At 43.0% G+C, this 69607-nt stretch overlaps 11 protein-coding genes across 12 annotated transcripts; all 11 read right to left on the bottom strand.

The window, feature by feature from the left end:
* Positions 1-4970: 4970 nt before the first annotated feature.
* On the bottom strand, positions 4971-5270 carry LOC142831813 (keratin-associated protein 3-2). The gene has a single exon (XM_075942220.1). The coding sequence runs from the start codon at positions 5268-5270 to the stop codon at positions 4971-4973; it is 300 nt and encodes a 99-aa protein (XP_075798335.1).
* A 5255-nt stretch (positions 5271-10525) lies between these two features.
* On the bottom strand, positions 10526-10825 carry LOC142831812 (keratin-associated protein 3-2). The gene has a single exon (XM_075942219.1). The coding sequence runs from the start codon at positions 10823-10825 to the stop codon at positions 10526-10528; it is 300 nt and encodes a 99-aa protein (XP_075798334.1).
* Positions 10826-17190: 6365 nt separating this feature from the next.
* Positions 17191-17487, bottom strand: LOC142831811 (keratin-associated protein 3-1). The gene has a single exon (XM_075942218.1). The coding sequence runs from the start codon at positions 17485-17487 to the stop codon at positions 17191-17193; it is 297 nt and encodes a 98-aa protein (XP_075798333.1).
* A 13660-nt stretch (positions 17488-31147) lies between these two features.
* Positions 31148-31540, bottom strand: LOC142831810 (keratin-associated protein 9-3-like). Its single transcript, XM_075942217.1, has one exon. It carries the CDS (start codon positions 31538-31540, stop codon positions 31148-31150), a length of 393 nt encoding a protein of 130 aa, XP_075798332.1.
* Positions 31541-33604: 2064 nt separating this feature from the next.
* LOC142831808 (keratin-associated protein 9-3) lies at positions 33605-34156 on the bottom strand. 2 transcript variants are annotated; one of them, XM_075942214.1, is made up of 2 exons: positions 34104-34156; positions 33605-33944 (listed from the first exon to the last, which is right to left on the bottom strand). In XM_075942214.1, the coding sequence occupies exons 1-2, from the start codon at positions 34154-34156 to the stop codon at positions 33605-33607; spliced, it is 393 nt and encodes a 130-aa protein (XP_075798329.1). The 2 variants fall into 2 exon arrangements, with proteins under 2 accessions (XP_075798329.1, XP_075798328.1); XM_075942213.1 differs by having other exon boundaries at positions 33605-34156.
* Positions 34157-41333: 7177 nt separating this feature from the next.
* On the bottom strand, positions 41334-41825 carry LOC142831809 (keratin, high-sulfur matrix protein, B2A-like). The gene has a single exon (XM_075942216.1). It carries the CDS (start codon positions 41823-41825, stop codon positions 41334-41336), a length of 492 nt encoding a protein of 163 aa, XP_075798331.1.
* A 6801-nt stretch (positions 41826-48626) lies between these two features.
* On the bottom strand, positions 48627-49073 carry LOC142831807 (keratin-associated protein 9-3-like). The gene has a single exon (XM_075942212.1). The coding sequence runs from the start codon at positions 49071-49073 to the stop codon at positions 48627-48629; it is 447 nt and encodes a 148-aa protein (XP_075798327.1).
* A 3536-nt stretch (positions 49074-52609) lies between these two features.
* Positions 52610-52996, bottom strand: LOC142831561 (keratin-associated protein 2-1-like). Its single transcript, XM_075941787.1, has one exon. The coding sequence runs from the start codon at positions 52994-52996 to the stop codon at positions 52610-52612; it is 387 nt and encodes a 128-aa protein (XP_075797902.1).
* A 6114-nt stretch (positions 52997-59110) lies between these two features.
* Positions 59111-59497, bottom strand: LOC142831560 (keratin-associated protein 2-1-like). The gene has a single exon (XM_075941786.1). The coding sequence runs from the start codon at positions 59495-59497 to the stop codon at positions 59111-59113; it is 387 nt and encodes a 128-aa protein (XP_075797901.1).
* A 3341-nt stretch (positions 59498-62838) lies between these two features.
* Positions 62839-63225, bottom strand: LOC142831559 (keratin-associated protein 2-1-like). Its single transcript, XM_075941785.1, has one exon. It carries the CDS (start codon positions 63223-63225, stop codon positions 62839-62841), a length of 387 nt encoding a protein of 128 aa, XP_075797900.1.
* A 5003-nt stretch (positions 63226-68228) lies between these two features.
* Positions 68229-68615, bottom strand: LOC142831558 (keratin-associated protein 2-1-like). Its single transcript, XM_075941783.1, has one exon. The coding sequence runs from the start codon at positions 68613-68615 to the stop codon at positions 68229-68231; it is 387 nt and encodes a 128-aa protein (XP_075797898.1).
* Positions 68616-69607: the final 992 nt, after the last annotated feature.

Here is a 69607-nt window from a genome sequence, read left to right as displayed (position 1 = left end):
GTGCATGTGTATGTGTGTGTGTACATGCATGTGTGCTGTGTCTATGTGGAAGCCACAGATTAATTTTGGGTGTCTTAAATTGCTCTTTCTTTACCTTACTATTATTCTTTTGGAGACAGGGTCTCACTATATAGCTCTAGCTGACCTGGAACTCACTATGTTATATAGATCGGGCAGGCCTCAGACTCATATTGATCTACCTGAATCTGTCCCCCGAATGATATGGTTAAAGGCATGTGTCACCTCAACTTTTGGGACAAGGTCTCGCACTGGACCTGGAGCTCACCCATTTGGGGGGAGGCTGGATGACGGGTGAGCTCCAGTGACCTTCTTGTCTCCCTCCATCCCCTGAACACTGGGATTACAAAGGTACCGTTGTGCCAGCTTTTGTGCTGGGAATTTGAACTCAAAGCCTCAGCCTCGTGCAGCAAACTTTTTCCTGATCCAGCCATCTCCCTAGTCCCTTTAAGATTCTTCATAAGGGAAAGAAAATCGCTCGCTCCGGTCAAGTGAGAATTTACATAATCCAAACAGAGTTGTTTTCTCACTTTTGAGCATGGTTTCTTAGGTAGCTGCCAATGTAAATAAAATAATAAAAATGAGGAGAATGTACAAGTGTGTAAGATAACATCCCAGGATTCTCTGTTCACAAGTTATTTGAATCCTTGTGTTATATAGTCTTCCTATTCTTTTGTTTTTTTCTTTTTCTTTTCTATAGACAGGGTCTCTCTGTGTAGCTTTGGAGCCTGTCCTGGAACTCACTCTGTAGACTAGGTCAGCCTCAAACCGACAGAAATCCACCTGCCTCTGCCTCCTGAGTTCTGGGATTAAAGGCGTGTGCCACTACCACCCGGCTGTGTTATTTATTCTTAGAGGGGTTCATGGTGTACAGATATTGTTCTGGAAAGGGTATGAGGCAGAAGGTTCAAAAACACACTTAAACAGGTAAAAACCTAAAATAAAGTCACACTCCAGGAGTAAACTGATAAATAACTTGCAAAATATCTTTGAAGAGAAACTCTATTGTCTACTGACCGTCTATCATAGGCCCTGGTAATTTAAATGTCATATTGTAAAGCAGGGTGTGGTGATGCATGGCTGGAATCCCAGCACTTGGGAGACTCAGGCAGAAGGATCAGGAGTTTGAGGATGGTCTGGGCTACCTATCAAGACCCTGTCTCAAAAAAATACCTCCAAAAAGTGTTATAATGTTGTATGTTATTATTTCAAATTAACTCTAGATAAAATAAAGAATATATTTTCTTTGTCTTAACCTAAGTTCTGATTGGAGAGTTTTGGCTGCTGGTTATTGCATTGGAGGGACACAGCTGTTCATTTTGGTTTTTGAATAGATAGGCAGTTTTGTCTGATAAGGAGTAGCTGTACTCTGAGAACACGGAAAGGGGCCAGGGCACACACACGTCTGCAGCTTACAGTCCTCAGAAGAAGACCATTGGGAACAGGGAAACAAACAGACATCATGGAGGGTCATGATGGTGACCACGACTATTTCATTTATGATGTGCTCTTGTTTTAGGACATCCACCAACTCCTGCTGCCAGAACAAGCTTTTGAAAATCCATTTTTATTCTTCATCAATACAACCCAAACTGTCTACCTTGGCAAACAGGGTCTTCCCATGGTTCATAGGCACCTCATTGCCTTACACTCATCTCACAGACCCAAGCTCCAGCCACTCTACAAGCTCGTGGTACTGTTTCTCCTGCCCTTCCTTTCGTGGCTCAACTTTCATGTTAAAACCCAGTGGAAATGGCACCCAGCTGCCTCGGGTTGGGATACCCATATCAGACTCCTCACGCCAAGGCTGGGAGAGCATTATGGAAGAGAGGAGCAGAAGGACTCTAGGAGCCCGAGGGAGTAAATGATTATGAGGAGACAGTGTTTACTGGACACAGCAAGGCAGCTGCACCGAGGAACTCAGTGGTTGTGGCAGCGTGCAGATGACTCATGCAAACTCAAGCCGGACCAAATCTGAGCATGGAGCAGTGAGCACATGGTCCTGTCCCTAGTTGAGGAGCTATTGGCAATTGGTGACTTCTGGGAGCGGGAGATCAATTTTCCTTAAGGGTGTTGTCGCTGATAGGTTGATCACTTTCCAGTGGAAGGCCACATATCCAAGGGTATCTGGGCAGCACAATTTGGTCCTGATGGGTTTTAAAAGAAGGTGGGGGCAGGGTTGGCGACAACACAAAGTTGGGGGATCAGGAAAGGGGGATACATATGGGAGGAGCTAGGGGAGGGGATGAATATGCTCAAAACACCTTGTATGAAATTCTCAAAGAAAAATTCAAATGAAAACACACAAATTCATATGTGTTTTCCTTTTTTTTTAAGCTTATTGGTGTTTTTTTTTTTTCTTGACAGGTTCTCTTTTAAGACATACCATGTCTTATCTCTGGTCCTTAGCATATAACAGACCATTAATAAATGTTTGCTAATGATAAATCCATTTACTTTAATAGGAATTTCTGTTTTGATGCATAATTCTTTACAAAATTTAATATTGAAGGCAAGGAAACTTGGTGGGAATGAAGACTACCGCCCTGGTGGCCATATTTCCATGTGACTAATTTAGACGCCCATTTGGGTGTAACACCCTTATTTACCATCTGTGTTTTCTTTCTCTAGGTATGGAATCCTGCGGGCCTCACTTGTTTTTGCCATGAAACGAGAGAATAAGAAAATAATACCAGTTTTTTTAAACCTTATAAAATTTAATGCTGCTAAGTGACACCTCTGGGCTCTCAATGACTGCTAACGTGCTCACCTTCTTCCTTCAAGATAATTTGTTAAGAAAAATGTTCTATATGGCTAGGTGCAGTTTTGAGAAAGCTATGTAGGCCCCATCCTGGTCAAGACATTAGCATTTCCCCATCACGCTGGAGTGTCATTTTGTTCCCTTTTCCAGTTGGCTGCAAAGGTAAACATTGCAGTGATTTCTGCTGCCATGCATCACTGTTCTGCAAGCTGGAATTTTGTGCACAAAGTCACCCAGTGTGCATAATTTTGTCTAGTTTCCTTCAGTCAACACTCTCTTTTAGTTCTTGGATGCTGCATCAGTACCTTGTTGAATCTGAAACGTTCATCTTGTGATGTTGATGATTTATTTTTGTCTCTTCTGTGGATGAACATTGTTTCCAGTTTGATGATGTTATAAATAAAACTTTTATAAGATTCGTGTGTGTTTTTGTGGATATATTTTTTCTTTTCTCTTGGACCAATATTAGGAGTAGACTTGTTGAGCTGTGAGTAGGTATATATTTCTATATTTCTTTTTATAAGAGACTATAAGGGACTGGAGAGATGGTGCAGCAGTTAAGAGCACGTTGTGCTCTTATAGAGGACCTGAGTTCAGTTCCCAGCACCCATGTCAGGCAGCTCACAACCACCTGTTACTCTAGTTCCAGAGGGTCTGACACCCTCTCCTGGCATCTGCAGGCATCTACACTCATGTATACACACCCACACACAGGTACAGACACAATACACATAATTAAAAATAGAACTGTGCTAAAATAAATAAAATCTTAAAAAAGAAACGTCTGGACATTTCAAATGGGAGGGGCGTGTCAGCCAGACTATAAGACAAGTCCGGCAGTCAGGAAGGAGTGGGGGGAGGGAGAGAGAGAGGGAGGGAGGAATGTGTGTGAGAGAGAGAAGAGAAGAGAGGAAGGGAGAGGGGAGAGAGAGAGTGTGTGTGTGTGTGAATGTGTGTGTGTGTGAGAGAGAGACAGAGGGACAGAGAGAGAGAGAGACAGAAGAGAAGAGAAAAGAAGGAGGGAGGGATGGAGGGAGGGAGGGAGAGAGAGAGAGAGAGAGAGAGAGAGAGAGAGAGAGAGAATAGGAAGTGGAGTCACGCTATAAAATCTCAAAGCCAGTCCACAGTGATACCCTTTCAACCTCCTAAAGGATCCATGACTTTCTCAATCAGTGCCACCAACTGGGGACTAGTGGTCACATCCATGAGCTTGTGGGAAACATATCCCATTCAAATCAGCACACCAGATGTTCTGGTTGGTGTTCTTTGTCAACAAACACAAGCTAGAGCCATCTGAGAAGAGGAAATCTTAACTGAGAAAATGTCTCCATAAGATTGGCCTGTGACAAATCTGTAGGGTAGTGTTTTGATTAATAATTAATGTGGAAGAGCCCAGTCTCGGGGGTTGGTTCTGAACTGTATAAGAAAACATGCTGAGCAAGCCATGAGGAACAAGCCAACAGACAATGTTCTTCAATGGCTTCTGTTTCAGTTTCTGCCTCCAGGTTCCTGCTCTGATCCCTTCGATGATGGACTGCGATATGGGCGTGAAAGCCAAATAAGCCCTTTCCTCCCAAGTTACTTTTGGTCCTGGTGTTTTGTCACAGCAATAAAAACCCTAATTACGACACCAGACCACTGAGTTACCCCAGAACAGCAAGAGCAACAAGATCAATAAGCTTTACTTTCCTGCCACTCTTTTCAATGTCACCCAGGCGGTTTAGTTTTTCTTTAAATGCTAACTAACATTGGGGGATAAGAAACACATTTAACCAAGTCCTAGAAACAAGCAAACAGCAATTATACACATTTATGCTATGCCATAGACACACAATTTATTGGGAAGATCATGGAGAAGTTCCTCAATTTGCAGAAGGATACCACCCAAGACTGAAGTCAGAAGCCCCAAACACCCAAAGGAAGAAGCACATCAGGATGAAGGAGTCAGCATCTTCAGGAGCCTTGGAGCATCAACCGTCCACACTGCACATGGTTGCAGGTAAAAGCCACATTACCAAAGACTCTGGTTTCTTTTTGTTGAGGCTGGCAGGAGAGATGTCATCAATGACCCTGTCCCTCAACTCCGGCTTCTAAATCAGAGCAAACTCCTTGCAAGTTCTGCCAGGTAAGTGCTAAGGCTCCTGGGTTGACTCTTTCTTCGAAGGCAGGCACCAAGCAAGGGAGCCACAGGTCAGCAGCAACTTGGGGTGCAGGGATCCTCACAGCCAGGCTGCACATAGGTGGTGAGGTTGACAGTCAGCAGGTCTGGGGTTGGGTGGCAGGAGTTGAGCAGGAAGCAGGTGGGCACACAGGGCTGAGGGATGTGGCAGGGTGGGGGACAGTTGTCACAGCAGGTGGGCTCCAGTTGCCAGATGGTGTGTGGGCAGGTGCTGGGCAGGCAGACTCCACAGCGGCAGGACTTGTCTGAGGAGCAGATGGTGGTGGCAGGGCCGGTGGGGACGCTGCAGCAGCGGGCAACACAGCAGGCCATGGTGATGGAGTCTGGTTGGCTTTGGTCTAAGGCAAAGATGAAGTCTCTGTGGTTCAAATGTCTCCTCTTGCTCCGGGGTTATTATATATCCTCTCCAGTGGGCGTTGGTTCCACCAATGGGCTTCTTTCCTGGTTCTTGTTTATGTTCGTGTTCCCATTATCCTTTAATTGGCCTGACATTTAGATGCCTGTTAAGAGTCCCTATTTTGCTAATTACCTTTTATTTGAATTCGTTGCCAAATTTGAACTGATTACTCTTGCTGTTTGTCATTCAGACCCAAGCTTTACGATGTACCACAGATGGCTTCCACGATTGCAATGTCACCACCGCCAGGCTAGCTGGGGACCACATGGGCATGACAGCAATGTGCAGAAAGCTGCTCTTCATGCTGCTGTGCCCACTTTTTTCTCTTTGCCCGTTTCTATATCAGATGGCTCGACGAGCTGTTTCTGTTCTGAAGAGCTGAACGGGAACTTTATTCTTGTCACTGCCTGTGAGCTTTGAGGCATTTGAAGCTCAAAACTACACTAAAGTGGGAAAACAGTTTTATGAGAAATATCGCAGAACTTTAAAACATTTATTTTAATAAGAAATATGAAAAAGTCACTACAATATTGAAACTATTGAAAACCATAAAGGCAACTCACCTACAGTGGAACATTATCTATTAATACTACATATGTATGATAGAACTATTTTTGACTGTATGTAATCATCCATTTTTACATTTCTGGGATCATTTTGTATAGGTCTTATAATGTACCTTATTGCATAAGCATGTGTATTTCATTATCTTGCATTCCTGAGTGTATTTACTAATGTTTTTAGTGTTCTCTAGTATTTATCATGTAATTGTACTTCTGGGTTACTCTAAGATTGCATTTTCTTTATCATTTGCTTTAATCCCAATTTTTTCTTTGATAACCGTGGCAGTAGAGAAAGATTCTCTACATGAATCTTTGTGTGTGTTCTGATTTTTCTGAAGCAGAAATAATTACCAGATGGAGTTCTAGGGACAAATGTTCAAGTCTAGTATTTTTGAAGCCTTTGATGTTCACTATACTACTGCCATCCAGTACTTTTCCAGTTGTGCCTGGTTGGGAATTCCCGGTTCTCTGTGCATTTTGTAAATATCAAGTTAGGTTGACACATCCTCCGATCATATATATTCCAGGAGTTTGTCTCCTGCCAAGAATTTCCATTACTGTTGCTCTTTTCCCCCTTGGCTGTTAAATGTGGAAGAGTTTAAGTTTTAACCTTTACATAGAATGAAAATGAAATACTAAATCAAAGAATAACTTAAGCTACAATGCTAGAATTCCAGTAAAACCGATCACAATAGAACACAAACACATGAGCCTGGACCAGATAGATTTTAGTTTTGTTCTCCCATGTGTTGCAAGACCCAAGCCACTTCCAGGGCACTGTTTAGACTTAAGGACTCTTCAGCACTTAAGAACAAGTGCTGGGTGTGTCCCTGGACAGCATTATCCCTGTAGCTGAGAACATTTCCGCTAAGATTGGACTCATGCATCCTGGAAGCCACGGTCCTCACACCCTTCTCAGCTCCTACTCTAAGGCTGCCTGTCCATCAGCGCATGGTGTTTGATGATGGTGGGTGTGTCCGTATGCTTGGGGAACAGGTGTATAGAACCAAGAGGACCACCCTAGAGCTAGAAGGAGCTCTTTGTTGGTCCTAGGAGTGCTGGCTACTTCCCTGGTTACTTTTATAGTTAGTCCACTTTTTTGAAGTCTTGCCATTTTTCTCAGCAAATGAAGAGCAGGAGTACTTGCATTCTCTCACTGAAAAGATCACTGTGAGTCTCATGAGATGAAAAGAGTTTAAAACCCTTGGTGTGCACAGATGAGCATTGTGACATGCCAACTAAGGTTGCAGATCAGACTTAAGGCAAAGTAAAGAGAGAAGAAACAGTCACAAGAAAGAGGAGGGAGGAGGGGGAGGCTAGCAAGAGAGAAACCTTAGGTGAGACGGCAGACACTGATCTTGAAAGTTCATGCCAATAAAATAAGTAAGCAAACAAATAAATAAAAATAAGCATTAATATTTGCAAGTAGAAAATATAGCTGGTATATATATTTGTTAAAAAACTTAAAAATTGTTCCCCTTGGTTTTTTTTGAAAGAGGATTTGACAGTCTTTAGTGCTCTAGAACCCCCCTGAGATTTCTCACTCAACGAATAGCTGCCAAATTGCATGCCACATTGCTTATGGAAAAAAGAATATCTCGTGTGTGTGTGTGTGTGTGTGTATGTGTGTGTGTGTGTATGTGTGTGTGTGTATACGAGCACACGCATGTTTGCTTGTATTTGGCTTTATGTGTGCACATGTTGTTCCTTAGACACCATTTACCTATTCGTCCCTTTAAAAAAAGACTTGTTATTTTTATTTTTTATGTGTATGTATGCATGTGCATCTCGTGCATGTTTGGTGCTCACAGGGTCTAGAAGAGGGCAGCAGACTCTCTGGAACTGGCATCACACCTGGTCATGTGGGTGAACTGTCATGTGGGTGCTTGGAACTGAACTCAGGTCCTTTGCAAGACTAGCAAGTGCTCTTAAATTCTGCACCATCTCTCCAAGCCTGTACCTTTTCTTTATGAGACAGGGCCTCTCACTGGCTTGGAGCTGCTCTAGTAGGGGATTTGACTGGCTAGTGAGCTCCAGGAATCCTCCCATCTCCACTTCTTCAGCATTAGGGCTACAGGCATATGCCATAATGCCCCCCCCCTTTTTTTTAAAAAAAATTCTTTTTATCTTTAACTTTTGTTTTTGTTTTTGTTTTGAGACTCTGTGTAGTCATGGTTGTCCTGAAACTCTCTCTGTAGACCAGACTGGCCTCAAACTCACAGAGATCTGCCTGCCTCTTCCTCCCAAGTGCTGGGATTAAAGGTGTGAACCACCTTGCCTGACTTTATTTCTGATTTTTAATGTGGATTCTAGCAATCAGACTCGAGTCCTTGCATTTGCAAGGCCAACACTTTACCAACTGAGCTATCGCCTTAGCCCTGTCTCATTCATTAAAATGATTAATGACATCGTTAGTCATTTATTGAGGAATAATGACAGATGCTGCTATAAATGTTGGCAGGGAACAAAATAAACTTAATCTCCATCCTCGTGGAATTTATAGTCTGTTGGACAGGTTTCTCACGTATATATTATAAATTGCTGATATTAGAAATCAAGTTAGGGCAGGAAAGATTAGGTTCTAAGAGCAGAGCATGTGACTTTGACATTTTCTGGAGACAATTATAAATTAAAAATGGCATGCGGATCATCAGATTTTCATGGCCAAAAGATGTAAACCTACTCAGTGTGCACTTTTACTCTGTATTGACAATAACACAGCTTATTATTGTGTATGTAGAATATCATGCTTCCTAGTCATACATGAGATTTAAGGTTATATTAGTAGACTCAAACTGTTCTTAAATAACAAATGTATGACGATAATCTTTTTATTGACAAGATATTGCAGTACTTTATGAATGCATTTTCTCTTTAGTGGCCTAAGAGACCTGGAAATTACTCTGCTTTGCTTACAAGTGAAGATAGGGAGAGCTGGGAAGGCGAGAGGATCGTCCTTAGATGGTCTGGTGACTCACTTGCTAAATACCAGGTAAATATAGGATCCGGTGGGGATGAACTACCGTTTCTGGAAAATGGAAGCCCTGTGCATGTGATTCTTGATTAAATGGCAGGCGTTCGAAGCTCCGGGAATTTGCTTATTCCAAGCAGAAGCATCAAGAAGCCTGTGGGCATGCTCTGGGATATCCCACTCTGGTGACACTAATGGGCTGCTGAAGATATTTTAAAACAGATTTATTTAGGTATTTACTTCTCTGCTTTCTTCCCCTACTTGTTTTTTTGAACACACAGACATTGTGTTGTCTTTATCTCAGGGCTTTTCCAGATTTTGACTTGTGTATTTCTACATGTGGTATTTGCTTTTATGTGTATATGTATTATATAGCATAAGATTATATATGTAATGCATGCGTAATACACATACAGACATTCTCCGTAGGCTCAGAAAGCAGTCTCTGTGATGTAAATTTATGTATGTTTATAAAATTAGCTCATGGACTCAATTTGCCAATTTCTTTCTTCCTTTTCTTTTTTAGAAAGAATCTTCCTGTGTGTTGCTCAAATCTGGTCTTGACTGCTCTGTCTTCACGTCTCAGCCTCCTGGTTATTGGAGTTACAGACACAGCTGCACCTAGCTTTGATGGGCATTTAGGCGTGAGTTCTTCATCTGTCACCCAAGAGCAGCTGGCATTCTATTGACTGCTGGACTAGAACTTCCCTGACAATGGGTGGCAAATGAGGCCTGCGTTAGTGTCCTGATTTCTAGAGTTGCCCACCGGGACTTCTGTAAGTGAAATGAGGTAGAAATGACCCAGATCTCACAGCTGAATGCCTACCCATTTTGATTAGAGCCAACTTACCCCCTTTCTGTCAAAACTGGATGTGACGTTTTTGTTGAGGACTCTTACATTTTTGACATTTCTCATGCATGTTTTGAATCTGTGTCATAGATGGTGGTCAAATTTGTTCATCTGTTTGTACTGGAGGCATTATGATGTGGGGAATAATTGGGCTTTAGAGTCAGACATACCAGGTGTTAAATTCTAGTTGCTTTAGTAACTAACTTTATAATTTTGAGAGCACTTAATAGCTTAAACAACTTTGCTCATATCGTTAGGTGGTGTCATTTTGAGGCTTCTATGACTTTGAGGGAAAGGATAGAAGATGGATGTTAAAGACAGACAAGCAGGATGCTAGCTCCAATGCTCCCTTCATCTGGTACTTTCTACAATAAAAAAATTCCTCTGTTTCAAAACACAAGAAATGAATTTCAAACGCTAGCATCAATAAAGAACACATAAGGCCAGGGAAATACAGTTTATTAGAAACCCATCGGGAGATTATTTTGCCTCTGAAAATGCTCAGTACAGGAAATAAGATCCTAGAACCAACATGCCATAATTTGAAATCTTAAAGATTTCAATAGCATTTTCATAAGGGAAGAATTCACCTGTTGAAATGAATCAAATGACTATTCATCCAGTTTGCCTAAGCAAATGTCTTGGCTTTCTGGCCATTAAAATCAAAGGTGGGGTTTTCATAGCCTAGACCGTCTGCCCACGTATGTGACAAGACGACAAGCTGAGAATGGTTAGGCGGCTCCTGGAGTCTCTTCAGTACCAGTCTCTGAGCAAGGGAGCCACAGGTCAGCAGCAGCTTGGGGTGCAGGGATCCTCACAGCCAGGCTGCACATAGGTGGTGAGGTTGACAGTCAGCAGGTCTGGGGTTGGGTGGCAGGAGTTGAGCAGGAAGCAGGTGGGCACACAGGGCTGAGGGATGTGGCAGGGTGGGGGACAGTTGTCACAGCAGGTGGGCTCCAGTTGCCAGATGGTGTGTGGGCAGGTGCTGGGCAGGCAGACTCCACAGCGGCAGGACTTGTCTGAGGAGCAGATGGTGGTGGCAGGGCCGGTGGGGACGCTGCAGCAGCGGGCAACACAGCAGGCCATGGTGATGGAGTCTGGTTGGCTTTGGTCTAAGGCAAAGATGAGGTTCAAATGTCTCCTCTCAGTCTGGACTCTTTTATACCCTCCCCAGTGAGCAAGAGTCCAATCAGAAAGCTTCCTTCTTACCCTGGTTTTGTTTATGACACCCTTTTCCACAAAGGTTATCTAATCAGTTTGGCATTTTCATTTCTATTAAGAGTCCTGCCCTTATTAATTCAATTGCAGTTTTGAGTCATGGAGCCATAATTTTTGTCATAAGATTGTCACATTTTATCCTTACAGCATCTGACATACCCAATCTGGTATGAGTTACAAGTAATTTGACCAAGTGACAATTCATGTACACTTTTAGGGTTTAAAAATTTCCTTCCCTCTTTTTAATTTTAAATTATCTACTTATTTACAAATATAAATATTTCATCTGACAATATAATCTTCTGTGGAGGGGGCTAAGGGCGTGCTTTTCGTCCCGCCCGGCTCCCGCACAGCTAGCTTTACACCAGAAATAACAACACACAAACTGTATTCTTTTAAACACTGCTTGGCCCATTAACTCTAGCCCTTACAGGCTAATTCTCATATCCCGATCAACCCATCTCTAATAATCTGTGTAGCATCAGTCTTACTGGGAAAGATTCTAGCCTACGTCCATCCTGGGTCTGAGCTTCATGTGTCTGCCTGGGAGAGGGGAGTATGGCCTCTGAGCTCACTTCCTCTTCCTCCCAGCATTCTGTTCTGTTTATTCCTCCCACCTATGTTTTAACCTATGAGGCCAAGCAGTTTCTTTATTACTTAACCAATGACCTTCCTCCATCAATCTTCAAACTTTTTTTTAAATTTATTGATAATAAAATTCAGGTCCTCCAAAGCAAACAATGGGACAGACAGGAAAGTATGGGCTAGATTCTTTATCATTGTTTGAAATAAGTGATTTTCTATCTTCCTTCCTTCCTTTCTTTCCTTTTTTTTTCTTTTTGGTCTAGTCACATTCAAAGGAAGTGTTACATCTTATTTTTTCCACAGTGTCTCTTTTCTTAAAGATGAGCCAAAGAATAAAAACCATTGGAAAGATTAAAAACAAAAACAAAAACAGAAAACAAAGACCAAACAAACAAAAGCTCACTTGCTGTCCTTGATCAGATGTTTCATGAAAAGAAGACTAAGCTAATTCATTCTCACATGAATGACGTACAGACTTTAAAGTAAGACAAAATGGGATTCAGAAGGAGAAACCATGTGATTCACGGTTAACAGCAGGTTTAAGATGGCGACTGGAAAAGCAACGTAGAACGAGGAACGTCATTAAAAGGTGTTTGTTATGGTCTTCCATCTGCGTGTTTGTTTGTTTCTCCCTCTCGGATCTTCAACTGGATAATAAATTCCTCTGAGATGCCTTCTACAACCTTCTTCGTCTCAGCTGGCCTTGATTTGTCTTCCTGTATCTGAAGATGAGGTGCAACAATGTCTAACGTGTAATAGTTGACAGGTCTGCGGTCGCTACACGTTTCTTTAGTACAAAACGCTCAGCCAGTGGGATCTAAATGCACAATTTATTGGATGGAAAATGGCTTTTGGTTAAGCACAGAGTTCTGATTCCTTGGTGAATGACTTTAATCAACATGGCATGTCTAAAAGAAGAAGAAGCTCTGGAAAGGCATTAGACGCTGCCACCGTGAAGTGTCATGCATTCCGTGTATAAAGAGCGGGTGGTTTGGCTTTGGTTTGAATACTGTGTTTTTCGTAAATAAAAATGTTTCCTCTGTCATCGCACTCAGATTGCTGCTTTAGCTGAAAGATTCCCACCCTGGCTCTCTGCGTCTCAACCCGTTCTCATTCTCAAGGCTTTGGCTCACAGAGCCTCCTTTATAAACCAACCCTTCCAGATGTTTTCAGTTTTCTATGCGATCAAGTTGACCTTGCTTCATTCTGCCCTGTATTACAGTTTCCCTTCCGTTTCTCTTTCTCATGCCAGTGAGAGGCCCTTGCGATGGGAACTGTATCCTTAGTCTTGTGTATCTCCTGCAGGCTCTGGAGAAGATGCCTGGGACACCAGAGGCATCTGAGAAATGCCTGGAATGTGTGTCGATGTCTAATGACAGCTTGTCTGTGTCTTTAAGGACACATTTGAGTTGTTTACATAGTCAGGGAAACAAAACATAAAGGTAGGTGTTGATCTTGAAATTTAAACCAATTCTAAGCTTAGTGTGAATGTGTTTTACCATTCAGGCAATGTTCTTCAGGTATCTGTATATCCTTGTGTGGTTTCCTTTCAGCTATGAGATTTATGTCGCTGTCATCAGAAAGCGTCATTCTGCTGTACACCTACCTTGCAGCTTCATGATGCATGTGTCAAGAGTCCCTAGGTAATTATAGCACTAAACACAGAGACAGCACAGGACTTGGGGGGTAGTGGCATTTATTTACTTTTAAAATAAGGAAATCCATAATTGTGACTCTTTTCCACTTCTCTGAAATCATTGTCCAAAAACACAGAAAGAATCTGTCTGCAAAAATGAAGTCTCAGAGTCAAAGCATCTTCCAGAGTGCCTAACTAAAGCCCTTTGCTAAGGAGCTCTTAGTGTCCACCATTGCAGATCCTTAGGGCAAGGTGGGTAAGCTCTTTAAAGGCCCTCATTTAGCAGCAGGAGAGTTTACAAGCGCAAGGGTTGACACAGGTGGAAACAGAGATACCTTTCAGGTCTGGGGCAGGGTAGCTCTTGTCGAGCAGCCAACATGAGGACACATAGGAATCAGGCACACAGCAGGGTGGGGGGCAAGTGACACAGCAGGAGGGCTGAAGGAGACTGATCCTGTGTGGACAGGTGCTGGGCAGGCAGACTCCACATGGACCATATACGTCTGAGGAGCAGAGGGTGGTGGCCGGGCCCATGGGGACGCTGCGGCATCCTTGGAGATAGGAACTGCAGCCAGTCATGGTGATGGTGGGTCAGGTTTTCTTGCTGAGGAAGGCGTTCTTCCACAAAGTTGCCTTGGGAGGGACTTTTATACCTACCTATTTCAGGGAAGGTGGCCTCAGCCTTCAGCTGCTTCCTTGTTGATGTTTGCACAACCCCACACAAATAACGCAGTATCTTCTTGTATCAGCCACGGGACACGCACTCCTGAAATTTTATTTGGTTGTGTTGCTTCATTCAAACTTGCTTCCTGCTACAGTTTCAAAATGGTGTCAGTGTCGTTCTCTTTTTATTCAATATATTAACCTGCTTGGGTTTATTCTTACTTTCTTCTTGTTCATCCCCTAGAATTTCTTCGTAAAAGTCATCTACACTAAGTGTAAAGTATCAAGAGTGATGTTCTCAAGAACTAAGAAAGCATCCTTATCAAACTATGCACCCCTGATACATTTGGGAAGCCCAAATCTGTAGGACTCTTCTTTTTCTATCAATGCACAGTGGCAGTTTTGCATGAATCTGAGCAAATTAATAAATATTGAAAACACACAACATGAATGTGCTTGGAGATGACAGAACTTGCTAGATGATTTTCTATATATTAGCACTACATCATCTAGACATGCAAGTAAATATGAATACGAACAAGCCTTTAGTTTTCACAAGGGATTGATTACTTTAATTACAAATTGAAATAGATTAAATTATGGGCTCTTAGGATGATACTTGGTCTGAAATATACGAGTATGCATTTTCTTGCAAAGCAACCTGAAGAGTTTTTGCTTTTTATGAAAATCAAACTGCTGACCTGTCACTTCTATTGTTCAAAGCTACATTCGGTGCTGACAATTATCAGTCAGACAGACAGACACCATTTCCAAATTCCTTCCATCTGGTGTAATTGTTAGAATGCTAAGACTTCATGGTTTAAGTTAGTGTGTGACCACAGAAAAGGTGAGTCAGTTCATTCATCGGAAATGTATGTGTGTGTGTGTGTGTGTGTGTGTGTGTGTATGTTGATGTCACAATATACCAATACTTATAAATTGATGAGCAGAGAAATAAAGTAATTAAAAATACTTAAGAAAGCCATTTGGGAAAAGATGCATGTTTCTCAAAATGAAAGAATATCTTTTTGGAGAGAAAGCTGGGAACCACTGGTGGAAGTCACAGTGAGAGGCTCTCCTGGGACAACTGATTGCTGTGGATGAGGAGGGTCTTTATTCTCTGGATTATCCAGACCTTATTGCAGTTCTGAGACATAAGCAGAAGATGGAATAATAGCAAGGAAAACTAGCTTGTAGACTAGGCTACAGATAGCAAGGAGAGAGGGAGGGAGAGATGGAGAGAGGGAGGGAGGGAGGGAGAGAGAGAGAGAGAGAGAGAGAGAGAGAGAGAGAGAGAGAGAGGCCACAAAGTCCCCAAGGTAAGAAAATATTCAACTACATAATTAGATTTCAGCAATCTGGGTACTTTGTGGAGAGCTCTTGCTGTATTTAGATTGTTCATCAAAACTAAGGAAATAGCATAGTGGTCAACACAGAGATTTTTTTTTTCCCAAGAGGAACGTATATTTTGTACTGTCAGAACTTTGTTGCCAATTCTGTAGTATAAAGAATATTTCACTTTGGCCTAATGCGTTATGAATATCTCAGTGATGTGATAGTATAAACAACTTGAGCCAGTCAACTTCTAAGCACAGTTGAGGCTACTGTGAACTCAGGGGGACCTCACTTAAGTGGACAAGAAACAATAAATGCTGATATTCACACAAATTGATTATTCTGGAAGATATCAACTATCCATACCTCTTCTCTAGAACTCTTCAAGGGCAGGAACTTTTGCTTATTCCCTTTTGCAACTAATACCTGAGCAATGAGTGCTCAGCTGATGTAAATCTGTAAATTACAGCTCAGGGAGCTCAAACCATAAGAATTCTGATAAAGACGATGTCTGAGCATGAAAGCAGCTTCATGTGTAGTGTCTTTACCACAGTGTTGTTGATTTATATGTCGTGGGCCTTTGGTTCCTCTATGCTTGATGCTATGTAGTTTCTGCTTATTGATACAGCTTGAACTATTTTATCCATGTATGCACACAGGCACACATTTACACACTTTTAACCTTTTCCAAGCAAACCAGTTCTAAATGCTAAAGTTTTTTTCACATTTACTATTTTCCCACTCCAAAGGGGAAAAAATGAAGCCCAAAATTTTAAGCTCCTATTTACTTAGATTTAGTAGTTTATATATAATTTAGTGATGTCTTTTTTCCCCCTGGACATCAGAGCCTGGAAGGGATGGCTAACTCTCCCCAGTTGTTCTCCAGAAAACGCCTGTCTCTGAAGCTAATTTACGAAAACAAGATAGAAAGAGGAAGGCACGGTCAAGTTGATTGGGGAGAAGTCCACACTCTACTGTTTTATTACAAAGTCATGGCACATTTTAGCATAATGAAGTCTCCAGAAGCTCTCCTGTGAGGAGCACAGCTCTCCATAGACTCCCCCGTGGCTGCATTGACCTGTTTTTAAGAGTTTGGAATTTCAAAGTAACCTCCATTGTGAGCCTGAAATTTTGTTGACTCTGAGTAAGGGGGTAGAGATTATTTTCACATGCCAGCACAAGGATTAGTTTTTTCTTAGTTAACCAAGGAAGAAATAAAGAGTTGAATAAAAAAAATAGAATATTATATTTATGTCTAGATTCTACATGACATAGTGGATAGCTCCAGAAATATTCATTAAATGGAAAGATTCTATAAAAGAACCTGCTGGAGTTTTCAGGGCCCCCTAGCAGTGGGACCAGGATCTATCCCTAGTGCATGAGCTGGCTGTTTGAAGCCCATTCCACATGGTGGGATGCCGTACTCAGCCTTGGTGCAATTGGGAGGGGTGTGCTGCCTCAGCTGAATGTAGCAGGCTTTGTTGACTTCCCAAGGGAGGCCTTACCCTTTTTAAGGAGTGGATGGGGGTGGATTGGGAAGAACAGAGATAGGAGAGGAGGGGAAACTGTGGTTGTTATTCAAATGAATAAAAATTATATATATGTATTATATATATTATATATATACACACACATAAATAAAAGATTTCTCACTGTGTTGGGGTGGCCCTTGGGCTGCATAACAAACTGCTTTCAGGTAGAACTTGGCGTTCTACTTTCCCTAAGAGGAAACAGAGAAATAAACAGCTATGAGGCCAGGAATGCTAAGCCAGAATGAACTTTATTAATGAGTAGTCCAAATGGTAGCTCTCAAAAAGGAGGGACAGAGCCTAAAGAGAGAAGGCAGCCATCTGTGCCCATAGGAACAAAGCATGGGCAGCTTAAGCATGGTCCACGGGCTTCTGTTCCTGGGCCCTGGGGTTGATGAAGCTGGGATTCAGGCAGAAACAGTTGCTGAAGAGCAGGTGATGGGGAGGATGCTGAGAAGCCAGGCCCCTGAACCTGGGAGTAGGGCTTAACAGCAGGGCTCACAGGGACTCTCACAGCCAGGCTGGACGTAGGTGGTCAGGTTGATGCCGCTCAGGCCGGGAGTTGGGTGGCAAGAGTTGAGCAGCCAGCAGGTTGGCACGTACACTTCAGGTTGGCAGCAGGGTGGGGGGCAGGGGTCACAGCAGGTGGGCTGCAGGAGGCTGATCTCATGTGGGCAGGTGCTGGGCAGGCAGACTCCACAGCGGCAGGACTTGTCTGAGGAGCAGATGGTGGTGGCAGGGCCTGTGGGGACACTGCAGCAGCGGGCAACACAGCAGGCCATGGCTTTGGGAGTTGGGTTGTGGTTGGGTTGAGAGGAGAAGTCAGTTGATGTGTGAATGCTCCCGACTTCTGCCCTGGCTCTTATATACCCGCCTCCCTGGGCGTCAACCCCATCGCCAAGGCATTTTCCCCATGTTTCAGTTTATGGCTGCTTCCATAAAATCCATCTAATTACTTAAGTGTTTATTACCTAAGACACATTCCATACCTCATAAAAGGGATTCGGTTGTTTTGCTGTCAAATGGGGACTCCTCACAGGTGTCATTGCACAGACAGCTTCATCACTTTAGTCTTCAAAGGCACAGAGCCATTATCTTCCAATCATCACACATCACTAATAGTGGCGTGGAATGGCAGGTATCTGCAGCACTTCCCTGTGCTCTGTGTGTCTTCTACAGATGAACACTTCACTGGCTTTTGGGTTTCTCTTCTTTCAGCAACCATGAGTTTCCATGAGACAGTTTAGGCTCTCTGACTGAAAAAGTAAGAGGAAATAAATTATGTCTTGTGGCTCCAAGAAGCTGAGTCCAAAAGGAGTGGATGGAGTCTGTGGGAAGTAGGTTGGGGAATGTGCAAAGAAGTAGTTTTCTACAGAATTCTAGAAAATCATTTGTTTTTTTATCCCTTTGTACATATGTTGATTGAAGACTTGGGAGGGGTATGTGGATGGCCACAAAGAACTGTAAGAGTAACAAGGACCAGGGCCCTCATAACCTCATCTGACTGTGCTATGTGCTTAGACTTTTTATCACTTAGAGATGGGTTGTGCTGAGGCTTAAGGATGAAAGGATATAGTATTCTTAGAGTGCGCCCCGGGAGAGCTGCTCCGGGGGTCCCAAAAACGAGACCCTTAGTCAAATGTGGTGCATACTGACTTCCCCCCTTGGGGGTTTCCCAGAGCTTTCAATATGCCAGAAGGCTCTGGAAGTTTTCAGTAAGGTGTTAGAGCATAAACTTCCCGCCACCCTCCTTGACCACATACTCCTGTTTATTTTCATAATTGATAAGTCAGTATTCTCTGGAGCATTCTGGCACGTGAAGTCAACTGTGTGTCTCCAACTCCATGTTCTCTTCTTACTTCACATGCCCTCCTGCTGATTTGTTTTATGTATGCCGTGCCCCAGGCATAGTACTAAGTATTTAATATGCATTTTCTTTCTATATTCTGGAAGATCCGGATTATCACTATGACCATTTTCCAGGTTATAAAAAGAGAAAGGATATATTATTGGGTACAAAGTTGCATAGCTAATGAAGAATGGCTTATATAACATCAATAGCTCATGTATTGAGCTATAGACAATATATTATGCATAATATATTATAGTATAATATATATATATATATATGTGTGTGTGTGTGTGTGTGTGTGTGTGTGTGTATATGACCATACTGAGGAATTGAACAGAAAGCCTTACAAGGGCTCTCCCCTTGAGCTCTATCTTCAACCCTCAACTTCTTATAATTGTAGAATATATATATATATATATATATATATATTCATTTATTAATGTATTAAAATGGCTTGTGTTATGTCTGGTTGTAAGTATGCATCAATAAGCATTCAGATAGGGTCTTTGTAACAATGTCCATCCCAGTGGGGGAAACTGGCAGTCACAAAATAAACCGGTGAACACATAAGAACTTCAGACAGTGCCAGTTGCCATAAGGCAAGAAAACACGTTAACAGGAGTGACAGGGAGATGGCAGCGGAGGGTGGCTACTATGATTTGGGCAGTCAGATTGTTCTTGCCAGGGTGGCTGGGAAACAGAGAAGAATTATGATAGGAGACAATGTTAAAGAAGTCAGTTGGCTCCTGGTGAAGTAGGGTTTTCTAGGGTATTCTACAGTGTTTAGATTTTTATTCTAAGGGCACTGAAAAATTCACCGGATGGTTTACATATTTCAAACTTATTTTTAATTGACTTGTAATTGTACATATTTAGGGGGTTCCAGTGTGTCATTTCAATACATGCATTCAATGTGTAATAGCCTGATCAGGGTAACTGACATATTTATTATCTCAGACAGGACATTTGTTTGTGTTTGAAACATTCAGACTTACCTCTGAGAGCCCTTTTGACATAATCAGTTAATTGGCAAGGACCATTATCCTCGGCCGTGAAAAATTAGTACTTATTTATTCTACTCAGATGATTTAAAGCAGAGAGGGATAGGTTTCATGTATGAAGGAAAACGATCTGCCCAGAGCTGGCGTGGAAACAGACTGACTGATGCCGGGGGCCGGTGAGCCCATAAGAGAGAGGAGAGTTTGGGTGACGTTTGAAAGGAGAGGTGGCATGTTTTGCTGAATGAGAGGTTGTGTGTACAGTTTGTAACAGAAGCCAAGGATCCTATCCAGGTCTCAGATCTACTCTTCAGAAGGGGCCCTGAGCAAAAGCTGCCTCACTGGTGGGGAAAGCAGTCGATACCGCCTTTAGCTGGGGGCCTTGCAGGACCACACCAGTGAGCAGGAAGGAGCAGGGCTGGAGTGAAGCGCTGGAGGCTCGAGCACACGGATGGAAATTTTTGCTTACCACCTTCCAAATGGAGGCTGATGATGCTTTTTATGTGTGTTAGTCACTCTTTGTTGTGAGCCTGCCTGTGCCTAACCAACCACCACCTCCCAAGTACTCCGTGAATTTCCGGGTTGATCTTGGGTAAACCCTCCCACTCCGGCATCTCCTGAATCAGCAGCAATGCTAGCAGCTTCCCACTCATGGGCCACGCGGTATTTCCGAAGTTGTCTGGAGTAGTTTATCTCGTCACAATCGTATATAACATAGAAGTCTTTGAAGTTTCTCATTCTAATAAAAATGGCTGTGAGTAAAACCATTTAGGCCTGTCTTACGGAATCCCACGATCTTTGACATTTCTGATGAACGTCTTTATAGAGGAGGTAGAAAGGAAGTGTGGCTGTCTTCAGGGCTACTAGGAATATTAATCCCCTCGTTGCGGAATGCACACTTGGCGAAGCATACATGCAAAGGATTTTGAACGTGGGTTTAAATGGTGGACACTCCTCTCCCAGCGAATGGTGCTTATAGTCAAGTTTGATGTAATGAACGGTTATAGTCAAGTTTGATGTAACTCTCTCTGTATATATTTTTAGATTTATTTTATGTGTATGAGTGTTCTGCTTACATGCATGCAGGTGTAGCACGTACATGCCTGGTGCCTGTGGAGGTTGGAAGAAGGCACGGAATCTGGAAACTGGAGTTATAGATGGTTGTGAGGCATCATGTGGGTGCTGGGAACTGAATCCAGGTCCTTGACAAGAGCACAAGGGCTCTTAACTGCCGAGCCATCTCTCCTGCCCCAAATTTGACGTAACCCTTGCTACTGTATTGCCACTCACTGAATTACCTTCACGTTGTATTGCTTTTTAAGAGGAGTAGTGATGTTTCCTGAGGCCAGCTGGTAGTCACTGCTGTGTGTGGGTGTGTAAAAGAGGCACCTCTCTCACTCTACTCCCTGTGGACTTACGTGATTTCATTAGACATGCCAGAGAAGATTTCAAGGCATTTGGTCACTTGGCACATGTGATATTCTCACAAGTTTTACTTAACCAGCTTCCTCTGGCTGGAATTTTAAACAATTTTTTGGGGAACTGTAAGTTTCCTTTAGTTCTTGTGTATCATTGTGGCCTACAGAACATGCAGAGTGAAATGGAAAATCATAAACAGTGAAATAATATAGAAATATATACTCTTACTAAAGCTAAAGTGGATAGGAAGATGGACACCGAGTAATGGTTATTTTTATAAAAAAATGTTTTATGTCTATAGAATAGTCTGCTGGTGCCTGCAGAAGCCAGAGAGGACATCAGATCTTTCTGGATATGGTTGTGAGCTGTGGGTGTTAGGTGCTGGGAACTGAACACAGGTCCTCTGGAAGACTTGGGAGAAAAGCCTGTGCATTTATTTATTTATTTATTTATTTGAGTCAGGCTTTCTCTCTGTAGTCTGTCCTAGAGTTCAATATGTAGACCAGGCTGGTCTCATAGAGATTCTCTGCCTCTACCTCTCTACCTTCCAGCTGCTGGGATTAATGGTGTGTGCCGTATGCCTGGCCAGCAAATGCTCTTACCTACTGAGAGAAACATCTCTCCAGCATCCGAATAATACAGTATATGCCTGAGAGTGAGGAAAAAATGCTAGCGGGTAACTAAGTGAAATCTATTGTTGACATATTTAAATTTACAATTATACTATGGTAGCATTAAAATACTTGAATGTTAAACATCTTTATCTTTTTGTTTTTAAGTGTGTGTGTGTGTGTGTGTGTGAACCTGTGAGTGTGGGTGCCTGTGGGCATCAGAAGAGGGTGACAGAGTCCCTGGAGCTGGAGCTACAGGGGGTAGTGGGTGCTGGGACCTGAACTCAGATCTTCTACAGGAGCAGTATGTGATTTTAAATGCTGAGTCATCTCTCCAGTCCCTTAAATGTTATATTTTTAAGTTTTAGTTGATATTGGAACTTCAGTATGTGAATTTACTAAATAAGTACCTATATACAACGATAAGGAGAAGCAATAAATTCAGATGATTTTTTAAAAGTATGATTCTAAAGTCTTTCTGTGTATTATGCCATTCAATTTTAAAACACTTTATAAAAGTTGATAAGGTTGTTAGTCCTCTTTTTTATCAGTAAAGGACAAAGGAATTGAACTGCAATTAAACCAAAGGTCTCTGGTTTCACAATCTGTTGTTATCTGACTATACATTAATCTATAATGTTACTATTACATTTTAATAAAAATATATAATCTGGTTTTGTTTCCACCGATGGTTGAACACTTTCAATGTGACTTGTCCTGTGTTAGGAGACGTCAGGTGGGCGATGGCAAGTAGGGCCCAGGCGTACTCGGAAGCATCCTTGTGTCTGCTGGGGTTCACAGAGGGTGTAAGGCTGCTCTTTAGGATAGAGGGGGAGTAAGACATTGCAACGGCAGTGAAGAGCAGCAGCAAATGCTAGCAGTGGGAAGGAACTGAATGTCCATAGACATCAGGGAGTAGAGACTGTTCTGACCACAACCACACAAGATTGGGTCTAACTACAGAAGCCCAGGGTGAGGTCAGCCTCACCGGGTCAACCACTGACAACCAAGGAAACGCCGAAAATGGCTGTTATTGTCACACTGATGCGGTGTTGAAGGACTAAACTGAATAACACATGAAGATGGTTGAAGCTCTAAGTGCTCAGCAAATGCGTCTAGGAGGGGTGGTGGTTGAATAAGCAGACCGAACCTGGAGCTCTTGTATTGTGGGTGGCCTGGGGTAAAGGTGAGGGCTTTAGTTTCATAATGTCTCATTTCTGGAGGTCTTTTACCGTCTTCATCACAACCTCTGAAGCCAGTGGAGTCTCTGCCTTCTCCAGAAAGGCTACTTTTCTCTCTATGTTACCCTGCTGGAGTCCGGGGATGTTGCCTGGGTGTGGACATGTTAACCACGAAGAACCAGCTGGGCCTGGAAGCAATTCTCTGTCAGCATCTTTGTCTTCTTTCTTTGCTGTTTTGTTTCCTTTACTACTTCTTTGTTCTTGGATTTTCTTTAACACTTATGATTTATATTGACGGGATGTCATTTAAATACACTTAGAAAATGCAACTAGGGTACGGGGTATAATGGAACGACTTAAAATCCTAGCTGGTCAGTGAGAGAATTTGTTTTCTTGATCAGCTGTGAAGAAAGAGGAGACCAGAAAGGAAGGAGCATTGTATGAGGAGAATGTTCCCACAAGTAGCCAGAGTGGTTGATTTTTTTTTTTTTAAATAAGGACTCACTATAAATCCCAGGCTGGCCTTGGACTGGCAATTCTACTTCAGTCTCTTGGGTGTAGAGTGCTGGGATTACAGGCTTGTGCTGTCGTGCCTGGGTACATGTTTGGTTTTTAAGAGTAGATTAATTGGACAAAGGGCCAATCACTCAATAGAGTGAGAAATCTCTTGTAATCTCCTTCCTTGTCGGCACAGCTATTTCCTACCCACCCACGTGTGTCTTTTTTAACAATCTAATGGGATGTCTGTCTGCTCCAAAAGATACAAATTTGAATGAAGGTAAGCAGAGAACGTTATCTCTGGAGTGCCTATCCTGTGTCAAGCACATGACTAAGTATTTAGTGGGTACTCACAGCAGTTCTCTGAGAGACTGAACTCTTAATTAAAACCAGTTCCAGAGAATCTCTGAGATCCATCTACGCGAGCCAGTGAGTAGATCTGGGGTTTTTAACTTGTGATTTTTGATTCCTTTCATGGTCCTCCTTTATGTCCTTCATACGGTGGAAACACGATACAGCACGTTATTTGTTTTGCTTAGTACATGCTAACACATAACACCTTGTCATCCTCCCAACCCCAGCTCCTGATCTATCCCTGGCCATTCTTCAGCTTTCTTTCCTTTCTGCTCACTGAAATGGTGAGTATTGGGATAATGTTTAAAAACACGAATCTCATAGTTTTCCAAGTGCTAGATCAGAATTCTGTTATTTTGTCTCCCTCGCCACATCCTGAGTGGGAAGCCCCGGAACCCTTCTCATTGGAACTCTTTGCAACCATCACTCCCAAACACTGTCATTTCTTACTCCCTCATCTTCCCTGATGCCAGCTTCTCCTGAGATGCTGAGACTTCTTTGCCCCACGGTGCCGCTGTTAACTAACACACCGGGAGGCGAGGAAGGCGTATGCTTAGAAACACACAGGCCTGACGTGAAGTCACACTTATTGCTTTGGATTAGCCTCTGTCACGCTTACAAACACAACTTTGCTTAACTCTCAGATCCTCAGCTTCACCCAAAGCCGTCACGCTTCGGCAGATGTGATGATTCACACGGTCTCCTTTGAAAAGCTCCCCAAACCGCGTTGTGTCCGTGGACTCCTCAAACAAACTCGCCTATGGGCGCTTAAAGAGCCCCACGGGCTTCTTCCATTCAAGTTGTGGTCTGGGGCATGTCAGGAACAACCAAGGGTCCTCCCAAGCACCAGCCTCTCCCTCTAAGAAGCTTTCTATAGAAAACATGGAGGTTTCTTAACCACTGAGTGTTGGGACTCATTGAGTCCTGGCTTTCAGCCGCTCTTCCCCTGTCTAGAGAATTCTAATTGAAGTGACTAAAAGCTGTCCTTTGCCTAGAGGATCAGAGGATGGGATTTTTACCTGTTGACCATCGACTGCAGGGTATTTAAGCCTCCATGGTGCTATTAATGAGAGGCTTTTTGGTACCAGTATGGAAGGTCTGTGTGTCGGTTTGTCTCTGCGTGTGTATTCTCAATCTCCAGCCCCTTGACCGAAGCTCGCGGGTTCTAGCGCATAGAGCGCAGACGGGGGTCCGCGGTGTGCGGCAACCGAGTACAGTGTTTCAGGGTAGTCTTTCTGGTTTCTAAATTAGATTTAATGTGGCTCAGATGTGACTCTCTGGGTGCTCCCTCTAAAGCGTTCCCCACAGCCAACTATGATGAGCCACCAAAGAGAATGAGTGAAAAGTCTGAATAAATAGCTCACACTAAATAATTTTAAAAAAAATTAAAGAAGGCAAATATAAGAGAGGTTAGTCAGGAGATGTCAGCTACACACAATATTTGTATTGAATTAATTTAATACAAATAATCTTCAAGTCGTTGGTTAGGAGGTTAAAAGTGCTTAAAGAAACTCCTAAGACATCATAAATTTAGTACGTGAAGAACACGTTCATTTTAAAAGAAAGAAGGAAAAAATGAAAGCATACTAATTAGAGAGGGCTTTACCCGGAAGAGTGAAACACCTTTTTGAAGGGGCGTGGCTGGCTAGCTCGTGTAGGGACTGAGAAGAGCAATGGAGCTGGTTCTCTGAGGGTGGAGACAACTGCAAATTGAACTCAGGTGCTGCCAGGGCAACGATCTGTGCCTGCTGGAGTGAAGCAGAGATCCCGAGGTGATAATCCTGGCACCCTCTGGCATCCGAGTAAGCAGAAAGTGCGCTCCTCTGCAGACCCTGCCGTTTTCCTCTCTTGCCCCCTAGTGGTCAAGTCTAGCAGAGACGCGGGCAGAGGAACAATGGGAGATTCTGGGCACCAAGACAGGATTCTTGGAGATCAGAGGGAGGATGGAGGAGCTGAAAAAATGTAATTTAACAACAGGTACGCAGATCAGTTTACTCTGAAATCTACTCCAAGACAGTCATCCTTAGGTATCTGGAATCTCCACACAACGTCATTTACTTCTAGATTTACTTCTAGTTTCTCTGTCTGTCTGTCTGTCTGTCTGTCTCTCTGTCTCTCTGTCTCTGTCTCTCTCTCTGTATGTGTGTGTGTGTGTGTGTGTAAGCACACCCCTGTACCTCTGTGGAGGTCAGAAGACAATTTTCAGTTGTTTTTCTCCTTCCACTGTGTGGTTTCTGGGGATCAAATACAGGTTGCTCGCCTGCTGTGAGCTATCATCTCACTGGGCCTCTTGTTTTGTTTCAGAGACAGGGTTCACACTGTAGCTCAGGCTGCCTTGAAACTCTCAGCAGCAGTTCTAACTTAGCTTCTGGAGGACTGAGATGACAGACCTGACTCAGTTGTTTCCTTGTCTGTCCCAGAGGTGGTTTTCATTGTCACTTGGTTTTGGTGTTTTGCTTTTACATACTCCTGCCTATGCACACGCATGTATGTGTGGATGCACATATGTGTGGACACATGTGGAGGCCAGAGATCAATGTGGAGAATGCACCTCCATCACTTTTCATCTTATTTTAGAGACAAAGTCTCTCACTGAATGTGGAGCTCAGACAAACCGTCTGGCCAAGAATCCCCAGGGACCCTTCCTATGGAAATGTCACCCTCATTTTTTTTTAATGACAGTGTTGAGGACTAAACTCAGGCCCTCATACTTGTGCAGCAAGGATTTCCCCAGGGGGGCCAACTGCTCAAGCCTCCCTTCAACATTAAGTTTGGAGGTAGATAGTTACTTCCTCTCTCTTCTCCATAAGCATCTGAGTATAAGCAACATAGTTACTCATCTGTAAACCATGGCAACAGAATATGTTTCCCAAGATCTATGGTTTAAGTAAAATTTCATCCATGTAAAGTTTAGCCTGTAGTGCCACAATGGGGGCATAGAGGAGAAAAGCAAGCAAGGAGGGCAATATTCCCAGCAAAGATTACTACAGTGCATCACATCCCAAATGATGCAATAGGACAAGAAGTTTCTGCAGCCCTTGATTCTGTAATTAGTGATGGGAATATACATAGTATCTATAATTCTTTTCTTTCAACAATCACTTCATTTCTTTATCTAGCTCTCAGTTGGTCGGGGATTTTAACTTGGGGGTGATTCTAGCCTTTATTCTTGAAGAGTCTGCATCCACAGTGGTCCTACATTTTTGCTGTGAATTTTCCATTAATTTTTTATACTGACTCTTCATTTAATAACCTGTCTTCTTCATCTAGTCCTTTCTTGCTACAATTGAGTGGCAGCAACCCAGACTTCATCTCGAGATTCAGGATCAAGGACAAAAGTCAGCAGAGTGACCCACTTTCTATCCCTCTGAGTTCAGTGACAGGAAGAGACCAAAATAACACAATGGCAGTAACAGCTCCTAAGCTGTCATTTGCCTCCTGGTGAAAGTGTTTTCTCCTTAAGAACCAAGACCGCTAAGCCAGCATAGCTCACAATTGTGGGACAAAGAACAATAGAGAGTCTGCATTTATTAGTTATAGAGCTACTCTTACTCCCATTGTTTCAGAAGCCATGGTCTCAGCTGACACAGGTCACAGGTCCAAACATGTTAGAGACCCTGTAAAGAATCAGTCTTCAGTGTTATCCTGAATTGATGGCACAATGGCCTTCAGGAGGTCATTGGACTTCTTGGTTAGGCTAGCAGGTTTGGGGTAAGAACTCACAGGTGAAGACTAATTGGTTCCAAAGGTTTGGACTGATCACAATCATTTATTATCAAAAATTTATTTTGATATAAGATGAATTATCTGATTAGTACCAATGTGTGTGGGACAACATCGCAGAAGAGAGAACATTCTTCAAGCCTGGGAGTGGTGGGGTAGGCTTTACGTGTCCATATTTAGATCCTTCAGGTAAATTGGAGTTCTCATCCTATAATGGACTTAACAGACATCTATAGAACATTCCATCCAAATAGGAAAGAATATACCTTCTTCTCTGCAGCTCATGGAACCTTCTCGAAAATTGACCACATACTTGGTAACAAAGCAAACTTCCACAGTTACAAAAAAATATTAGTAACCACCTGTGTCTTATCGGATCACCATGGATTAAAGTTAGAATTCAACAGCAATGCTACCCCCAGAAAGCCTACAAACTCATGGAAACTGAACAGTCAACTACTGAACCACACCTGGATCAAGGAAGAAATAAAGAAAGAAATTAAAGTCTTCCTTGAATTCAATGAAAATAAAGAGACAACATACTCAAACCTATGGGACACGATGAAAGCAGTGCTAAGAGGAAAGTTCATAGCACTAAATGCCCACTTAAAGAAAACGGAGAAAGCACACATTGGAGACTTAACAGCACACCTGAAAGCTCTAGAAAAAAAAGAAGCAGACTCACCTAGGAGGAGTAAAAGACTGGAAATAATCAAACTGAGGGCTGAAATCAACAAAATAGAAACACAGAAAACAATCCAAAGAATCAATGAAACAAAAAGCTGGTTCTTGGAGAAAATCAACAAGATTGATAAAGCCTCTATCCAAACTAATCAAATGGCAGAGAGAGAATACGCAAATTAATAAGATCAGAAATGAAAAGGGGGACATAACCACAGACATAGAGGAAATTCATAGAATCATTAGATCTTACTATAAAAGCCTGTATGCCACAAAATTGGAAAATGTAAAAGAAATGGACATTATTTTAGATAAGTACCATATACCAAAGTTAAACCAGGACCAGGTGAACAATCTAAATAGACCTGTTAGTCGTGAATATTAGAAGCTGTTATCAAAAACCTCCCTACCAAAAAAAGCCCAGGTCCAGATGGTTTCAATACAGAATTCTACCAGAACTTCCATGAATACCTAATACCTATACTCCTTAATGTATTTCACAATGTAGAAACAGAAGAGTCATTGCCAAATTCATTTTAGGAAGCTGCCGTTTTTGAGAGTTGATTGCAGCCTTCCGTACCACGTAACAGGAATGTTCTAGGCCTCCGGGTTTGGAAATCCACCAAGCATTGGTTTGATCGAATCACACCAACTCTCCTCATTGGTAGGCTAGCTGTGGGCATGGGTACAGTCATCAATGTCAGAACCAGGGCTCTGCCTATTTCACAGGACTTGGTTCGAAGCATCAGGTGCATGTTTCAAATAAGAAGGATGAGCGGAGGTGATGAGGAAGTGAGTATAACATCTCCCATGCTCCATTTATCTGAGAAGGAATGCTGTCTCAGAAACCTAACCTCCTGCTTTGTAGGTTTCATCAGACAGTCCTGTGATGCTCTATTTCTGTAACATATTTTCTTTAAATCCTAAGCTTGTCTTCCAGTGTTAGATCCAGACATCTGCACAGCAAGAATATAGGACAGTTAATTTACCTATCGACTGTTTCTGTGTCTTTGAACTGTTGTTGAGCTAGTTAGCATACAGCTTTTTCAGACTGGTTTATTTCACTTGTTTTATAATAAACCAAAGAGTATTTCACTGGATGTCCCAGAGTTTGTTTATCCTATTCACCTACTGAAAGATATCTTGGTCACTTACAATCAACATCAGTGCAGGTTTTCAAAGTAGATATAAGTTTGCATCTCAAATGGGTAGATATACAGGAGCACAATTTATAGGTTCTATGGTAACAGGATGTTCAGTTTTGCAATAAGGTACCAGACTACCGAAGGGCTGTAGCATTCTGCTTCCCCATCAACAACAAGTGAGGTTTTCCGTTGCTGCACATCCTCATCAGCATTTGGTTGTGCTGTTGCTTTGAATTTAATTATTCTAATAGGTGTATAAGTTCTTCTTTCTCATCCTTTTCTTTTCACCGGAAAAGACTTTCACAGCTCCCTATGAGGATTCTCTCCTTCGTAAAGCCTCTCTTGCTGCTGATGCCATCACAAAGGCCTTACTGGTCCCGTGGTGAAGCAATCATTTTCAGATTCTGCTGCTCATTCTATGTGTTCCTTTCAGTAAACACACCCAAGGTACTATTTCCAGTGTGGAGACCATCCACAGACCATCAGTCATTTCCGTAAGATCTTGAGGCATTGCTTTCTTTTGGTCCCTTTGTTCTGTCAGCCCCTCGGTGCCTTTTGTCTTTTTCTAAACTGATGCACACAGGAAACCCAGCAACTTTAGTGCTTTTCACATAAAGTCTCAAAGATGATGTGAATTTGTTGACTTGATGGGGAGGGATCCCATAGCAAGATCCATGAGCTCCCAATGATATAATTCTGCCCCTCTCTTTCTTTTTTTCTCTTTTATATTTCTAGACAAAAAAATTTTCTCTGTTTTATATGTTGTTATTTCCTATTATTCAAGTAGGGTTTTGGTACTTCCTGGCCTGTGGAGAAATACCTTATTGTAAGCAGGCCTCTCAAGACATATTGACCACAAACACTACCCACTAAGAGTGCTTCTGTGAACTGGGAGGATATTATAATTTATCTCATCACATTGTAGCTATTTGACCATATGCTTTTTCTTCCTGGATAGCCAGGTTGTCATAGATAAGAACTGATTCTTTATGCCTTCCAGTTTCCTGCCTTACAGTGGCCATTAATGCATTTTAATGGCGAGAATAATACATGATACATGAATGACTTAGTTTCTCAGAAGAAACAAAAGCATTCATTTAAGTACATTTTCTAAAATTGTAAGAGAGTGAAATACTAGATGAACAAGTAGAAACAAAAACCATGGTTTCTTTGCTCAGGATATAATATTTATTAAGAAACATCACAAGACACAATACTACAGATATAATGGAAATACCCAATAGGGAAGCTAATTATGATCCAAAAAATAAGGAATCAAGGGCAAAATGAGGAATAGTTCAGTCTGTTTCCTCCTTCCTTCCTTCCTTCCTTCCTTCCTTCCTTCCTTCCTTCCTTCCTTCCTTCCTTCCTTTTTTCCTTCCTGAGACAGGATTTCTCTGTGTAGCTTTGGAGTCTGTCTTGGAACTTGCTTTGTAGACCAGGCTGGCTTCGAACTCACAGAGATCTGCCTGCCTCTGCCTCCTGAGTGTTGGAATTAAAGGTGTGCACCACCACAGCCAGGCTGGTCTAGCCTATTTCTTAGAGGCTGGAGGTACAGTAAAGAACTTCCATTTTCCATGATGACATTCGAAGAATGTCTCTCAGCTGTAGTCTGGTGCCTTTGATGCTGAAAAGTTTTAAGTAAACAGAAATGAAAAACTGGTCATCAAGCAGAATGTTCTGGTCTCTTCTTAAGAAAAGATTTCTCAAGAGTTTGATAATTTTTAAATCCACAAGAATTTCAGAACCAGTGTATCCAGAACGACTTGGTGAATTCTTAGCATTTCTGGATCCACTGTAGAGGGTCAAGATATTGATTATAGAACAGACCCAGACAGGACTGTGATGAACTGGTACTCTATAGCCCCATAATAGACAATGAAGTAAAGGTTGAAGAAATTGTTACTGGTCCAGGGTTGGTCAAGGAGATGCACAATTCAGGAGCATTGAAAATCTGCAATCTGGCTCTTAACAGGTGGGTTAGCAGCAGTAGCAGCAGCAGGCTGGGCGGCAGCAGGACTGTCCACAGTAGGATGGGCGGCAGCAGGAGGCCTGGGCATGGTGCAGCTGGCAGCAGGTTGGGGGAATAGAGCTCACCACGCAACAGGGGGGCAGGCAGGTGCCCTCCACGCGGCAGTCTGGGCGGCACCATCTAACGCGGTAGCTCACGCCTCCATAGCCACCCTCCTGGCCGTAGCCAATGCCACCCCCGATGCCATAGCCGTAGCCACCTCCGATGCCATAGCCGCAGCCACCTCCGATGCCATAGCCGCAGCTACCTTCGCAGCAGCTTGGTTGGAAGCAGCTGGAGCCGCAGGTAGCACCAGTGGAGCAAGAGGGAAAGCCGCAGAAGCTAGTAGCACAGCAGGCCATGGTGTTAGGAGTTGGTTGAGTGTTGAGTAGCTGGGATGAGTTTCTGAGTTTGGGAGCTGACCTGAACACGGGCCCTTTATATAGGTCAAGCGAGCTAGTGCTTATAAAATTCTTAACATATTTTTCTTGTTTTTGTTTAAATTTGTTCCTCAGTGGTACTCTGATTGGCTTCCATTGAAATTCTTGTGACATATGATGGGAATGACTTTGTTTTATAAGGTTGTTGCGACTCGTTCTCTGGGCCATGTACTCTTTAGGGGAGTGTTTGTGGTTTCCATGTTCAAAGAGCCTTCTCACTTTAGGTTAGGGCGACACCCTTATTGTGAATAGTTGCCATTCCTCTTGGGCATCTATGCACAACTCCGAAACAGAGGACAATTTGTTCTTTCCAAGAATCATTTTTTCCCTCCTGGATATATAGACCGAGTTACATTTAATTTAGCCCACTGGGGTGTTTGATCACATGTGATAGATGCATCTTCCACATTGGCTCTGTCCAGCCCCATCTCAAATGAGCTTCGTAACTCTTGCCCTTCCAGCTGCTTGGTAACGTGTGAGCACTGTATTTCAGGCCAGGGTTTTTTCGTTGTGAACCAAGCAACATGGTTTTTCAGAAAGTATCTAGCCTGATTTTGATAGAGTCTTATTAAATGTTTATTGAATCCGATTCAGTGGGGGAGTAACTGAGGGGGCGGAGCATCAGGCATGATTCATGGACGCCTGAGCCACTCAAGAATGAGTAAATAACACTTTCAAGTTGTAGCGCTGCCCACAAAGGAGGCTCATTTGCTGTGGAGACACTGGGGAACGTCGAGTTATTTTTGTCTTAATTTGGCGGTTGAACAAAAGCTTGGGGGAAAATATCTAGGAGTCACGACATCTTGAAAAAATGCACAGCCGCTCAATTTTCTGGAATGTACCATCCTGTTTGTGATCCATCCTTGCTGCCAATCTAATGAGAGAGGTAAGTGCTGGGAACTTGTAAATAACCTCAAAAGAATTTTCTCATGTCTTCTTAGATTTTTGTATTTTATGTGTTGTAGTCAATGTCTTACCCAAGAGTTAAAATTAGATGATAAAATCTGTCTCGTTTTCCAAAAAGGCATGTTTTGACTGGCTTGTAAATTTTAGATTGTGATATTTATGTTTGAGATTTCTAACACATCTGTCTGACATGAGGCTGGAACTCAGCAGTTATACCCCAAAGTTGTCTGGTCTTCTCTCACCTAGCACAGAGGTACCCCTCTTACCCTTGGCAAGTGCAGGTGAATACTGCAGTTGAAGTTTACAGAGCTGGGAACCAAAGAGAACGAGAAGGCCAAGTAGTAGGAACTAAATCCAAGTTGTCTCAGAAATAGCATTGGTAGATATTTTCTAATCTATTTAGTAGATAATCTGGTTTCTTTATTTTGTACATGGATGAAGAAAAACATTTACTGGACTGAAAGGGACAAGGTCAGAGCTGATAGAAAAGGTTCATCCAGGGTAATTCTATTTGTCTGGATCTATTTTAATAAAACATCCACATATTGAAATAGCCATGAAGATTATTTAATGCACAGAACATTTTTTATTAGCAGATGACTCAAGCATAAAGTAATTTTCACATAGCAATTTTGTTTTAGACTTAGATGTCTATGCCTGAAGATTATTACGGTCTGTAGGTGGGCAGCTTAAAATTAGAAGATGGACAGAAATCTATCCACGTGTGCACAAAACACTTTATTTGAGAGCGACAGAGATTATTGAAGTAGAAAGCATGGCTGAAGATATGTGGAGACCAAGAACTAGGGAAGGAAGTCCATATGTCACTGGAATGAAGTTCCACCCCATCCTGGTGCACTGCCTAAGCAAAGCAGAGTCCTTTGAACACATCAACTGAGGTGTGTTTGCAGTAAACTAATTCCAGCACATCTGTGTGGTCCCGATGAATAGTTTCACTACTGATGAGCACGTTAGCCACATGAAGATACTTAGCATCCACCACACAGAGCATTTTCTTAGAGATTTATGCAATTCTGCAGGACTTTCCATTTCATTCTGAGTTACCCAGTACCCTAGCTCTTAGCAGCTGGGCTCAGAGCAGCTGGGGGGGCAGCAGTAGCAGCAGCAGGCTGGGCGGCAGCAGGACTGTCCACAGTAGGATGGGCGGCAGCAGGAGGCCTGGGCATGGTGCAGCTGGCAGCAGGTTGGGGGTGTGCTGCTCACCACACAGCAGGGGGGCAGGCAGGTGCCCTCCACGCGGCAGTCTGGGCGGCACCATCTGACGCGGCAGCTCACGCCTCCACTGCCACCCTCCTGGCCACTGCCAGTTCCACAGCAGCTGGGCTGGCAGCAACTGGACTGGGAGCAGCAGGGCTGGCAGCAGCTGGACTGGGAGCAGCAGGGCTGGCAGCAGCTGGACTGGGAGCAGCAGGGCTGGCAGCAGCTGGACTGGGAGCAGCAGGGCTGGCAGCAGCTGGGCTGACAACAGCTGGGCTGGCAGCAGCTGGACTGGGAGCAGCTGGGCTGGCAGCAGCTGGTTGGACAACAGCTGGGCTGGCAGCAGCTAGAGCCACAGGTGCCACCGGTGGAGCATGTGGGAAAGCCACAGAAGCTAGTAGCGCAGCAGGCCATGGTGTCAGGAGTCAAGTTGGTTGTTCTGTGAAGAGAAGTTTCTGAGTTTGGACTGTACCTTCCTCACCTGGCCTTTTATATATTCCTTAGAGCTGCGTATTCATCTCGCATTTAGCATCTTTCCTTGATGCTAGTTTGCAAAGTCGGTCTTTGATTGGTCAATATCTGAGTAATTGAGAAAAATTATAAACAGTGTTTACATCGTCTGCTGTAGTCAATGATCAATTAGTGGCACTGAGCTTCCTCTTTTCCCTCTGGTCTAGGGGAAGGTGTATTGACAAACATGACAGCCCTCTATAAAAGTCACATGACAGACTGTGGGCCAAACAGGGCCTAGGCTTGCTTTGTCTCAGCTGACCTTTGATAACCTTAAGCACAGTGCATCCAAAGGGAACATTTGTTTAATAAGCAGCCACTCATCAACAATCATGATTTCATAAACAGTTTCCTTAGACTCTGTAAGACTAATATTGGTGTCATCAAGACACGAGCCATTTAATTGATCGGCATCTAAACAAAGTCAGCCTCTCTGGGATCATTCTGTGCAGGACAGAAGATCCTTAAGGCTCCATGCTTCCTCCTTTTGATCACCAATGCACACATTACAAACTGAAGCCTTTGATGACTTTGCCTTTACGTTGTTTTCTGTCTTTGTCATAGTATCTCTCTCTCTCTCTCTCTCTCTCTCTCTCTCTCTCTCTCCCTCCCTCCCTCCCTCCCTCCATCCATCCATCCATCCATCCATCCATCCATCTATCTATCTATCTATCTATCTATCTATCTATCTATCTATCTATCTATCTATCTATCTATCTAACCATCTATCCATCTATCTATCTACCATGCATACTATGTATAGTATTTATTGCATGATATAAACAAATACTATTTAACAAGGTAATCACCAATGTACACATCACAAACTGAAGCCTTTAATGATTTTGTATTATTTTGTCTTTGTTACTTTAAATGTCTTTATTTAATGCAATATATATGTTATCAATACATACCATTTAACAAGTCAAACAATAATGGAGTCATATAAAGAAAAATTGATGTCTCTTTTTCTCAATGTGCACATACATGCACACACACACACGCATATCTTTTCCTAAATTAGTACACCAGAGATGACCAATATCAGCTGTTTGGTGTTTATTCTTTGGCACCATCATTCATACGTCTAGAAGTAATGACGTGTGTGTGTGTGTATCTTCTATTTCAATAAAATGTGAGTTTTATACATATTTAACTTCAAATTTTAATTGTGACAAATACTCATTGCATGAAGTTTATGTCAACATTTGAAGTATTTACGTCAATCATCTTAACCTTTGGGTCTTATTATCCCTATTGAAAAACTTTTGACTATGCGTAAGAATTTGTTTCTGGGCATTCCACTCTGATTGTCTATTTTTGTGTTAATGTCACACTATTTTGATTACTTTAGCTTTTAAATACATTTTGAAATCAGGAAGCTTACAAAACTAGTCTTGTTCTTTTAAAAAAAAAAGTTCTTTTATTTTTCATTCTGTGTATATGTGTTGGTATGTACCTTACATGGGAGTGGAGATGCCTGTGGAGGCCAGAGGAGACGGATCCCCTTGGAGCTGGAGTTTCAGGCAGTTGTGAGCTGCTCAGTGTGTGTGCTCGGGGAAACTTCCATAAAAGCAGCATTGAGATTTGGATAGGGATTGCACTAAATCTGTAGATGTGTCGGTGCTATCATTATTTTCACAGTATAAGTTTTACAGTTCATGAACATGGGATATCTTTCCACTTCTTTACATCTTTTAAAATTTGTCCCAGCAATCTTTTGTTATTTTTGTTGTCCAAATATTTTCCCTCAGTCAAATTGATCCCTTTAGAGTTTGTTTTTCTCCTGAGGCCATTGTAAATGTAATGCTTTTTTCTGTAACTTCTTTTTCCTATGGTTTACTTTTAGTATATAGAAATCCAAGTCTCTCTCTCTCTCTCTCTCTCTCTCTCTCTCTCTCTCTCTCTCTCTCTCTCTCTGTGTGTGTGTGTGTGTGTGTTGTTTGTGTGTTTGTATTGGTAGCTTTGCTAAATTCATTGCTTGGCCTTAACACTTTTTTTCTGTGTGGATGTTTAGGTGTGTGTGCAAGATCCTGCTATCTTCGGACAGAGATAATTTTACTTTTTCCAACTTGGTTGACATTTATTTCTTTTCTTTACTCTAGCTAGTGCTTCTATGATGAGCAGCATACCAAAGGTTAACGTTCTGGTCTAATTCCCAAGCTAATGGGAAAATCCATCAAGCTTTGGCTGCTGAGTACGAGGTTAACGGCATTCTTTTAATTGACGGCTTTTACTGTATCGAGGTAGTTTCATTCTTTTCCTAGCTTATTGAATTCTTTAAGTTAAAAATTACATTTGTGTATGTATCAGTGTATGTACGTGTGTGTGTGTGTGTGTGTGTGTGTGTGTGTGTGTTAGTGCAAGATAACTTGCAGGGATCAGTTCTCTTCTTCCATCATAGGAGTTCCTGGGACCAAACTCAGGTTGTCTGGCTTGGAAGTAGCTTTTGCCCACTGAGCCGTCTACTTAGCCCCACTGTTTAAAGGGTTTTGAAATTCATCAAAACTTTTTTTGGGGGGTGGGAACAGTTGAGATAACCATGTATGTGTCCCCCTTTTTGTCTGTTAAATAATGATTGCACTGATGTTTTTATATGCTAGACAATTCCTGCATTGTGAGATAAATTCTCACTCAGTAATGCTTTTTGATCATTTTATCATCCCATTGAATTGTTTGATAATATTTGACTGATTACTGTTGTATGAATATTGATCGGGAATATTATTCTGCGGTTTTCTTATTTTACTTTGCCATCAAACTGATGGTGGCTTCATTGACTGAGTTTGGAAGCATTTTTTCTCCTCTTCTATTTTTAACCCTAATTGCCAGGACAATGAACATTTTTTTGGAGATATTTCTTGCTAATTGCCAGTAATTTTTTAATGTATTTGGTAGAATTTATCTGTGAACATATCTGGTCCTTGGACCTTTTTTGTTGGGAGATTTTTGATTACAGATTCTGTGTCCTTTTTAGTTATAGTTGTGGTCAATTTTTCAAGTTTTTTATGACTGAGTATTGATAGGTTGTATGTTTGTAGAATTTCTCCACAGATATGCTTGTATCTGGATATCATATATCTACATTATTCAATTTCTTTATATGTGAGGAGGCCAGAGGTTGATACTAGATGTCTTCTCAATTACTCTCCATTTCCTTGTTCTGAGACAGGGTGAGTAAGCTTGGAGCTTGCTGGTATTCATGGCCACACTCAACTTTTTTCTTTCATGGGTGCTGAGGAGCAAACTCAGGTTCTCATGCTTAAGTGACAAGCATTTGACCAACTGATTCCAGTTTTTTAGTAGATCCTATATATAAAGCTCATTTTAAGAGCCATATAGTACTTCAGAGTACAACAATAGCAGAGTTTATTTACTTATTTTTATAAATTGTCTTAATTTTTTTATTGTTTTTGTTTCTGTTTTTTCAAGACAGGGTTTCTCTGTGTAACAGCTCTGGCTGTCATGGAACTCACTCTGTAGACCAGGCTGGCCTCAAACACATAGATGCCTGCCTGCCTCTGCCTCCTGAGTCCTGGGATTGAAGGCATGCACCACCACCACCAGACTAATTTTAATTTTTAAAACAAAACCATATTACACAATTTCCCCCTTCCCTTTGTACTCCCTAGCCCTTCCCATGTCACCTGTCACTCTTTACTCCACCTCAAATTAGTGTCTTTCTTGTCTTTAATGATTATTGTTATGTATAGATGGACATAAACCTATAGATACAGTGTTCTGAATCTATTCAGTGCTGCTTGTACATACATGGTTTCAGAGCTGACCATTTGGTGTTGGATAACCAACTAAGAGCCTCATACTTGAAGAAGACTAATTCTCCTGCTCCCAATGTTCCTTAGTTGTCTGTAGTTCTTTGTCCAGGGGTGGGGCCCATGAGCGTTCCTCTTTCCACTTTTGCTTGTCTATTGATCTTGTCCCTTCTCTGGTCTGGTTTAGACAGCCATGCTATTGAGGTACCTCGACTGATGCTCCCTATCATTTCTAGGAGACAATCTCACAGCAGATTTCCTGGTCCCCTCTCCACATCTTCACCCACAGTTTCCAGAACCTTAGATGTAAAAGTTCTGCTGTTGTAGCTATTGGGATGGGACACAACATGACCAGAGGTTCTCCGAATTTTGATTGGTTATAGTTTTCTGTAATTGTCTCCTTTTGTTGCAAAGAGAGGGACGTGAGCTACATTTATCTGTGGGTATAAGGACAGATTTTTATAATGTAGTTAGGAATTATGCGGGTTTAATAAAGTGACTGTAGTTTCTCTTCTAAGATTCATGACCTCAATAGGGGTAAAACAAACAAACAAACAAACAATAAAAGAATGGCTGACAGTGTGTGTTTGCCTGGGGCTGCAGTTCAGCTGGTAGGATGCTTGCTGAGCTTGGATGAAGCCCTGGGTCCAGTCCCCGGAACTAAAAGAACCAGATGTGGTGGCACATACCTGCAATCTCAGCACTTGAGAATGGAGGCAGGAGAACAAGAAGTTCAAGGTTACACATTCAGACATGGTTACATAGGAAAATTGAGGCTAGCCAGGATGTGTGAGACCCTGTTTTCAAACAATCAAACCCCAGACGCAAAACAGTATGTGATAACGATGGAAGGTTGAATTTGCACATTTGCACAAGTGTTTGTGTTTCCTTTTCTTCTATAAGCATCGGGCAGTTTATGTGATGAACCTGAAAGTAGATGGTGGTTAGAATTAAGGGGGCAGAGGGACAGACTGTGCCCCCGTTTCTGCCCTGTCCTTAAAGGGCACTTTTGGATCCGAGTAAGTTGCTAGACAGTCTGTCCGGGAAGTGAGCTCTTGGCTTACCCTTTGCCCTTTGTTCACACCTCCTATTTTTCTGAGTTTGTTACTATTTGAGTGTATAAATTTTGATTTAAACCAAAGCAAATTCTCATTTGATTCTTCACAGTTATTTATTTTATGTGTGTCTGTGGGCTACAGGGCTTATGAAGAGGTAAGAAGACAACTTGAAGGACTCAGTTCTTCTCCTTCCACCAGTGTTAAATCAGGTGGTCAGTCTTGGTCACAAGCTCCTTTACCATGGAGCCATGTGATTTTATATCTATCTATCTATCTATCTATCTATCTATCTATCTATCTATCTATCTATCTATCTATCTATCTATCATCTATCTATCTGTATCTATCTATCTATCCATCTATCTATCTATTCACCCATCTATTATCCATCTATCTATCTATCTATCTATCTATCTATCTATCTATCTATCTATACACCCACCTATCTATTATCCTATTATGTATCTATCTATCTATCATCTATCTGTTTGTCTGTCTTGAGTAAATATTGAGTAAAATCTTGGTTATCTTCACGTTCTATTTAAAAAATTGTAAAAAAAAACAGTTTTAAAATTTTCTTTTGCTTGTGAGGTTTTCTTAGGAGAGACTGGCCATCCTTGCCTATCCCTTTCTGTCCTGCAAGATTCTTAATTAAATGGAAATGGGTGGCTTGTTAGCACGTGTTACCACTGTTTTAAGATTGCCAGAAAAAGCTTCCTTCTAGTGGATGGGAAAGGAAGTCACATTTAGATTCTGCAATTGTGGCTTCTATGTCATTTAGTTGTAAAAGTACTGGGTGAGATTGAGAGACACTGGGTATCATCGTCAGTGATAGTTGTCAGCCTGACAGTGATGTGGGATTCCCCTCTGTATGCTGTGAATATGATTTATTACCATTGGTTAACAAAGAAGCTGTTTTGATGTATAGCAGGACAGAATATAGCTAGGTCAGAAGGGGTATATAGAGAGACTAAGCAGAGTCCAGGAGACACAGTGTAGCTGCAAAAGGAGAGAGACCCAGAACATTGCTGGTAAGCCACAGCCTCATGATGATACACAAATTAATAAAGTGGGTTAATTTAAGATATAAGAGCTTGCTAGAAATATGTGTGGGTCACTGGACAAACAGTGTTGTAATTAATATAGTTTCTTCATGATTATTTGAGACTGAGCAGCCGGGAAATGAAAAGCAGTCTACATGACAAGGCCTACAATATCCTGAAAGGGATTCTCAACAAAGTGAGTATCTTTTTCAGGTTAGTCTGCAAGAAGCTGTCTTGCTTATCAATTGATGGAGAATGGCTAAGTTCACTGTGGGGAGCACCATCCCTAGGCAATGGCCCTGGTCTTATAAGAAAGATAACTAAATCTTACTCTGCAAGTGAGCTAGGGAGCAAGCCACTAAGCAGCATTCCTCCATGATTCCCTACTCCAGGTTCTTGCCCTGACTTCCCTGGACGTGTAAGCCAAACAGCCCTCCTCCTCTCCGTGTTTCGTTTGGTCAGGGTGTTTAACAACAGCAACAAAATGAAACAAGAACATGGAAGTGTTGCAGCTTTTTATGGAGTTTATTCACCGTTGGAGTTTACCCCATTTCCTAACAAAGTATAAGAAGAACAATATAGACTATAAAAATGGGCTGATGAGATAGCTCAATGGGTAAAGGCACTTGCCACCAAGCCTGATGACCTAAGTCCAATGCATAGAACCATCAGGTGGAAGGAGAGACTGCCTCTGAGCCCTACTTTCATGCCATGGCACGTGCATGCCTCGTTTCCCAAGCAAATAAAGAAAGGTAATAAAATCAAACTCAGAAATTTTCTATGTGGCTCTATCGAGTATCTATCATTTGCACACTAAGTAAAAAGAAGCAAATTTTTGATATGACAACAGACATAATTTATTACCTTTGATACATTAGTCTTTTTCCCCCACAAGAACAATATACAGAACAGTGAAAGAAAAATGGAAAATATCTTAGCATCGAAGATTCTTCCACGGTTTTGGTAGTCCCCAACCCTTGTAACATGGGGACAAGTCTAAGGAAAATTGATTTTCTCATTTTGAGGTCAAATTTGGATTTTATTATTTTCATGAGGGATATCAAAGTCTTTCCAGTATTAGAAAAAAAAATTTCTGTTTGGCTATTTGGTGACTCCTCCCCGTCAAATACAAGCCAAATCAAAGTTCAAGAACGAGTTAGTGGCCCCAGACTTGAGGTTGAATCTTTGGGTAACAGCAGTCTGGGTCTTAACAGGTGGGCTGGCAGCAGCTGGGCTCAGAGCAGCTGGGGGGGCAGCAGTGGCAGCAGCAGGCTGGGCGGCAGCAGGACTGTCCACAGTAGGATGGGCGGCAGCAGGAGGCCTGGGCATGGTGCAGCTGGCAGCAGGTTGGGGGTGTGCTGCTCACCACACAGCAGGGGGGCAGGCAGGTGCCCTCCACGCGGCAGTCTGGGCGGCACCATCTGACGCGGCAGCTCACGCCTCCACTGCCACCCTCCTGGCCACTGCCAGTTCCACAGCAGCTGGGCTGGCAGCAGCTGGACTGGGAGCAGCAGGGCTGGGAGCAGCAGGGCTGGCAACAGCTGGACTGGGAGCAGCTGGGTTGACAGCAGCTGGACTGGGAGCAGCTGGGCTGGCAGCAGCTGGTTGGACAACAGCTGGGCTGGCAGCAGCTAGAGCCACAGGTGCCACCGGTGGAGCATGTGGGAAAGCCACAGAAGCTAGTAGCGCAGCAGGCCATGGTATCAGATGTTGCTCTGTGCTGAAGGTTTCTTTGCTTGGAGAAGTTCTTTGAGTCTGGATAGTGACTACCACTCCAGTCCTTTTATAATCCTTGCCTGGCTGCTGTTTCCCTAATTTCCAAAGCCTCTTCCTTGTTTATGTTTATGTAATTTTCCTCTAAATGATAATTGTTTGTTCCTGAGTTACTTGTTCAGTCTTCTGAAAGCCTGTAAATGGTTATTTTATTTGGTGTTCAATTAGGGTTCGTAACTACAGTGAAGCAGTCATTAGTGTTCGTTGGAAGCATAAGCATGGATCACCCATATTCGCTGTAATTTCCCTGTTGCCGAAGGTTAATCGACTAATCCTGCTCCTACTTAAGGAGAGTCACAATTACTCAGTGTTGACCCTTGTAATTGGGTCTTGAATCTCACTCACATTGGGAAGCAAGGTGGGTTCAACTGGACAGAAAAGATTCCTTCTCTGCACCTGGAAAATGTGATTGGATGGCTACCAGTAATGTTTATTTTGAGCATTTATCATGTACCTAGAAACCCACCAGAGCTGATATCAGCCCATTTCCTTTTCGTGGCGTTCCTAAGTCTGGGTCCTACTGCTGCTCCTGTAATACTGGGGAGTTTTGTGCGACTCCTCACAGTGGGAGTGGCGGTGTCTCTGACTGTTTTGCTTGCCCTTGGGACCCTTTTCCTCTACTGGGTTGCTTCGCTCAACCCTGATATGAGGGTTTGTGCCCAGTCTTATTATACCATTGCTATTCCTGGGAGGCCTGCTCTTTTCTGAAGGGAAACAAAGGGGGAGTGGTTCTGGGGGAGGGTGGAGGTGGAGGAGGGACTGGGAAGAGAGGAGGGAGAAGAAACGAGGGTCAGGATGCATTATATGAGAAAAGAGTAAATAAAAAAAGAAAGAAATTAAAGAAGAAGGATAGAAAGAAAGAAAGAAAGAAAGAAAGAAAGAAAGAAAGAAAGAAAGAAAGAAAGGGAGGAAGGAGGGAAGGAAGGAAGGAAGGAAGGTTCCCCAAGGCCATAAAAAAAACCAAGTGGTGAATCTTAAGTCCGAGTGTTTACCATCTAACTGAGGATAAAACTTAGTTTTCTTTTTCTGTGTGTGTGCACATTTATGCATGTGAGTAAGTGCATGCATGTACCATGGAGCTCCTGTGGAGCTCAGAAGACAGCCTCAGGTGTGGGTCCTCACCCTCCACCTTGTCTGAAACAGGGTCTTTTGTTTTCCACTGCATGGGCCAGGCTGGCTGACCTGCAGGCTTCTGGGGATTTTCTTGTCTCCAGTTCCCATCTCTTTATAGATGGCCTGAGATTACAGATCCCTCTGGCTTTATGAAATCCCGGGAGTCAGGTTCAAGCCCTCATACTCGGGTGGCAAGCACCTTACCCACTGAGTCTTCTCCCCGGCTCCTTTGGTTGGCTAGTTCTTCACCTCAGGTGCTTGCAATGTGCAGGTGTCACGATAACAATCTCAGGAGCTATTTAATTCATGTTGAAATTCGAATTCAGCAGGATGCTTGATGCTAAAGATACTGATCTCGGGTATTCGAGGCGTTGCGGTACATTGTTGATAAAAGGCTCAGGAGATAATGGCATTGTGAATGGCATTATTGTTTCTGCCTTTTCTCCCTTGGCACTGTTTCCAATAGCTCCTTCAGTACAAGATTTAAGTCAATTTTCCTGATTATGGATTTAGGTAATTACTAACAATGAAACACAATACTCAAGAACCAGCAAGCTAGCTCAGCAGATAAAAGAGCATGCCAGCAAGCCTGATGACCTGAGTTTGATCCCTGGGACTCATGCAGTGGGAGGAGGAGCCAGCTCCTTCTATGGGACCTCTCTGTACATGTGGATGCACACACAGTAAATCAAATGAAGCAATGAAAACTGTCATTTGGAGTTTGAGAATTCTGCTTCTCCGCCATAAAGTAAAGATGAATCCAAACACTCCCTTACCAACCTCAAATGAATCAAGAATGGGATATAACCAGACATTTTCCTCTGCCGCCTGAGTTTCTTTCTTTCTTTCTTTCTTTCTTTCTTTCTTTCTTTCTTTCTTTCTTTCTTTCATGGAGATCAAAACAGATAAAACTAATCATGTTGTTTCTCTTTGTAGAATATTCTATCCTTTTGGAATACCACGAACTTCTGTCTGTGACTCAGTGGAAATGTAGGTGTCTGGTCATGGATGTTATAAAAAATTATTCTGCTTATTCTCTTAAGTTTTCACTTCTTCATTTTGGAGGGCCCAGATCACCCCTGTATGACGAGAACAAGGGACTTTTAGACTGTTATTTGTGAATATTTGAATATTTGACCCTCTGTTTTAGAGCCTGAGCCTTTCAGAATGAAAACGGGGAGGAGAGAATGGGGGAGTGGGGAAGTGGGAAGCAGGGAGCAAGAGGAGAGGAGGGAGGGGAAACTGCAGTTGGTATATAAAACAGATGACAGAAATGTTATTTAAATAAACAAAGAATAATACTGATGTGTGAGTGGTTTCTGCATAAGATGACATGATCCTGGTTCTGGGGGTTCTCCAACTTTCTTCGTCGTATTACACTGATGTTTTAAGCCAGTCTGATCTAATTCACTCTTATTTCTGAATGATAAAGTATGGGAAGTCGATGCCCCAATCAAATGAATGCCCCATCCCTGCCTAGGGCACCCACCCACGCTTCTGTGCCTCAACCAGGCAACAAGTAAACCTCAAGGACTTCCTCTCATCCCCGACTTTCATGCCTTAATCAAGTAATAAGGTCTTTCTTGAGTTTTCTAAATACCAATCTACATCCTTTTGATGCTTCTGAGTTCAAGTCCTTCTAAGAAAAAGATGCCTCAACTCTTAACCTTTTTATCCAGGCTATATATTAGGATTTGGGATGTTTACAAAGTTGTAAGCCTATTGAGCACAAATATATTGGTTATGCCTAGAGGTAGAACTGTGTTCATACAGAAGAAGGATCTTGCCATTCTTCATACGAATGCACTATGGGTCCGATAAACTGTGTTCCCTGGGAATATGTTGGCTCCAAAGCGGTGTTTTCTAATTGTGATGAAGTGGTATTAAAGGAAGCTTCACTCCTTTACTTTTTATAAATTGAGGTAAAACTCATATACCATGAACGAACTGTCTTAAAGTGTATACTAAAGTGACATTCAGTGCATTTTGTATATGTGTGTGTGTGTTGTGTGGTCCATGCACACAGGAGTGTGTGGATGCACACTATTAGGTATGTGTATATGGAGAAGGCCAGAGGAGGATACGAGGAATCTTCCTCTATTGCTCTCATCATCATTGTTGTTGTTGGTGGTGATGTGTGTTTGTGAGTGTATGCACATGTCATGCGGTGCATGCAGCAGTAGGAGAACAATTTTGTGGAGACTGTTCTTTTCTTCCTTCTTAACGTGGGTTCTGGGGATAATGGGTGGCTAAGATTTTGTGACACCAAACCATCTTGATAGTTCCTCAACTTTATTGTCTGAGACAAGATCTCTCAGTGACCCCAAAGCTCTCTATGTTGATTAGGTTGGATTACCAAAGTGCTCATGGGATCTGTCTGTCTCAACTCCCCACTGGAGTTACCAGCATGCGTGGCCAAGCCTGGCTTTTCATGTGGGTGCTGGGGTTTTGAATTCAAGTCCTCTTTCTTTCACAGCAAACATTCTTACCCACTGTGTCATCTTCTCAACCTCATGATACATTTCAGACCTCTGATGTCAAATCTTTTTAATCACCTCAGCAGAATACCCTATAACCTTTCAACAATCACTTGCTCAACACTGCTAATTGTGACCTGTTAGTTCAGCACATGGCTTCTACGGCGGAAGATTGCATCCCATGGAATGGAAGATCCATTGTACATTGTGTCTCACACTTGCTTTGCTGCAGATCACCCTTTGGAGATCAGAAGAAGAATGGCGAGAAGACGTGGCCAACACTACGCTCTGTATTCTGCTTCATAGCACTTGAGGGGATGGTATGGGTACAAAACAACAGGCTGGTAGACTGATATTCTCCTTCATCATTTTGCAAGGTACATGCGGAAGATCCCTGGTTACAAGACATTACCAAGGAAGATAATAACAACAAACATCCCAGCTTTCTCAGTTTGGGCATGATGGATTGTAGGAGAGACCCAGCCAATCACCTTACTTGTAGGGCGGGGTCCCCCGAGGATATTTTTTACTTATAAAGATTGCAGGCACGCTCCTGGCTGCCCCTTCTGCTTTCCTGTTCTCCACGGGAACCTCTGGTTCTGTAAGTCTATTTCCCAATTAAAGCTGTGTATATTTATTACAATTTCTGTCTGCATTCATTTACGCCGTTACAATGGATAGAGACAGTCTTACTGCAGCATACCACGGCCTCATTAATGTTCTAAGACAATTTATAAAATCTTCACAATGATGGCTGTCCTGGTTTGATTTGCTGCTGCCATGATAAGACTACTCTGTCTGTAGTAGGAGGCATGTTGGGCACCATTTGTTGTGAGGAGGTTGTTTGTTCATTTCCCAGCCACCGAGAACCAAAATAGTCACTCAGAAACTATACTATTTAAATCACTGCTTGGCCAATCACTTAAGCGTATTGCTAGCTAGCTCTTACATCTAGAATTAACCCATTTCCTTAATTTTATATTTTACCCTGAGGCTCTTGGTCTACCAGCAAGGTTCCAAATGGCAACTTGTGTCTTTCCCCTCTGGCGGCTATATGGCGTCTCATGACTCTGCCTTTTTTCTCCCAGCATTTAGTTTAGTTTTCCCAGCCTAGCTCTATTCTACCCTATCACAGGCCAAAACAGTTTCTTTATTCATTAACCAATAAAAGCAACACATATACATGTATATCCCACACTACTCTGACCAAAAGCAACTGAAGGAAGGGAAGCATTTATTTCTGTTTGTACTTCCGAGTCACAATCTATCGCTGAGGGGAGTCAGGGCAGAAACTGAGGCATAAGCCACGCAGGAACAACCCAAGTTGCTTACTGGCTTGCTTATTAGCTTAGGCTTAGTTAGTTTTATTTTATTTTGGTTCTGGGTTGTCTTTTTTTATTTAATTCTTTTTAGTTTTTGACATTTTCATATATGAATATTGGAATATTGTATTAATATCATTTTGATCCATCTTCCTCTGTCCTCCAACTCCTCTCCTACCCCTACTCCCTCTCAAATTCATAAGCTCTTCTTTTAAAAGATAATGTATCTCTTATTGAGTTGAGTCTCTAGTGCTGCTGATACGTGCTTGTGTTTAGGGCTGACTGCTTGGGACGGAATGACTTATCAGGGAGCTGCCCGGAAGAAAATTGATTCTCTCTTTCAGGAGTCATTGCTTGCCTAGAGCTCTTCATTAAGGGGTAGAATATTGAGAACGTATTCCTATCTAGAATTAACATCCAGAATACACAGTGAACTAAAAAAGCAAAGAACTAAGAAAACAAATAACCTAATTTAAAAAATGGACTATAGATATGAACAGACAGTTCTCAAAAGTGAGTTTAAATTGGCTAAGAAATATCTTTAAAAGCATTGACATCTGTAGCAATCAGAGAAATGCAAATTAAAGCTACTTTGATATTTCTTTTCTCCCCAGTCAGAATGGCTAAGATCAAGAAAATAACTGACTAGTGATGGTGAAGATGAAGGGAAAAGGGAGCCTTCTTACATTTTTTGTGGGATTGCAACCTAGTTAAGATTGCTCTCTTACACAGCCCAGGACCACCTGCCCAGGGCCGACACTGTGCACAGTGGGCCGAATCCTGCTACATCAACTAGCAATCAAGAGAATTCCTTACAGGCAGACCCACAGGGCAATCTGATCAAGGCATATCTTCATTTGAGATTCCCTCTTTCCGGGTGATTCTAGAGTGTGTGAGGTTGACAACACAAATGATCACAACAACAATAAAGATATAATAGTATTGGGTCATTGTGTGCAACCTTTTCAGCTGTCTGAGGATACTGCTAGTATGTCACCAGTTTGTTAGATGACCTACACATCTCTCCCTGAAAGGCACCTAACTCAGTCATCAGATGAGAAATAGTTGCTCAGGCAAGCGAAGTGACTTACTCAAGGAGTCATGGATCATGGCTTGCAAGCTATGACTAGAAACATTTAGTGCTATTATTTTGCCATCTTGAGTTGATGGTCTTTTATTTTGCATTACACCTGAGCAACCCTTTGATGTCTGAAAGAATCACATGGAGGCTCAGTTTTGAGTAACTGGAAGGGTTTGCGAACGCCTCCGACTCCTACATGATACAAACTTCCTCTTTGTAAAATTGACCTTTTGCAACACCAAGACCACTTTGTTCAAGTGAGCATTCTAATTGTTGTGGTGTTTTTCAATGATGTACTTCACTTGCAGAAATAATGGGTCATTTAGAGGGAAACAAAGAAAAAGGATTATTAAAAGAACAAGCATAGATAAAGAAAAAGTTCCAATACCCAGTGTTATTAACGAATTCCAAAGAGAAGAAAGTATCGACAATCACTTTTTGCCATTGAAGAGATCAAATACTTTTTATTAAATACAAGTCCCGATAAGCCACTGAAATATTTCTGGTAATACTTATAGTTACGTATTCTATGCCCCTCTTCACATTGCAGGGCTTTTGCCAGTGTTCAAGCCAACAAAGATGTTGGCTCTTCCACCACAAATGAATTTACCTCCTGGGAACTTATGTGGCTGTGATAATAGCCGAGTTATCAATCCTGAAATTCAGAAGGTTTCCAGGGCTCTTGTTGGTTCATTTTGAAGCGTTGTCCTCTCAAGATTCTTGTCAGAAGGTTTTCAACAGGTAGGCTCAGAGCAGCTGGGGGGGCAGCAGTGGCAGCAGCAGGCTGGGCGGCAGCAGGACTGTCCACAGTAGGATGGGCGGCAGCAGGAGGCCTGGGCATGGTGCAGCTGGCAGCAGGTTGGGGGGGTGCTGCTCACCACACAGCAGGGGGGCAGGCAGGTGCCCTCCACGCGGCAGTCTGGGCGGCACCATCTGACACGGCAGCTCACGCCTCCACTGCCACCCTCCTGGCCACTGCCAGTTCCACAGCAGCTTGGTTGGCAGCAGCTGGGTGGGCAGCAGCTGGGCTGACAACAGCTGGGCTGGCAGCAGCTGGACTGGGAGCAGCTGGGCTGGCAGCAGCTGGTTGGACAACAGCTGGGCTGGCAGCAGCTAGAGCCACAGGTGCCACCGGTGGAGCATGTGGGAAAGCCACAGAAGCTAGTAGCGCAGCAGGCCATGGTATCAGGTGCTGGTTTGAGAGTTGTGTAGTTGAGAAGAGTTTCTGAATTCTGACTGCTTGGTCTACCTGCAGCCTTTTATACACCTTGGGTAATCGCTCTGCTACAGGTAACATTTTTATCGTGTTACTCTTAAAACCAGATTTTCTGGGCCTTCTGGGTTACTTTAAACATATCTTTAATGGTTGCTTCCTTGTTGCTCAGCTAATGCTCATCATATATGTTCATCTGAGGTAGACATGCTAAATGCTTTGTGTCCAAACAGAGTCGTGATTTACTCTTGAGTCTTGGCCTCGGTTTTGTGCTTGTGGTCACAGCACCTGACAAAGTGACTCTCACCTGTAATTGTAATTATGGGGACATACTCACCAAATCTCTGATATTCAGAAAAGAGTCACTGACCCTGGGGTGTCCTCCAAGGAGCTTATCTTTATGGTTCTATTTTGATTTTATGGGTAAGATCACAGTTTCCACATCATTTCGTAGAAAGCTACACACAGAAAGGTGAGTTACACATTAAGAGGAATTCACAGATCTCTCCAGATATTTTTTTTGCATGATTCTGTGAGCCCCTCTAAACTGAAGACATTAATATTTGAGGAAACATTTATTTATCACTTAGGAGAGTATATGGAAAAAAAACCCTGCTGCACTCCAATTTAATTTAAAGAAGAGGCTAAAATTTTTTGTAAACAGTGGGGGCAAAGCACCCACAAAACAGTCAAGTGAAATGTATGCTTCCTTATGATAGTCAAAAATTAATGCTGTGTGTGATGTGGGAGTCCCCTCTGTGTGCTGTGAATACCATTAATGAATAAAGAAACTGCCTTGGCCTATTGAGAGGGCAGAACTTAGGAAAGCAGGGGAGTCAGAACTGAATGCTGGGAGAAAGAAGGGTGGAGCCAGGGAGCCACCATGGAGCCACTAGAGTCAGACATGCTGAATCTTTGTCAGTAAGCCACTCTTCCGTGGCAATATACAGATTAATAGAAATGGGTTAAATTAAAATGTAAGAGTTGGCCAATAAGAAGCTAGAGCTAATGGGCCAAGCAGTGTCTTAAATAATACATTTTCGGCGTGGTTATTTCAGGTGTAAGCTAGCCAGGTAAAGCTCTTTGTGTACTGCCTTTATTTTAAACACTTCTTTTTTAGCAGGTCAAGAATACAAACATGAGGTGTTGGATAGAACATACTACAAACAAGAATCCGAAACACAAAGTGAAGAAGCAGAAAAATGTTAAAATCTTTTGAAGCATTGTTAGACCATCAAAGTTTAGCCCAGAGTTGAAATTAGTCACATTTACTTTCTAGTTGTTTCTTGTCTTTCACTTTAAATTTAATGTACCTTCTGGTTTTCTGTTTGTCATCTCCATTGTGTTCTCTCTCTCTCTCTCTCTCTCTCTCTCTCTCTCTCTCTCTCTCTCTCTCTCTCTCTCCTCCCTCCCTCCCTCCCTCCCTCCCTTCCTCCCCCCTCTCTCTGTGAACATATGTGTTCAGGTTTTTGTGTATGCACATGCATATGAAAGCCAGAACTCAACCTTGAGTGTCATCCTTAGGAACTGTCCATTTTTCCCCCGGAGACAGAGTCCCTCGTGGGGACCTAGGGTTTGCTGATTAGGCTGTGTCTACCCCAGTACTGGGATTACAGGTCTGTACTACCATGTCTCACCTTACCATGGGTGATGAACTTTGAACTCTTATTCTCATTCTTGTATGGCAAACATTTTTACTGACTGAGCCTTCTCCTTTTTGACTTCACGAAAAAACTCCCATAGACCAACTTCTGCCATGTCATTATGGATCCAAGGCTTTAAATGGCTTAAATAAATTCCTTAGCGCTTACTTACCAATGCCATGGGCTGCTAGGCAAAGCATATGGATACTCTGCGTAGTCCTTCTGCTGTTGCTCTGATAGACCCAGTGCTCTAGCCAAAATGTATGGATGACCCTTGAGTTCCTTCCCTCCATACCTTTGTCCATACTGTTTCCACCGATGAGTGTTGTAGGAGCTATGGGCCTCTTCCCACAGCCCGGCTCCTGGCTGCTTGGCTTCTGTAGATTTAGTGCCCCATTGAGAAAGCTGCTCTCCTAATCTGGGCATCAAAACCTCAACTCATATAAGATACTAACATTTTCCAAACTTCCTGATTCTTTCCGAACAATAGTAATGTCTTTGTGGATACTATTTGATAATATGTACACTTTTACTTCTCATATTTTATTTAATTGTATCAAGATAGATATGACTCATCTCCCCAGAGACTTTTTAATGAAAGAAAAAATTAAGTTATTTAAATTGGAGAGATTGCTCAGTGGTTAGAAGCACTGAGCGCTCTTCCAGAGGACCTGGTTTCAGCTCCCAACACTGGCAGGGCAGCTCATCACCAGCTCTAACTCCAGTTCCAGGGAATCCCATGCACTCTTCTGACCTCTGAAAGCACCAGGCACACACGTGGTGAACAGGCAAACACAAGCAAAAACACCCAAACACATGAAATAAAAATAGCAAAAAATGAGGAAGAGGACATACTTTAGTTTTTCTTTTTCTTTATGATTATTACATGTATTCATGTGTTGCTTGTGTGCGTGTGTTTTAGAGATGACCACTTGGTATTGGATGAGCAGCAATCTGTCTACGGAGAAGATTTTGATTCTCTTTTAGTAGCAGTCTTTAACTGCATATGACTTTTCCATCTGGGGGTGTGAACTTGTGAGATTGTGAACTTGTGAGATTTTGGAGGGGGAAATCTTGACACCTCAAATGAATGTTTCTCACAGTCTGTGCAGTCTGTGACTTGCCGGTGGTAAGCAATAAGAATTTCTTTGAGCCAGGTGGTGGCACACGCCTCTAACCCCAGCATTCAGGACACAGAGCAGGCAGATCTCTGTGAGTTCGAGACCAGCTTGGTCTACAGAGTGGGTTCCAAGACAGGCTCCAAAGCTACACAGAGAAGCCCTGTCTCAAAAAAACAAAAACAAAAACATGTTCTTTGAGATTTAATTAAAAAAAAAAAAGAGTTTGAAGAAAACAGACTCCTCTTCTGTGGTTGGTTATCCATGCTCCAGTGGATGGCCCACTACCTATGCAAATAAATGCAGTAAGGATTGGACTCAGTGGGTTAACACAAAGGAGGCATGAAGTTGTTAGAGGGCAATGGTCGGGGGAGGGGAGGATGGTCTGGAAAGAGTTGAAGAGGAGTGTGGGAGATAGACCTGATCAACATAATTTGTAAATGTGTAGTAACTTCTCAAAGAATATATTAAAAATAATTTAAAAAGGCACAAGAAAGTAAGAGCAAAGTAATGATTTGTGAGGCAAAAGAGGAGAAATTTATTTAAAAAAAAACATGTTAAAAGACTTTATACCCAAGAAGGGAAGAAGGACAAAGATTGTTACAAAGAGTCTTAATGGAAGGCTCCAGCCTCCATTCACGTGTTAGGGCATCTGTGCCTCAGGGCAGGAGGTTAGAGAGAGAAATAGGAGCATGACTATTTTCCACAGGGTGGCTGTTTGCCCCAGGTGTTCAGCTCACTGCTCAGCAGCAGGTGTTGCAGGGGGAGGTCCTGCAGGTGGTGCGGCAGGGGGCAGGCTGGCAGCAGGGGGGCCTGCAGCAGGGAGCCTGCACAGAGATGGGCTGGCAGCAGGTGGAGGCCCAGCAGCAGGGTCTGCAGACCACAGCTGTGCAGGAGGTGGGGCAGCAGGTGATGGGGCGGCAGCAGCCCTGCTGCAGGCTGCAGGGGTCACAGCAGATGGGGCGGCGGCAGGGCTCACAGATGGGCCTGGTGAAGTGGGGCACGCAGGTCACTGGGCGGCACACTGTGGTCTGGCAGGACACTGGGCGGCAGCAGCAGGGGTCGCGGCAGCAGCAGGGCTGGCAGCAGCCTCCACAGCTCTGGGAGGAGAAGGAGCCACAGCAGGACATGGTGGGTGTCTGGGCTGGAGTAGGGTTGAGGAGCGGAGAGCAGATGGGTGTTCTCAGGTGTGATGTGTCTTCTGGGTCGGGTCCCTTTATATACCTGGCCAGTGCTGATGACCCCTCTTGTTTATCTTTCGACTGATTAAGTCAATGTCTGTTTGACTAATGGTTGAGTCATGATCTCATTAAATGATTCCTATTACGTCTCTAAATATGAACATCTTATATGCAGTGTTCATTGCGAAAACTTGAAAATCACAGCCATGAGATGACAGAGTGCGATTTGACAGAAAATGAATTCTCGGGTTTATGGAGGTGAGTGTGAGGTTGTGGTACACTCACCCGCCATGTATTTGTCTATTCCGGAGGCAAGGTCCCATCATCATCTCAGACTTTTAGCATTCCACTGGGCTGAAACATTCCAAGCTCTGTCTTCTAGTTTTGATTATACAATGTTGTTAACTGCAGGCACCCTTTGTGAAATGGAAAACCAGGACTTTCTTTTCCAACCTGTGGACCAGTCTTCCCTGGCTCCTCCCACCATCTCTCAGGCTCATTTCAGGTATCGGCCTTAAGATAAATATGGAGCAAATGACCACGGAAGAACTCAGTTTTTAACATAATTGAGTATAGTGAGGTACGCAGATCCTTGACTGGATTCTACCCCGGAAGCACTTGTCTGTAAATGAAGCAGGCACTAGGCATGTTGTTCTAGGGGATTCACTAGGAATACATGTACTTACCACTAACTATAAGATACTATAAATCCTTCTGTCAGAGCAGCACCTCATACACAGAAAAATCAAAAGGTAATTTTTAGATGTGTTTGATTTTATTTTCTATGTGTGATTGTTTTGCCTATATGTGCATGTATGTACTATGTACACATGCCTCATGCTCTCAGAGGTCAGAAGAGGGCATTGGGTGCCCTGGAACTGGAGTTACAGACAGCTGAGTCACCACATGTGTGCTGGGAATTGAACCTGAGTCTTCTGCTCATAGTAAGTGCTCTTAAATATTGAGTTATCTCTGTAGACTCCCAAAGTTTATTTTTTGTGAATGTTATTATTGTATTGCATTAATATATTGTAAATGTATTAAAAGAAAGCCTCTAAAGTTTCTGGGAATCTTTCTTCTCTTTAGTTCAGGATATGTTCAACTCTGATGCTTCTGCTCACAGGGAACTATTTTTTTATCAATAAATCAGATTTTGTTAGAGGTAGGATCCATAATGTAGCCCAGGCTGGCCTTGAACTCATGATCTTCTTGCCTCCAGCTGCCCAAGTGCTGGTATTACAGATGTATACCATCATGCCTATCTGGAAATGTGGCTTTTGTATGTATGTGTTAGTGTATGTATGAGTACATCTTCACATGTGTGCAGGTGTACATGTGGAAGCCAAATGTCCACGTCAATGGGTCCATGTTTCCTGCTTTGTGCTTCCCCTTACTTTTTGAGACACAATCTCTTACCTGAACCTGAAGCTCACTAATTCAGACAAATTACCTGGCCAGTAAACTCCACGGGTCCACCTGTCTCCATTGCCTCACAAGACTGGGGTTACAGGTATATAGCTTTTATATCGGTGTCGGAGGTCCAAACTCATGCTGACGCTTGTGTGGTAAGCACTTACAGAGCCATCTCCTCAGCCCAAATGCTATGGGAGATTTCCCCGTGACTATCATCAAGTGAAATGATGGAAGCCTTTTTACTCTAGACTGCAAGGGTGTTATTCAATATTGCTGTTGGGGGGCACACAGGAAGGGTGCCCCACATTTGCAGTATTGTGGCTCTGTTCAAGACACACTGGGCATGCTTCTTCAGGAAGAACCTCCTTACCTTCCCTTTTTGCAAACCCTCCTATAACTTGACAGCAGCATGTAGACTATTTTAGAATGTCTGCCCCCCCCCCCCGCTCCACCCCACCACACACAAATGTGCCTCGGGCTCCAGGATCTAAAGTCACCTTAGTGATAATTAATACATAATTTTGCTACTTTTAAAGGAACTGTAGTGCTGTTGGTAGCCTGCTTGCCTAGAGCTTACCAAACCCAGGACCACATATTCCAGTCATAGCGGTACACAGCTATATCCCAGCGTATAGAGAGTGCAGACAGGAGGATCTGGAGAACAGAGTAATTTTCAGCACACAACAAGTTCAAAGTCAGCATGGGCTATGTGAGACACTACCTCAAAATGGAAAAAAAAAACTCAACCAAACAAAAGAAAGCAATGTGGATTGACTGAGTGTGGCATCACATCCTGGGAGATAGAGAAATGTAGAAATGTCTCATGGATAATAATAATACTCCACGTGTTTCAGGTTCTTTCTTTTGCTCATAGACATGATGTGTCTTCTTCTTCCTTGTCTTCTTCTCCTCCTCCCCCCTCCTTCTTCTCCTCTTTCCTCCTCCTCCTTTTCAAATCAGTAACATAAATGAGCAGTTAAATATTTGGTGCATATTGACAATCAGATTTCATGTTGCTGTGGGATCTGATTGTTAATATTTTTCCTTTTGCAATGGGAATCTCCTCCAAAGACACAAAGTACCAACTTAGCAAGACGAATCTGCTACATGTACTCCTCATCAGTTGTCCCATAGGAATTTTTTCTGACTCTTATATAAAGACCCACAAGGACGGAGTCTGAGAATAGCTCAGTAAACTCTTCAGCTGCTTGTTTACTGTAGCATACTTATCCTAGCTCCCTAGCCCATCCTCATTATCAGACAGAGGACATATGGTTCCTGTTCCTATTATCCATGACACAGGGCTGTGAGGACTCAACTGCTTGCTCTGGTACTGGCATCAGAACAGTTGCTGTTTTCTGAACCCACTTATCCTGTAACACTCAACACTCACATGAGGCTCTGCCACTCACTGGCTTTGTGTCCTTGGGTCATATAATTGACAATCTGGATTGTCATGAGGATTAAATGAGCTCATTCTTGTCCAAGGACTAAGCAGAGCTACACTTAGTATCTTATTTTTGTTAGATGAATGTTGGAGGTTGCTGCTTGTTGATTCCTGACTGCCCGGCTGCTCAGCCCTGAAATAATCACACAGAAACTGTATTAATTAAATCATTGCTTGGCCCATTAGCTCTAGCTTCTTATTGGCTAACTCTTACATTAATTTAATGCATTCCTATTAATCTGTTTATTGCCACATGGCTGTGGCTTACTGGTAAAGTTTCCGAGTCTATCTCCAGCGGCTCCATGGCTTCTTTCTGACTCTGCCCTTCTTCCTCCCAGCATTCAGCTTAGTTTTTCCTGCCTACCTAACTTCTGCCCTGCTATAGATCCAAAGCAGTTTCTTTATTCATTAATGGTAATCACAGCATACAGAGGGAAATCCCACACCCAATGAACAAACATATTTTAGCTGGCTTTGCTGGCTTGTGATCCACGTACTCAGGATGCTGAAGTATGAGTGTTTCTAGTCTGAGGAGAGTCTGAACTGTCAAGTGAGATGATATCTAAAAAAAAAAAAAAAGGTATTTTCAAAGATTATATTATTGGGAAGGGAGATTAATCAATGGGTAAAGTGCTTCATTTTGTCAACATCAGGACCTTGGTTAAATCCCCAGAATTCATGTTTTTAAAAGGAAGGTGTAGTGGTATATTATCATAATCTTGTTTCAGAGAGGAAGAGACAGACAGATCTCCTGGGTTACCTGGTTAGCCAGGCTACCTTAACCAGTGCTGGATTGCACCAAAGAAGTGACACCCCCACCCCCCGCAAAAGAAGTGACATTCAAGGTTGCTTTCTGGCCTGTACATGTGTGGACACACAGGTGCCTGTGCACACACATGTTCACGTCCCTCATAAACATGCATACACACACAGGTTACATTACTTGGTAAATAATAGACTTTAAAGTTTGAACTTAGAACACAGTTAACATGTTTGATATGAGCCAGTTCTCTGCTCAGCCACCACAGTGTGAACATCAAATACGACAAATACTTCGAGATGGATTTTCTTGACATCATAAAACAACATGAAAGCACCTGTACGGAAGATGCAGCCCTCTTTCCATGTCTTTGTTCAGGGGAATCAGACTACAGGGGACTTAAGTGTTTTCTCTAAGACAGTAACAGTTTCTTAAAAAACAACATTTTAGTTGGCACACAAGGAAACAGGGCCCATTGTGGAATTTTCATATATATCATTGTATTTTATTTATTATACGCTTTGCTCTAACTACAATCTTTCCTCTCCCATTCAAATAGTTCCCTATCTTGGTGTCATAACATATACATTCTATTCTCTATTCTCCTTTATCCCCATAACAGCTTTTAGATACTGTATTTCATAGTAAAAGCACATGCTTACTTAAAGATTATATAATTAAGAAAATCTAAAGAAGAAACTGAATACTATCATCAACTATGAGTAGATTTTGTATAATATTACAACTTTGGTACAAACAGATATAGTTTATTTAAGAAATTTTTTTCTCACAAAGTGGCTTCATATATTAAAGCTTACTTTATAATATGAATGTGTTATGGACAGTCATGTAGTATTTCATAGTAGGTTTATCATCTTTATTTACTTAAATAATTTGTTACTGCTCTCTCCCAAGGCCCCCCCAACAACACACGCACACACACACACACACACACACACACTTGCTTTTGTCCCTTTAAGCAGCAGTGGAAGAATGGCAGGGTCTCAGGGTTTCATATAGCCCAGGCAGACTTCAAACTCTGTAGCCAACATTGACTTCGAAGCTCTGATTGTCCTGTTGCCATTTCCATAGTGCAGGGACTGCAGCTGTGTACCACCACCATGCCTGGTTTCTCCCCCCACCACACACACACTGGTCAGGATTTTGATATATAGCCCAGACTATCCTCAAAGTTGTGGTGATCTTTCTGCCTTGACATCCCAAGCTCTGGGATCATGAGCCTGAACAACCCTGCCTAGGTGGTTTTTATTAATTCTTTATATTTATGCTGCTTGTGGTATGCAGTTTGACAGTTAATTTATTTGTATATCATCCCCCTATGCACAGTATATGCGCTTTCAAGCACGGTCCCTTGTTTTATTCTGGGTATATCCTTCAGTGTAGTGGACTCAGTGCCTCGTTTATAACAGACGTACAATAAAGACATTCCAATTGACAGTGATCGATCTCCTTGAAAAATATCAATAACATGCCGCTTCTGAGCACAAAGGTAAGCAGCCATGGAAGGTTGCTGAAGACTTAATATCCATAAGAGCTGGCACCGACACTAACATTCTAAAGGTCGCGTAGAAGCACATTAGAAGGAGATTGCTTACTGAAAGCAACAGTCACACTGGCAGCAACAAAAAAGAGACGTAGTGACTTAGGCAGAGAGAATAGGCTTCTACCGTGCCTAGGATAAGTGTTGACTTCAAGGTTGAAGTTTGGGAATTGTCTGTCCTCTGGGGATGATTTGTTAACATCTGTAATTATAATTGCATCTATCCCTATAAATAGCCAACGTATTCCACACCCATCAGCCTTCTTCTGTCTAATGATTCACCAGATGCAGCCTGGGGTTTCTCCCATCTCTGCTTTGCAGACTTTCATGATAACCCAACAGCTGTCCACTCAAGAGGCAAGAGGTCATCAGCCTCGGTATGCAGATGTCGCCTGGACACAGCTTCCTCACAGGCTGGTGAGGGTGGAATTTGGGTTATGTGATGAACAGGTGGGGACTAACCGCCATCATTCTGATCTAACCCAAATGACACTTAAAATGTTCCCAGAGAACAACTCAGACTTTCGTCTTTTCTCAGCACAATCTAAGATTATTCTCTGTCTTGTATTGAAAACGAGTCTCTGGTAACTGAGACAATAGACCAAAGGAAATGATCGCAACACCCATAATTTCTGTGCTGAGAATGTTGAGTTTATTAGAAAACAGACAGAATGACGTAAGTATTAGATCACAGTTCAAAGAGGGTGGAGTGTTCCTTATCAGAAGAGGGTCCCAAAAGGCATCTTCCACGAATGGGTTGAATCAACTTCAAGAACATACTTGTCAGGGAAAAGCAATTTTTTAAAAAAAAATGACGTTCTGAGTGGCGGCAGCATGAACCTGGCCATCTCCTGGGGTCTTTAGTGTTAAGGTTAATTGGGCTCAGCAGCAGGTGTTGCAGGGGGAGGTCCTGCAGGTGGTGCGGCAGGGGGCAGGCTGGCAGCAGGGGGGCCTGCAGCAGGGAGCCTGCACAGAGATGGGCTGGCAGCAGGTGGAGGCCCAGCAGCAGGGTCTGCAGACCACAGCTGTGCAGGAGGTGGGGCAGCAGGTGATGGGGCGGCAGCAGCCCTGCTGCAGGCTGCAGGGGTCACAGCAGATGGGGCGGCGGCAGGGCTCACAGATGGGCCTGGTGAAGTGGGGCACGCAGGTCACTGGGCGGCACACTGTGGTCTGGCAGGACACTGGGCGGCAGCAGCAGGGGTCGCGGCAGCAGCAGGGCTGGCAGCAGCCTCCACAGCTCTGGGAGGAGAAGGAGCCACAGCAGGACATGGTGGGTGTCTGGGCTGGAGTAGGGTTGAGGAGCGGAGAGCAGATGGGTGTTCTCAGGTGTGATGTGTCTTCTGGGTCGGGTCCCTTTATATACCTGGCCAGTGCTGAGGATCCTAAGGACATGAGGATATTTCCTTGTTTTGGTTTATATCTTCTGTAATCTCATTGGTGGGTTAGTAAGTTCTCTTGACATGTCTTAGGTGCTCAGGTCCTTGTAAAAGATTATTCGTGTCCCTGATTTAATGACAACTCATTATATTTTGTTATTTATGGCTCAAATATGAACTTAATAGCCCTAACTTCAAAGTCGCCAATTATCTTCATAGTTTGGTGATGCTTTTGCCAGTTGGTGTTTTGGTGGCAACAGAGCAGCCATGCCCTTGGGGTTAGTTGCTAACAGTGGCAGTGAATTCAACAAATCATTGTGCAGTTCCTTTTCCACCGCTCACGACGAAACAAGGCAAGAATGCTGTGCGAGTATGTCAAAATACGTTAATAAGAAAGGAATTTTCCATCTCTTTCAGGAATTCCAGGAACACATCCTAATAGGCCTGCATCTCCAGCGGCTTTTGCCTTAGGTGCTCATTCCCTCATTTCAGGGTCTTCACCTTTCTATGTCAAGGGGAATTCTATTGCTTTCTGTCTTTTCTTAGTACCACTGAATTCCAACTGTTTCAAACATTATGCTTAATTAAATAAATGTATCAATTTATTCTTAATAAACTCATACAAGATAGGGATTATTATATCTTTCAATTTCCCTGTACCCGATTAAGTAAGTTACTTTCTCAATGCCATGTATTTGTAGATGTGGCAGCCAATACTCAGACCCCAAATATGTGTCATAGTGTTTCTTATGAGTCCAATGAGCTGCAGAATGAATGATGAGGCCTACATGACCAGCCAAATATCGAATATTTGCTTTGTTTAGGAATTTTTAATGGTGTATTTACTTTTACAATTGTTATATGTGACATTTTGGAGCCATCTGCATGCATTCTGTCTCTTACCAAATATCTCCAAGAACTGGAAGAATTGAGTCCCACATAGTTTAGGAATTCTAAAAATTCCCCAACTATGCCTCCAAAGAAATTGAGCACAATTAAATAGTCATGGGACACTCTGAACAAAGCCACCCCAAATGCGAGAAAGTCGAAGAACCTGGACCCATCCAGGGAGGCCTCCATTTCCCAGTGTAACAGTGCTAGATAGGTCCAAGGCACATGGGCTTCGGTTCTATCTTGTCTGTATCTAGTATTGCAAATACCTCCCTGTGATGAGGCTTCATGAAGTTCATTCCCAGCAACATAATCACCTGTGGTGTTCAGTTGCTTCAAACTCTCTGACCTTATAGAAAAGTGATATCACAGTTGTATAGCCCTTGTGTCTGGCCTTTCTTTACAATGACTTTTGTTCTAGATCTGTGGCCGAAGGCTCCCACTCACTCCTTCTCATTCATTGGGCCACTTGCTTGCCTAGCTCCATATAAGGTTACCTAGCTCTATAGCAGCCACTATAGCTGACCAGGGAGGGCATAGGGTTACCATAGAAACTAACAAGTGTGAACAAGAACAATGTGTGTGGAAGAAAACAAAATGTTATCTATCTGAGAAAATGCAGTAAGATTAAAGAATGTTTCTAGAAGTCTGAGAAGGAAAATGGTGAGGGCAGCAAAGCAGAAGTAGTTAGAGATTATTTTCTTTTTAAGTGGGGAGCAAAGAGACACAGAGAGAAATTTGACTCACAGAGGGAGAGAGATACAGCTCAGTGGTAGATCACTTTCTTAGTGTTCCTAAGGCTCCATCCGCAGCATTGCAGAGGCAAAGCAAAGAAGTGGGATTTGGTAACCGAAGGTCTGATGAGAAACAACTGTCACTGTATGCATACTAAAGACGTATCGCTATCAGACAGTCCCTAACGGTTCCTAGCCACAGAACACCCTATGCACACAGCTTCCTGTTGAGACAGCATGCGCCGAATCTGTTTAGTGTTACTGAAAATACACATCTAAAAAATGAGGTGAATGGGGCCGGGGAGATGGTGTTTTCTCTCCTCGCCTCCTTGGTGCTTATTATTCTCAATACAATTCTATTCTATTCTATATGCCAAATATTCTGCTGATGAATCAGAGCCCAATCTTGAACAAAACCAGTCCAGTTCCTCCCCTTCACATTCAAAAGACTCATTTAGATTAGATTCCAGAGACTCGAACAGTTTATAGCACCATGTCTAGCCCTTGTTCTGTAATTCGTTTGTGTCCATCCTTTCTCTGTAATGACTTTTGTGGTAGAGGGCTTTATTCAAGAAAAAAAGCAATAAATAAAACAAGACCAAAATGAACAAACGAATGGGCATAAAACAGTAGTTAGTTTTCCTGACAGTCCTGACAGATATGCAACAGCAGCGAAGCCATCCGACAAGAATTAATGTGAGCATCATGTCACCCACAGTGGCACTGTTTCAGTGACTGTATGTGGGGATCTAACCAAGGCTGTAGTTTTGGCGTTCTCATCAGCATCTGCATTGGAAATCTAACTGCCATAGTGCTCCTGGCTCGGGAGATGGCTGATCCAGTAAACACAAAGGAATTCAGTGGTGAGGGTGTTCCTGGGTTCTAGCTAATATGATCATTGCATAGCTTCCTATGTTGGGAAGCAAATGGGGCTGCAGCTTGGGTTTTCTTCCTTTTCTTGTGTGTATATGCGAAAATATTAATGGACCACTCATGAGTCAAATTCACAAAGCTCTGCCTCAGTACTTCTGTCCCATCACACAAAAGTCTCTGTCTTTAAGTATGAAAGCCCATCAGCCAAATTATCTGAAACATTTGAGTTCTTTTTACAATCACAGATGATGCGCCACAGAAGCTCTGGCGGGGAGAGTTCAAAGTGCATCCTTTAGAAACATCTGCCCTAGAGTCTTCTCACTCTGAACACTGCAATTTATTCTGCAAATGAGGTAGTGAATATCAAGAAAGAATACAAAAAGCATATGTGCTTCACCAGGAATAAAATTTTATTTTTTATCATGCAAAATCAGGCTAAAACTATCATGCTGAAAATATATTCATCCTGAACCCTGAAATAAAAAAAATTATAGGAACTCAATGGGATCAAGCTTTGTTAAAGAACTTCATCTTTGTTTAGAGATGTTTTTGAAGCTAAGCATTAAGCTGATGGAAGGAAGCTAGGATAGGTGAGGCATGCAGATGTCCAGCTGCATGTATGCGGGAAATTTGATAGTTGTGGAAGAACAAGTGGGTTGCAAAGGTGGCGCCTCTTGTCTGCTCCGGCAGGAGTAGGGAGAGTTCTGTTCATCTGAAAAGTTATGTATTCGATGGCTCAGCAGCAGGTGTTGCAGGGGGAGGTCCTGCAGGTGGTGCGGCAGGGGGCAGGCTGGCAGCAGGGGGGCCTGCAGCAGGGAGCCTGCACAGAGATGGGCTGGCAGCAGGTGGAGGCCCAGCAGCAGGGTCTGCAGACCACAGCTGTGCAGGAGGTGGGGCAGCAGGTGATGGGGCGGCAGCAGCCCTGCTGCAGGCTGCAGGGGTCACAGCAGATGGGGCGGCGGCAGGGCTCACAGATGGGCCTGGTGAAGTGGGGCACGCAGGTCACTGGGCGGCACACTGTGGTCTGGCAGGACACTGGGCGGCAGCAGCAGGGGTCGCGGCAGCAGCAGGGCTGGCAGCAGCCTCCACAGCTCTGGGAGGAGAAGGAGCCACAGCAGGACATGGTGGGTGTCTGGGCTGGAGTAGGGTTGAGGAGCGGAGAGCAGATGTGTGTTCTCAGGTGTGAGGTGTCTTCTGGGTCGGGTCCCTTTATATACCTGGCCAGTGCTGAGGATCCTAAGGACACAGGCCATTTCCTGAACTTGTGGTTACCCAATGAAAAGAGAAGCCTAGATTCAGTTGCCAGGCAACAATTCCAGTATCTGTAAGGATGCTTTTCTTTCCACCCTTCTACTCTTTCCCTTGGAATGAATACCTGATAGTTTGTATCACAGAGCAATTACTCACCTGCCAGCCAATCCTCCCAGGCTAGGTCATGTGACAACTGAAAGTCTGAAGGGCACATGCTGATGTCACTTTCCCCGTGTTCACAGTCTCTGACGAGGTGTAAGGCTACTATGCACGTGAGTCACAAGCCTGGTGTTTGATTGGCATTCAGACAAAGTAATTCCTGAAGAGCCAAGATGGCTCATAAAAGTAGCTATGTGTCTCTTCTGTTATGGAAAATATGGCCCAAGGCATCTGAAAAATAGCCCATTGCCTTGCTTGTAGAGGGATAATCACCAAAGCATCAGCGTGGCTTTTAAGAAAGGAACCTGAAATTGTGCGATAACTCACAACCTCTCATGGGACACTTACTAAGTGAACACGGTGATTAGGGGGCAGAGAGGGAAAACTAAGGCCCAAAATTTTTTATCACATTTTGTAGTCACAATTTGTAGGGAAACAAGATAAAACTAAGAGCAATTAAAGATGAAGAACTTTTCAAAGGTCAATAAGATTAAACCAAGTGGTCTTATTCATGCCTGTCTTGAATCTATGATTGCTATATTTTTGCTTTCTAAGTATGACATAAACACTGCTTGTTAAATTCTTTAAAATCTGCTGTAGGGCTGGTGAGATGGCTCCCTGAGCAAACACTCCGGCCACCAAGCCTGACGGCCTGAGTTCAATCCCCCCCCAGGGCCCACATAGTGGAAAGAGAAAACAGATTCCCACAAGTTGTCCCCTGACCAGAACACCCCTGTACCCACAGACATGCATGTGTGTGCACTCACACACAAAATAAAAAAAAAATAAATAAAATCTATTGGAAGATGTGTGAAGGAATCAATCATCTTTCTGTAGTCAGTACTGTGGCTTGTTGGCTGAGAATTTTGACTGCTTATAAAATATGCGATCGGATTTTTCCACAATAGGAGACTTAGTGAGCTGGTGACTGGATAAAGAGCTTGTGCTTCATCACCACCACGAGAGGAAATAGAAGATAAAGGAAGGGTAGGGATGCAGGTGAAGACCAGCACCGCACAACACTGGACAAGGATTGCTGAGGACTTTGGGATCGGATTTGCCTCAAATATATGTCATTGTTAGCTTTGAAAGTCAACTAGTCACGCTGTAGAGTCAACTGGGAAGGGAGTGGCAATGGCGAGTTGTCTAGACTAGGTCAGCCTGTGGTGGTGCCTCTGAGCTGTTTTCTCTGTTGGGTTGACTGAGACGGGAAGAGTGACCTGGAGGGTGGATAGCACCATTTTATAGACTGGACCCTGGAGTGAATGAACAGTACAGAATGTGCCGAGCCCCACTGTGCATGCGCTAACTTGTTGCTCTCTGCTCTTGACTACAGATGAAATATGACCAGCTGCTTCAACTTCCTGTCGCCTTGACTTCCCCATGACAATGTGCTGTGACCTGGAATTGTGTGCCAGAATAAACCCTTCCCTCCTCAAATTGCCATAGTCAGGAATATTGTCACAGCGAGAAGTAGCCAATAGAAGATCCCAAATTTCGGGTAGGAGATACAAAGCCACGACACGGTCCTGTATATTCATCATGTTGTTTCTTGCAGAAGAGGGGTCTTCTGTCTGGTTGACAGCCCATGCTGATGTTGGTGCTTTCGTAAACACCCTGCTCCATTTATCTAGATACCATTTCCTGCAGTGTTACCAGAATGCCGCCACCCATCGGATCCCATCACCGGTGATCTTGCTTTCCTTTGCTGCTCTGCAGAGTGAGAATTCTTGCTGACACACATTCAGAGACAGGCTCGTTGAAAGGGGAGTTTCCCTGACTTCATGACATGAACTTTTAAAGTCATCTTATTCCCATTCCAAGCATTCTGGAAGCATAATGACCACTGGGAGCATGTGCATTTTAAGCATAATGATAATTAATGTGAGATTTTTGTGGTCGGACTGGAAGAGAACATAGTGACGGTGACTGTCGGTGCAGTAGGCCATGTCCTCATCCTCATAGATTTATGATTATGTTCTGTTAGGAACTAGTTTGAGGGTTTCTAGATGTCAGGAGATGTCTAACATTCTGAAAAAAATAAATAGTTTTCATAGGGAATTCTTTCTTGGTAGAAATCTTAAAAAACACACTCAGAGGAGCCAGAGATGAAGATGAGGTGGGTTGAGGGAAAAGGGAAGTTTTATCTCAGGGCAGACGACATCTCCATAACCCCAGTTTCTTCATCTGTGAAATGGAGTCTTCAGTATCTGGAGTTTTTCATGGACCATTGTATTAAAACATTTACACTAACACAGAAGACAGAGAGATACATATGAGAAAACCAAAAAGAGAAATTCATCAAATTGGAAAATACAGAAAAGCAATGGTCAGAGGACAGGTGGAAATTTTGAATTTATTTCTGTAACATATATATATATATATACACTATATATACATTATATATATATAATCTCACATAGAATTATATGTAAAGAATATATCATATATCTACCTAATCTCTCTTAAGTTTCTTGCCTAAAGTGTCAGCAAATTTAAACCAGTATCTTGGAATCTCTCCCTGCTTTTAGGTTTTAAATCCCCTTGAATGGGTAAGCATGAGAGAAAGACTTTCAGATACACATATTACCCACTGCGCCTTTCTCTTATTACTAAACTCTCCTCACAAGTCCTAAAGTCTAGAGCTCATTTCTATTGGTTTTGAAACTGAGACTTCTGAGAAATAATAGATTCTTAGCCTGAACTAGCTATTCCCTGTGATCAAATCGGTGACGATCGCAATGGTCATCAGAGAGCCTTCATCCAGTAACTGATGGAAACAGATGCAGACCCAAAGCCAAACATTAGGTTGAGCTCAGGGAATCCTGCTGAAGAGAGGGAGGACGGATTGTAGGAGCCATAGGGGTCAAGGACATCACAACGCCCCCCTCCCCTGGCCTTAAAAACTAACCTGGCTCATAGGAATTCACAGAGTCTGGATCAACAACCAGGGAGCCTGCATGGGACCAACCAAGGTCCTCTACATATATGGGACAGCTGTATCCTTTAGTCTACTTGTGGGACTCCTAACAGTGGGAGGAGGGGCTGTCTCTAACTCTTTGACTCGTTCTTGGTAACCTATTCCTCATATTAGATCGCCTTGGTCTTACCCAGCCTTAATACAAGGGCAGGTGCTTAGTCTTAGCACAACTGAATATGCCATGCTTTGTTGATACTCTTGGGAGGCCTGCCACTTTCTGAACCGAAACAGAGGAGGGGTCTATGGGGGAGGGGTCAGGAAAGAGGTAGGGGGAGGGCATAAGGGAGGGGAGGAAGGGGAATCTATGGTTGTAATGTAAAATAATTTATTGAATAAATAAATAAAACTGTAATAAGTTTTAAAGATTTCTTTTCACTCTGAGACCATAGTAATCTGACACCAAGGTTTACTGACACTAATTAGAAAATACATTTCTCCAGTGGCTGTGAAGTATCTCAGAAAAAAATATTGAAACATATGAGTAAAATCTTCCCCCAAGTTCTCTCTGACCCCCCAATTACTTGATTTGAACTAGTGAGCACGTTTTCGTTTGTTTGTTTGTTGTTATGTTAAGACATAGTATAACTGGTACTAATAATGGCATTGAGCATCCATCTATGTTGCGAATTGCTAATTTTCCCATTTTCCAGTGTCCTCCATAGATAGGTGGCAGCTGCAGAAGCCAGAGGAAGCTAGCCAGTAAGCAGTATTCCTCCACCACCTCTGCTTCAGTTCACGCCTGGAGGGCCTGCTACGGCTCCTTTTGGTGGTGACTGTAACCTATGAAATGAAACAAACCCTTTCTTCTCCAAGTTGCTTTTGGTCATGGTGTTTATCACAGCACCTTGAAGCAAATTATAACTGAAACTAAGTTAGAGAGGCTAAGTTATGTATGATGGTTTTCTTTTGCTTTAAGTGAATACCTCCTTGTTTTTGATTGCTGTAAAGATAATGCCTTTGCAGCTTAACTTCATTTAACAAGTGGAAGCTGAGCATCAGCCAGCCTTGTACTAAACACTGAGCCCCATCTCTACAGCCTAGGCCAATAAATGGCCTTCTCTTCCTCAAGAGCAGAGACTAGATCATCTCAATGCTTTATGGAGCTCAGGATGCTCCAGGATCACGCCGGGGTACCTACTGTCGCCTGATTTCACACAAGTGGATGTGCACATGTGCATGTGTGTTCCTTGTGGTATGAGGTTTCAGACATGTCTGCTGGAGAGACTGAGATGATGACTAGAAATGGAAACAGAGCTAAGCACTTGACAGAAGGAGATGAACAAATATTTGAAGGAAATGACTGAACTTTGGTTTCCTTGTGCAGCCTAGACTCCTGTTCATCTGTGTACCTTAATGACATAGATCAATGAATGAATCAGGAGTGTGGCATTTGCTATGCCAGGAAAATCATTTTATTGAAAGAGTGAGCAGCACATGACAAAGGCATTGGTGAGGATTTGAACTGCCTGAATCATACTGGCTTAAGATGGGCTTGTCCAGCCCATTCTGGGGATCTCCGAAGGGCATTTACCATCCGTGATGATACCTGCTGATACAGATATCTGCAAATTTGGCTTAGAACAGGGATAACAATGTTCTTATTTCACATTGGATCCAAGTTGCAGGCTGTTAAGTTGTTGTCACCTTTGGGGGAAAAATATATTGTCTTTCAATTTGATTAAAAGCCCACAGAGGTGTGTAGGTGATGGCGTATCCTTGGTGAGGATGCCAGGAGCTCAGCAGCAGGTGTTGCAGGGGGAGGTCCTGCAGGTGGTGCGGCAGGGGGCAGGCTGGCAGCAGGGGGGCCTGCAGCAGGGAGCCTGCACAGAGATGGGCTGGCAGCAGGTGGAGGCCCAGCAGCAGGGTCTGCAGACCACAGCTGTGCAGGAGGTGGGGCAGCAGGTGATGGGGCGGCAGCAGCCCTGCTGCAGGCTGCAGGGGTCACAGCAGATGGGGCGGCGGCAGGGCTCACAGATGGGCCTGGTGAAGTGGGGCACGCAGGTCACTGGGCGGCACACTGTGGTCTGGCAGGACACTGGGCGGCAGCAGCAGGGGTCGCGGCAGCAGCAGGGCTGGCAGCAGCCTCCACAGCTCTGGGAGGAGAAGGAGCCACAGCAGGACATGGTAGGTGTCTTGGCTGGAGTAGGGTTGAGGAGCGGAGAGCAGATGTGTGTTCTCAGGTGTGATGTGTCTTCTGGGTCGGGTCCCTTTATATACCTGGCCAGTGCTGATGTCCCCCAGGCACATGAGCATTCTTGTAAATCCTCTGGCCAATTAAGAGTTAGTGTTGACTAATGGTATTTTTGTCCCCTTCCATACATATCATGCACATACATCACAGATATTTCTTTGTTTTCTTTTGTGGTTTATTGTTACTGCATCTACACTCTGGATTCAATTATGATGAGTTTGGAATATTTCTAAGTCATCAAAGAGGAAAGAATTTGTTTTCTAAAGCAGATATGATCTAACCACTCTCTCCTTGGCTCTGACATCATTGTTTTGCCTTCAAAGACTCCCTGGGTTACCACCCAAGCTGTGACTTACCTTCTTAGTACACACATGACAACAGTAGATTAATAATGCCACTGTAAGCAGACCAATCCTCCCCTGCTTCCCAGAGAACTCCCAGCATGCTCCTCTGCAGATGTGTGGTTTTCCATGTGATGAAGGACCACATGGGCATTTCCAGCCTGTCACACTGGTTTGGTCACTCTCTCTGGATGAGGATCAGGGCTTTCCAGTCCTGGCTGTTGTTTTCTTATTAACCTGACATGCCCTGCTTGTCCTTAGAACCTGAACTCAACTTCCACCTTGATCATAAAACCTGCTTCAGAGATTCCTTGCGATTTTTATCTTTGGGATTTATTTAGAACTAGTCATTGCCTGTATAGAATCCAGGAAAGGATTGTGGACCATCTATAGGCCTATCCCTTTCCTCATTTTTGGTTGTAGGGTTTGCTAAGGTCACACAATGAAGTTGCAGTGTGAGGTCTGAGCCCTGTGTCCTCTTTCTGTTTACTGATGTAAATAGTTTCTGCCCTGAGGTTCACGGTTATTGTTTCATAAGCTGTGATTTTATCCAAGTAAGTAGGAAGTTTCATTTTATGTTTAT

This window comes from Microtus pennsylvanicus, chromosome 11 (genome assembly GCF_037038515.1).
Source record: "Microtus pennsylvanicus isolate mMicPen1 chromosome 11, mMicPen1.hap1, whole genome shotgun sequence".
Taxonomy (NCBI): domain Eukaryota; kingdom Metazoa; phylum Chordata; class Mammalia; order Rodentia; family Cricetidae; genus Microtus; species Microtus pennsylvanicus.
Note: the sequence above shows the minus strand (reverse complement) of the source record. Positions and strands in the feature narration are given on the sequence as shown.

Bases quoted from the DNA above. Each gene is read 5' to 3' on its own strand.
- LOC142831813 (XM_075942220.1), bottom strand. From the start codon at position 5,270: ATGGCCTGCTGTGTTGCCCGCTGCTGCAGCGTCCCCACCGGCCCTGCC.
- LOC142831560 (XM_075941786.1), bottom strand. From the start codon at position 59,497: ATGTCCTGCTGTGGCTCCTTCTCCTCCCAGAGCTGTGGAGGCTGCTGC.
- LOC142831807 (XM_075942212.1), bottom strand. From the start codon at position 49,073: ATGGCCTGCTGCGCTACTAGCTTCTGTGGCTTTCCCACATGCTCCACC.
- LOC142831808 (XM_075942213.1), bottom strand. From the start codon at position 34,156: ATGGCCTGCTGCGCTACTAGCTTCTGTGGCTTTCCCACATGCTCCACC.
- LOC142831811 (XM_075942218.1), bottom strand. From the start codon at position 17,487: ATGGCCTGCTGTGTTGCCCGCTGCTGCAGTGTCCCCACAGGCCCTGCC.
- LOC142831812 (XM_075942219.1), bottom strand. From the start codon at position 10,825: ATGGCCTGCTGTGTTGCCCGCTGCTGCAGCGTCCCCACCGGCCCTGCC.
- LOC142831561 (XM_075941787.1), bottom strand. From the start codon at position 52,996: ATGTCCTGCTGTGGCTCCTTCTCCTCCCAGAGCTGTGGAGGCTGCTGC.
- LOC142831809 (XM_075942216.1), bottom strand. From the start codon at position 41,825: ATGGCCTGCTGCGCTACTAGCTTCTGTGGCTTTCCCACATGCTCCACC.
- LOC142831810 (XM_075942217.1), bottom strand. From the start codon at position 31,540: ATGGCCTGCTGTGCTACTAGCTTCTGCGGCTTTCCCTCTTGCTCCACT.
- LOC142831558 (XM_075941783.1), bottom strand. From the start codon at position 68,615: ATGTCCTGCTGTGGCTCCTTCTCCTCCCAGAGCTGTGGAGGCTGCTGC.
- LOC142831559 (XM_075941785.1), bottom strand. From the start codon at position 63,225: ATGTCCTGCTGTGGCTCCTTCTCCTCCCAGAGCTGTGGAGGCTGCTGC.